This window comes from Centruroides sculpturatus, unplaced genomic scaffold, assembly GCF_000671375.1.
Source record: "Centruroides sculpturatus isolate CEXI.00-Female unplaced genomic scaffold, Cexi_2.0 scaffold492, whole genome shotgun sequence".
NCBI lineage: Eukaryota > Metazoa > Arthropoda > Arachnida > Scorpiones > Buthidae > Centruroides > Centruroides sculpturatus.
In genome coordinates this window covers 150,444-210,590 of record NW_019385105.1, presented here as the reverse complement: position 1 = coordinate 210,590, position 60,147 = coordinate 150,444, and the positions used below count along the sequence as shown (strand labels likewise).

Sequence of the window (60,147 nt, the reverse complement as noted above, 5' to 3'; positions counted from 1 at the left end):
TTTTTATAGTCTGTCTTGGCAAGTTCATTTGTTGCACAATTCGTTACGGTCTATTTTGCAGATAAAATGAGTATTCTCCACATAGTAAATTACAATGTATGCATGTATTTTGAGTCGTGCGATCTTTATTTCCGATCAGTTTACAGGTTTGTAAATGGCAGAAAACATTTACTGTGATTAAAGTTATTCCAAGCTGATCTCGTTTTCAGTGCCAATAATTGTGGTGCAGAGTAATCTTCACCAAACGAGACTCTGGCAGCAATAGCACCATCATGAAGCAATCACCCTCTCGTACAGGAGATCATTGTTGACTATTGTAAATCGGTGCTTCAATAAACTGTCATAAATTAATTAATTCAACTGCATGATTAAGTTATTCCCTTTTCTTTCGTAAGCGAAGCAGATTTATTCTTCTTTCTATTTATCAACCCCTAACATTCAATGTAAGACTATAAAAAGTGTTCGAGTTATATGGCGCATTTGAACTCCTGTCAAAAAATTGGCGCATGGTATGCAAAAGGTTGGCCACCCGAGGTAGAACCTGCCAGGCAATATTGGCAAGCTTCTCTAAAGTCGTCTGTGTAATGGCGCGTTATCGTGGTGGTTTAAATTTCACCTCTACCCTCTGATTTCGATACCCGCGAGGGCAGTTTCAAATGATTTCCCGTCTATAATTTGCATTCAAACCAGATTTAAATCTCATTTAATAATGTAAATCAGCAAGATATTTATTTAATTAAATCGGTCTGTCACTAGAAAAGCTGTACTAGCGTCGAGAGTTTCGAGAAAAATAAACTCCGAATTACTTTGTAATAACGTATTATTAACATCATTAATTCTATTATTATTTACTCATTATTTCTTAACAAAATATAATTTAATTATCGACAAATAATTTATTAAAAATTGCCATTGTTCGAAAAAACGAAATTCGAGCGAATTCAAATTCTTCTTCTCGAATTCAAATAGAGTCAGAAAATCGTTATTTTTTGGGTGTAGCAACGAAGTTTTGTGACAATGACGTCAGAAACATTGCCCGAGATTACCCAGTGGGGTTATTTAAAAACAGAAAACTGGTGTTACGTCGGCATAGACACTCTCCAGGAGCAAACTCTGAAGAAATCCCTGAAGAGAGGATACGAATTCAACATTCTCGTCGTCGGCAGATCGGGTTTGGGCAAGTCTACGTTGCTTAACACACTTTTTAAAGCATTTGTTAGCCGTAAAAGCTGTTCGAAAGACGAGAGAGATATAGGAGTCGACGGGTATCGCAAAACTACAGAAATTAAATCGGTCACCCATCTTCTGGAAGAGAAAGGTGTGAAGTTACGCCTCACTATTACCGATACACCGGGTTTCGGTGATAATATAAATAACGAAAACTGCTGGCTCCCTATAGAAGAATACATATACGAACAATACGAGAAGTATTTGGAAGAAGAGGAATGCACAGATCGTAAGAAGTTCATAAAAGATACAAGGGTTCATTGCTGCGTGTACTTCATCTCTCCGTCTGGTCGCTGGTTGACCCCTCTGGATATAGAATTCATGAAGAGACTGGGAAAAATCGTCAACCTCGTCCCCGTCATAGCAAAGAGCGACACCATGACAGTAGACGAAAGACTAGCCTTCAAGCGAGTTATCAGAAATTGTTTAGAAGAAAACGGAATCGCTGTTTACCCCATGAAAGTGATCGAAGAAAATCCAGACGATCAGATTCTGAACGATAAAATAAGATCTAAAATACCTTTTACCGTAGTGGGGAGCGAGCAGCAGCACGAAGTCGGTGGTAAGAAACTCTACGGCCGGATGACTCGTTGGGGCTTCGTGGACATCGAAAATAAAGAGCATTGTGAATATTCGGACTTCAGAGACATGTTGGTAAAGACTCATATGATCGATATGATCGAAGTTACGAGATCATACTTTTATGAACGATTTCGTCGCAACACCCTTAACGCCAGGAAAACGAAAGAATTGGACGGACAACACGCAGAAGAGAAGAAAACTTTGGATCGGAATCTTAGCGAAAAACCAAGTTATTTTAGTAAGAAATTGATTCGAACGAGCACCGATAAGGGCATCGAACTTGATCAGACGAGATCACTCCGTGGAAGCGATTCTATTGCATATGTTAAAAAACAAGAAAGCATCGCTAAACAACCAGAAACCACGGAATCTTTAATTAAAAAATCGACCGTCAACGCTACTGCTTCGAAAATTGCAAGCAATGTTTCTGCAAATGTTATCGATGCAGCCAAAAAACCTGCTGAAGAGGGAACTTCTGAGGATTATGAGTTTTGAACATTTCAAAACTTCCAATAATCTCTTCAGGAATAAAAATTATATGATTTGAAGATTTATATAAAGTTTATTTTTTTAATTTTTCAACGACAATATTTAACTTTTCAAAATTGTTAATTGTCTGTCTTAAATTTCGCTATTTATATACAAATAAAATTATTTTCATTTTGAATTTATTAGAAATAATTATTGTAGTTTATTGTTAAATGAATAAATTTTAAAAATTATAATAAGGTTTAAATTTTAAAATATAATGTGTGAAACAAAATTTTTTCATAAGTTCAATCAATGAATGTATTGATTCAGTTAATTAATTAAAAGAATCTTATACAAAGAAGATATTTACATTAGTGTCAGAAATTTTAGCATTTTATTGATTGTAGAAGGCAATGAAAAACATTGGCAATCAAGCAAGAGGGATGCCTTACGAGAAAACTTTGGTGGAAAACTAGGGCCGAATTTACAAACATCTTGTACCGTAAGTTACAAAGAAATTCATTGTGACTTACGAAATACTAAAAGTCTCGTATTCATAAAGCACATTACAAGTTACTATATTGTATAAAGTCTCGTAACTACTACGATATCTCGAAAATCTATATTCTAGACTAGCGGTCCAGTAATTGGTTCTATCGATAGATAATCGAGTCGATCGTTTTTTTTTCTGATTGTTTTTTCTAAACTTTGTAGAAATAAATGAATTTGTAAATTACTCGACATTAGAATTTGCCATAATGAGTACATTTGTTTGTATTATAACGGGCTGTCTGCTATGCTCTTTATCATTCATTACAACTATATTTGTTTTTTTACCAAGCATATTTTTACTTTTCTTTTTATTTCAGATGCAGAATACATTTCAAGACATCAGGCAATTTACTGGATATGGCACTAGATTGAAAGAAAAATTAAAAGTATGTAATTATCATAAACATCCTTAAAAATTATTTAATCACATTTGTCCTCAGTCATCCTGGGACACTTTTAAACGATTTTAATCATGCTTCTTTTGGATTCGTCCTAGTTCGAACGGCTTGAAGAAATACTTTTATAATAAATACTTAATACTTGAATACTTTTAAATAAATACTTTGAATAAATAATACTTTCCCCTAATGAATACTTTTAAATACTTTTATATAAATATAATGAGTGGGAATCAAAAATAGAGAAAATGCATTTAATTTTAATTCTTCTTTTTGCAGATTCTTAATTTTATGAAAAGATTCGGGAAGGTGAGTTTATGTCTTTCGATAGAAGGACTCTTGATCATCGATAAGAAGATCCCTATAAGGGTTTGTTTATTTGTTCTGTTGCATAAATACAGTTTGTTGTTTAATTGTTAAAGCATTTGATAATTGACTAAATTTTTCATTTCAGATGGTAAGCACATTACATTCTGTTTTTTCCGGTTTTATGAAACTAAAAAATGCTTCAGGTGACAAACAGAAATGTTATCAAATTTACGATAGAAATTCCATAGAATTCATTTAAAACTTTTTCTACGTCAAATTGCTGAAAAATGATTTCAATCACTACTTCGTTTTTCGTGTTTTACATAATTGCCACTTGAAAATGATTTATATTTTTTTTAATTTTCTGGAACTCTGGATTTGAGCCGACATTTTACCTCATTCAATTCTAAAAGCTAAGAGGGAAAAGAAGATAATAATAAAGGAAAATAATAGAGAAGAATAAAAGAAGTCAATTCAGAGAGAAAAGGAAAAATGAGAATCAAGAAAGCACTCCTCACTATAAAATATTCATGTATTTCAAACTTAGTTTATTAAAATAAAGTTAGATTATTTAATTGTTTTATTCATTTTTCTAATATTTCTGATTCAATGTAGGTTGAAATGTTACAAAGTTAAAAACTATTGAAATGAAATCTCATATTCATAAATGCCGATCACATTTAAAATCAGTTGATATTTATATCGAAATTCTTCAGCGTAATCTACTGAATACTATTTTCTTTTTGTTTTATACTAATGATGTTCTTAAATTATTATCCCTTCTTATAAACAAAAATCGTGGCTATCAATAGAGATAACATTAACAGTCTTTATTTTGCAGATGATACAGCCATTTTCTTCTAAACTCCAGTGATTTACACAATACTTTAAATAAAGTGCAAGTTTATAGAGATTATAATGATTTAAAAAATAATTTTAGCAAAACGAAATTGCTCATATTCAGAATGGTTAGCTAATTTTTGTTTTAGTTCAATGGCACATTCAGCAAATTGCCTGATGTCTTGAAATGTATTCTGCATCTGAAATAAGAACATTTTAATAAGTAAGATATTGCAAAAAAAAAAAAAAAAAAACGATATGAACAAATTCGTGAATGCCAGAGAGCAGAGCAGGCAGCTACATATAGTACAAATAAATGTGCTCAGTATGGCAAATCTTAGTGTCGAGTAATTTACAAATTCATTTATTTCTACAAACAAAAATACGTAATAACAAATGCTCGTTCCTAAAGAGTTGTGAAATGTACTCCAAACACGAAATTGTATTTGATGTTAAACTGACATACGAAAATCCAAAGTTGTTCACGATGCAACATTAATAGAGAGGTTGCGGCCGACGTTTTCATCGCGAAAACGTGTACTTCGGACGTTCAGCGCCTCCTTCCTGTAAGCCTATTAGTTTGACAATGGCGTTTGGAACGTTAGTGGAATCATGCTCGACGTACCAAATGCCATTGTCAAACTTCTAGGCTTACAGAAAAACGGCGCTGAACGTCTGACGTACACGTTTTCGCGATGAAAACGTCGGCCGCAACCTCCCTAATGCATTTATTTTTCTTAGTAAATGCGTGTCGTTTCTTTTTACAGCAGAAAGTTCAGTAGAGAGTTGCTCGAATTCTTTATGACAAATAAACAATAACAATGCTCCTAGAAGTAAGACAAATCCTATGAGAAGACAAATTTCTTTATGCAAGCTTGGATGCTGCATAAAAGAGTTTCTCCAATAAATTTCTGTTTTCTTTCTAAACCGTGATACAAAAATAGAAAGAAGAAAATTTGACATACGACAATGCATACCAATATAATTAAATAAACGACTAGTGTAACATTTCTGATTAAGCTATTCTCTTCGTAAATCATTTTCCTGTAAAAGTATGGATTTCTTAATTTCTTTCTCAAATCGAATTTTTTGTTTTTGATTAATGTAAATGTAATTGAATGAAGTAGACATGTAACGGCAAATATAATTTTATTTTAAATGTTACATCAATTTCGAATATGTTATACCATCCCGTGCAAATTGCGTAATCATTCAGCCACGGAATCGTTTGCCAGATTAGAAGAATTGTGAATTCCCATAAAAATTTTTCGATTATCTGAATAAATATATTCATTATTTTCGTATTTTTAAATATTCTGTTTTGGCATTTGCAAATTTCAAATGGATTGAAACCGAAGACGAGTGCCGTTCTCCAGCAAGGACTAAGGAAACAGCTCAAAAATTTCCTCTTGTAAATTTATGAACTTTGTCTTCTATATGCAGTTCTGCGTGGAATCTACAATGTACAGTACATACTGCTGTTTGTTTAAATTTTCTGTATTTTATTTCCTTGGTAGTGCTCATAGCGAAGCCAAAGTATGCATTTATGCCTCCGTAAATAAATTGATTGATTGATTGATTGTAAAGTCGAGCCCATGATTCTTCTGTATTAGAAAATCAATAATGAAATTATGACTATCATTAATCTAATTTCCAAGATATAAGTACTTTATATAATGGATTTTTATAATGGATACTTACTTTAATCGATTAATTTTCCATTATAAAGTCTATTATATAAAGTATTTATATCTAGGAAATTAGTATCGCTTAGTCATAATTTCATTAATGATTCTCTAATACAGAAGAATCATGGACTCGAATTTACAAGAAGTTTGTCTGAGCTGTTTCCTTAGTCCTTATTGGAGAATGGCACTCGTCTTTGGTTTCAATCCATTTGAAATTTGCAAATGTCGAAACAGAATATTCGAAAATACGAAAATAATGAATATATTTATTCAGGTAATCGAAAAATTTTTATGGGAATTCACGATTCTTCTAATCTGGCAAACGATTCCGTGGCTGAATAATTACGCAATTTGCACGGGATGGTATAACATATTCGAAATTGATCTGACATTGTTTAAAATAATATTTGCCGTTATATGTCTACTTTATTCAATTACATTTACATTCATCAAAAACACAAAATTCGATTTGAGAAAGAAATTAAGAAATCCATACTTTTACAAGAAGATGATTTACGAAGAGAATAACTTAATCAGAAATATCACAGTACTCGCTAATTTAATTGCAATGGCATGCTTCCTTGTATGTCAAATTTTCTTCTTCCTATTTTCGTATCATGGTTTAGAAAGAAAACAGAAATTTATTGGAGAAACTCTTTTATGTAGCATCCATACTTGCATCGAATCGTCTCTTCTCATAGGTGGGATTGGACTTCTCTTACTTCTAGGAGCATTGTTATTGTTTATCTCTCATAAAGAATTCGAGCAACTCTCTACTGAACTTTCTGCAATAAAGAGAAACGACACGCATTTACTAAGAAAACTAAATGCATTCATGTTGCATCATGAACAACTTTGGATTTTCGTGGATCAGCTGAATATCAAATTCAATTTCATTTTTGGAGTAATCTATTTCGCAATTCTTTGGGGAACGAGCATTTGTTATTACGTATTTTTGTTTGTAGAAATAAATGATTTTGTAAATTACTCGACACTGGGATTTGCCATACTAAGCACATTTATTTGTATTATAGCGGGTTGTCTGCTCTGCTCTCTGGCATTCACGGTAATTATACCGCATTTGTTCATTTTGTTTTTTTTTGCAATGTCTTATTTATTAATACTTTTTTTTATTTCAGATGCAGAATACATTTCAAGACATCAGGCAATTTGCTGAATGTGCCATTGGACTAAAACAAAAATTAAAGGTATAAAATTTTCATAGTTATCTTTACATTCTTTTCTTTTGCATTTGCTGTCATCTGTTTTGTGGTCATCTTAAGACACTCTTTTAATCATTTTTGTCGTGAATTCATTGAGACGAAGGAAGCCGCGTTGTAAAAATCGAACCTGATATATCAAAAGAAGCCTCTATTAAATTTTCGAACCAAGCCTTTAAGACTAACAAACCCTGAAAACCCACGTTAGCCTAGAAAAAATGCCCACAGAGCGGAGAGTCAAAAGTAGAAAAAATGCATTTCATTATAATTCTTATCTTTGCAGATTCTTAATTTCATGAAAAAATTCGGGAAAATCAGTTTAAGTCTTTCGATAGGAGGATTCTTGATCATTGATAAGAAGATCCCTTTCAGGGTTTGTTTATTTGTTCTGTTGCATGAATACAATTTGTCGCTTAATTGTTATCAAAAGGATGTGATAATTAAATAAATGTTTTATTTCAGATGGCAAGTACATTACATTCTATTTTTTCCGGTCTCTTAAAACTGAAAAATGCTTCAAATAAAGTTAAAAAATGCTACCAGATTTACAAAGTGAATTCCACAGAATTCATTTAAAACATTTTTTACAAAATATTTCAACAAAATGGGAAAGAATTTAGTAAGAGAGCAACTAAAAAATATGAAGAGATTAGGGACTATCACAACGTCATCCCCTTCATAACAGAGTGACACCATGACACTAGACGAAAGACTAGCGATCAAACAAAAATCATAAGCGTTTCAGAAGTGTTTACGTTATGAAAGAGATGGAAGAGAATCATGAGTAGCGACAACGATAAAATAACATGCAAAATACCGTTTGCCGTAGTGGGAAGGGAGAAGCAGTACGGGGTCGGCAGGAACATGAATCGTTGGAGCTTCGTAAACATCGAACATTAAAAAACATTGTGAATGTTCGGACTTCAGAGACATGCTCGTGAAGACTTGTATGATCGAACTTATAAGATCATATTTTTATGAAATGTTTCGGCACGACACTCTTATCACCAGAAAACGAAAGATGTAAATGGTAAACATTCAGAAAAAAAAAGAATTTTTGATGAGAATCTTAGCGAGCGATCAAATTATTTTAGTAGGAAGAGATTAACACGACGATTAACGAGATCACAATGTGGAAGGGATTCTGTTTTGCAAGTATTATCAAAGAAAATAGTATCGCTACAGAACCAGAACAATGAATGTTTAATTAAAGAATATGTCCATATTTAGACGATATAAACGCGAAGAAAACCCGTAAAACTCCACGTGGCCAGTCCACTGAAATGCGCGATGCCACGTCCAAGTACCAGTGAACACAGTTGGTCGTGGTTTCGCGCTTTTCAACGGACCAGTGACAAGTAGTTTTACAACTTGGCTTAGTAACTGGTGGGCCTCGAAGATGAAATAATAATAAAAAAATGTAAAACTGGTGTATTAGCTACTAAAAATATGTACAGTAGTACCTCAGGTTACGAACGCCCCAGCATACGAAATTTTCAAAATACGACATGAAATTCGAACATATTTTTGCTCCACGATACGAACAAAAACTCGCCATACGACGTTACATTAGTTTGCATTTTTCATTTGTTTTTCTTACTACAGTTATTTTTTTTAATGTATTACTTGGCTTTAATTTGAGTATGTTTTTCGCGTTGGAACGAATTATTTGGTTTTACATGTAATCGTATGGGAAAAGATGATCCACCTTACGACATTTTCATGATACGATCTCAGTTTCGGAACGGATTAATTTCGTATCCTGAGGTACCACTGTATATAAAATCAGCGTTAGAATGTCAGAATTGTCCATTGTAGATAATAGATTTAGTCTCGAATTTGTGTTAAAAAATAATCATTTCGAGTTTAATGGAAAGAATGGAATGCTGTGGGGTAGGTAGTTGTATCGGCCCCAACTTGGCAGAAAAACAATAGTTGCAATAGATAATATAATAAAACACATAAGAGAAGTTATTTTTCATGACAGATAGATATATAGTTGATTGTTTTATGTTAATTCGGAGGAAATAAGTGTTGAAAATTTAACAAATAAATAAATAATTTACAAACAAAATGTGTGTTTGAAATAGAAGGAGAAAAGAATAGATTAGATTATTTACATTTAACAATAAACGAGGATAGTAAATACAGTATCAATAAATTCATAACAAATGTCAAATACAAAAAAAATCCAGCTATGCGTTGCGCAACTTTCATGGCAAAATAATTTAAAATAGAGTACNATGAATTTGTAAATTACGCGACACTAGGATTTGCCATAATGAGTACATTTGTTTGTATTAATTGCGGCTGTCTGCTATGCTCTTTATCATTCATGGTAATTACAACTATATTTGATTTTTTTCCAAGCACATTCTTACTTTTCTTTTTATTTCAGATGCAGAATAAATTTCAAGACATCAGGCAATTTGCTGGATATGGCACTGGACTGAAAGAAAAATTAAAAGTATAAAATTTTCATAATTAATCTTTAAATGTTTTTTCAGCATTTGCCCTCATCTATTCTGCGGTCACCTTAAGACACTCTTTTAATCATTTGTTTTTGGTGAATTCATTGAGACCCACGGGATGGCCGGGTGGTAAAAAACGAGCCTGATATATCCAAACAAGCCTGTATTAAATTTCGAAGTAAGCCAGACGTGTTGTCCTAATGACCAACCAACCCTGACAACCCACGTTAGGCCTACATAAAATGATGTGATAACGCCCACAGAGCTGAGAATGAAAATGGAGAAAATGCATTTAATTTCAATTCTCATCTTTGCAGATTAATTTTATGAAAAGATTCGGGAAGGTGAGTTTATGTGTTTCGATAGGAGGATTCTTAATTATCGATAAGAAGATCCCTTTAAGGGTTTGTCTANACGCCCACAGAGCTGAGAATGAAAATGGAGAAAATGCATTTAATTTCAATTCTCATCTTTGCAGATTAATTTTATGAAAAGATTCGGGAAGGTGAGTTTATGTGTTTCGATAGGAGGATTCTTAATTATCGATAAGAAGATCCCTTTAAGGGTTTGTCTATTTGTTCTGTTGCATAAATACAATTTGTTGTTTATTGTTAAAGCATCTGATGATTGACTAAATTTTTCATTTCAGATGGCACGTACATTATATTCCATTTTTTTCCGGTTTGTTGAAACTGAAAAATGCTTCAAATAAAATCCAAAAATGCTACCAGATTTACGATGGAAATTTCACAGAATTGATTTAAAACATTTTTTACAAAATATTTCAACGAAATGGCAAAGAATTTAGTAAGAAAGCAATGAAAAAATGTGAAGAGATTGGAGACTATCGCAACGGCGTTTCCTTCATAGCAGAGTGACACCATGATACTAGACGAAAGACTAGCGTTCAAACAAAAATCATAAGCGTTTCAGAAGCGAACTGTTTAATTTATAAACGAGATGGGAGAGAATAATGAGTAGCGATCAACGATAAAATAACATGCAAAATACCATTTGACGTAGTGGGAAGGGAGAAGCAGCACGGGGTCAGCAGGAACATGAATCGTTGGAGCTTCGTAAACATCGAAAATCAAAAAAACATTGTGAATATTGGAACTCATGAAGACTCATATGATCGAACTTATAAGATCATATTTTTATGAACGATTTCGGCACGACACTTTTAACGCCAGAAAACGAAAGATGTAAATGGTAAACATTCAGAAGAAAAAAGAAATTTGGATCAGAATCTTAGCGAAAGATCAAATTATTTTAGTAGGAAGAGATTAACACGACGATTAACGAGATCACGACTTGGAAAGGATTCTGTTTTGCAAGTATTATCAAAGAAAATACTTGTAGTATCGCTACAGAACCAGAATAATGAATGTTTAATTAAAGATTATGTCCATATTTAGACGATATAAACGCGAAGAAAACCCTTAAAACTCCACGTGGCCAGTCCATTGGCATGCGCGATGTCATACCAGTACATACCAGAGTACCAGTGAACACTGTTAGTTGACCGTGGTTTCGCGCCTTTCAACGGACCAGTGACAAGTAGTTTTATAACTTGGCTTGGCAACTAGTGGGCCTCAAAGATGAAATAATAACCAAAAATGTAAAACTGGTGTATTAGCTACTAAAACTATGTATATAAAATTAGCGTTAGAATGTCAGAATTGTCCATTGTAAATAATAGATTTAGTCTCGAATTTGTGTTAAAAAATAATCATTTCGAGTTTAATGGAAAGAATGGAATGCTGTGGGGTAGGTAGTTGTATCGGCCCCAACTTGGCAGAAAAACAATAGTTGCAATAGATAATATAATAAAACAGATATTAGAAGTTATTTTTCATGACAGATAGATATATAGTTGATTGTTTTATGTTAATTCGGAAAAAATAAGTATTGAAAATTTAACAAATAAATAAATAATTTACATACAAAATGTGTGTTTGAAATAGAGGGAGTAAATAATAGATTAGATTATTTAGATTTAACAATAAACGGGGATAGTAAATACGGTATCAATAAATTCATAACAAATGTCAAATACAAAACTGTCAAATTTTGGAAAAGGAAGTAGTAAAGGCTAAAGAAGATAATGAATCATATCAAATCTTATCATTAATTCTTAATAATGACCAAATATCTGCCATGAAAAGAAANTTTTGGAAAAGGAAGTAGTAAAGGCTAAAGAAGATAATGAATCATATCAAATCTTATCATTAATTCTTAATAATGACCAAATATCTGCCATGAAAAGAAAAACCAAATTTATGAAATGGTCAAAGAAAACTATTCAAAAAGCTTTGAAATTAAGATTTTCCTGTGGAACTAATAGATATGAGAAGTTAATAAAACAAAACGTTCCATTACCTTCAATGAGAATTTTACAAAGATGATTACAACATTTAAAATTTGAAAGTGGGATATTAACAGAAGTCATTGAATATTTAAAAATTAAAATGAAACTATTCAAAACTTAGCAGGATAAAGATTGTGTCATCTAAATGACAATACAGTAGAGCGTCGTTTATCCGAATCAATTGGCGACTGGGGTTGTTCGGTTAACTTATTATTTTTCGGATAACCGATTATGTACGAAAAAATACATTAACCTATCCCGTGTTGAAATTTTTCTCCATCGCGTTGAATTTTCGTCGATGTTAAGCCTAATGTAAACTTTTTAAAATAATAATCGTGGCTATTATATCGTTAAAAATTATTTCTTTATTTTTTACAAACAAAATAAATATATTGAAAAATATAAAAACAAAAAAAAATTTATACTTTAGAAATTATCTATATCAAAAACGTTCAATTCCTCACAACACACAGTCCTCAGAAAAACACCACGCATAAGTGACAGTGCTGCCAGCTAAAACACATACACAAACATAAAAAATATTGGAGTAGCCCAAGATATAACCAAAGATTGCAGTGCCACAGCACTAGCGAAAATTTAAATTTGGCGACTGGAATTCTTTCGGATAACTGACTTTCGGATAAACGACGCTCTACTGTAATTCCTTCAAAAATGTTTGATAGCAGAACTAACATATATTCGTGATGTCACTTTAGCTGGACATTCTGGGACTGCAACTCATGTATTTGTGATTATGCTAGGGGAGATTACTTTATAATAGAAACAAGTTGTAGCTTACTATTTCACAGGTAACGCTGTAGATGGAAATTCATATGAAAATATATTATTTGAAATAATTACTAGGTTTAAATGTTGTTAGCATTACATCAGACATGGGATTCTCCAACAAAGCATTATGGAAAAAATGGAACATCACAGATGGTCATAACAGCGAAATAGTAAATTCCATAAAGCATTCTTTAAATTCAGATAAAAAGATTTATCTGCTTGCAGATGTACCACATTTATTTATAAATATAAAAAGTATNTGCCATCTGCTATGAGATTTTATTTTAAAAACTTTCTATATTATTATTATTATAAAAAGCATAAGCTTAATTTTGAAGGTATGGATAAGTTTTATAGAAAAAATTGAGTGAAGATTTTACTGGCATTTACAATGTACTACACGTGATTCCTCTCTTGACATTTAACCAGCAAAATTTAATAGCATCAACCCCCCAATACACACATCTCCCTGAAGAAAGGCAGAAATTTTCGACAAAAAGCACAGGAGATTAAGCTTCAAAGAGGATTAACAAAATCGTGCCCGCCTACACACTAGCATCCATACCTATAGAAAAAATCCTCAAATATTTTGCATTTCTCGACGTTTCAAGGTCTACTGAGTCCAAAACTGTAAAAATCTTGAAAGGGTTATTTTTTGGCAAACAAAATTGAAGATGTTTTAGAATTTTAGGAATATCCCAACTATCCCAATCTCCCTCAGCACGCTCATGCAAATATCATTAATTTCTTAGCTCTCTGCCCTGTAAGTACTAGGAGGAGTTTACTCCACAAGATTACTAGATACACCCTTACTGCATTTTTTTAGAGATAGGTTAAAGTATTTCCCTCTTTTTTTTCCTATCCGATACAGCCCTGTATGGAACGGCTGTACCGGATAGAAAACAAGAGAGGAAGACATACTTTCACCCTCCAAATGTTAAGAAATCTATGCTTATTGCTTTAATCTTACACGTGACACAAGAGGTGCACATGCCGAAGTTCTTATGCATGGATAAAAACTTTAAATATAGAAAATATATTAATAACAATACAAATTCTTTAGAAATTATAATTAGAATGATCATTTATGAACGCCGTGTATATGCAGTAATTGCGAAGAAAGTATGTCAAGTATGAGTTCGAATAAGTATATTTAATATAAATGCGTGGCTTTTAAGGTAAATCATAAAACTATATTAATATTTAGAAGAAAGCACTTTAAGAATTCTTGTTAAAAGTGTTTGACTTATTGATTTATCGATACATTAAGCACATACAGCTTATGGAGTAGTTCGATCGCTTCTATTAATGTAAATGAATCGAGCGATCAATTTCCTATTACAATATTCTATTATCAAATATAGAGATAATGGCTTTATGTAATTAGTATCTATTAGTTACAGTTTCTTTATTCATAGACTGATACAGAAGAAACATGAGCTCGAATTTACAAGAAGTTTGTCTGAGCTGTTTCCTTAGCCCTTGTTGGAGTACAGAACTCGTATTTGCTTTGAATCCATTTGAAATTTGCAAATGCCAAAACAGAATATTTAAAAATACGAAAATAATCAATGTATTTACATATTTGAAAGAATTATTTTCATGGGAAATCACAATTCTTCTATTCTGGCAAACGATTCCGTGGCTGAATGATTACGCAATTTGCACGGGATGGTATGATACATTGGAAATTGATCTGACATTGTTTAAAATAATACTTCCTGTTATATGTCTATTTTATTCAATGACATTAACATTCGGCAAACATACGAAATTCGATTTGAGAAAGAAATTAAGAAATCCATACTTTTACAGGAAAATGATCTACGAAAAGAATGGCTTAATTAGAAACGTCACAAAATTGACTAATTTAATTTCAATGGCAGTCGTTGTTGTATGTCAAAGTATCTTCTTTTTATTTATGTATGACGGTTTAGAAAGAAAACAGAAATTTATTGGAAAAACTCTTTTATGCAGCATCCATGCTTGCATCGAAACGTGTCTTGTCGTAGGTGGATTCGGACTTGTCTTACTTCTGGGAACATTGTTACTGTTTGTCTCTCATAAAGAATTCGAGCAACTCTCTACTGAACTTTCTGCAATAAAGAGAAACGACACGCATTTACTAAAAAAAATAAATGCATTCATGTTGCATCATGAACAACTTTGGATTTTCGTAAATCAGTTTAACATCAAATACAATTTCATCTTTGGACTGTCGTATTTTGGTGTCATTTGGACAACGAGTTTATGTTATTATGTATTTTTCTTTGTAGAAATAAATGAATTTGTAAATTACGCGACACTAGGATTTGCCATAATGAGTACATTTGTTTGTATTAATTGCGGCTGTCTGCTATGCTCTTTATCATTCATGGTAATTACAACTATATTTGATTTTTTTCCAAGCACATTCTTACTTTTCTTTTTATTTCAGATGCAGAATATATTTCAAGACATCAGGCAATTTGCTGGATATGGCACTGGACTGAAAGAAAAATTAAAAGTATGTAATTATTATAAACATCCTTAAAAATTATTTGATCACATTTGTCCTTAGACATCCTGGGACACTTTTAAACGATTGCTTCTCTTGGATTCGTCCTAGTTCAAACGGCCTGAAAAAATACTTTTATAATGACACCAGAGTGGGAATCAAAAATAGAGAAAACTCATTTAATTTTAATTTTTCTATTTGCAGATTCTTAATTTTATGAAAAGATTCGGGAAGGTGAGTTTATGTATTTCGATAGGAGAATTCTTGATCATCGATAAGAAGATCCCTTTCAGGGTTTGTTTATTTGTTGTGTTGCATAAATACAATTTGTTGTTTAATTGTTAAAGCATTTGATAATTGACTAAATTTTTCATTTCAGATGGTAAGCACATTACATTCTGTTTTTTCTGGTTTTATGAAACTAAAAAATGCTTCACGTGAAAAGCAGAAATGTTACCAAATTTACGATAGAAATTCCACAGAATTCATTTAAAACGTCAAATTGCTGAAAAATGATTTCAATCACTACTTCGTTTTTTATCTTTTGCAAAATTGCCACTTTAAAACGATTTATATTTATTTAATTCTGGAACTCTGGATTTGAGCCGACATTTTACCTCACTCAATTCTAAAAGCTAAGAGGGAAAAGAAGATAATAATAAAGGTAAATAACAGAGAAGAATGAAAGAAGTCGATTCAGAGAGAAAAGAAAGAATGAGAATCAAGAAAGCACTCGTCACTATAAAATATTCATGTATTTCAAACTTAGTTTATTAAAATAAAGTTAGATTGTTTAATTGTTTTATTCATTTTTCTAATATTTCTTATTCAATGTCGGTTGAAATGTTACAAAGTTGGAAGCTATTGAAATGAAATCTCATATTCATAAATGCGGATCACATTTAAAATCAGTTGATATTTATATCGAAATTCTTTAGCGTAATCCACCGAATTCTATTTTGTTTTTGTTTTATACTAATGATGTTCTTAAATTATTATCCCTTCTTATAAACAAAGATCGTGGTTACTAATAGAGATAACATTAACAGTCTTCATTTTGCAGATGATACAGCCATTTTCTTCTACACTCCAGTGATTTTCACAATAATTTAAATAAAGTGAGAGTTTATAGCGATTGTAATGCTTTAAAAAGAAATTTTAGCAAAACGAAATTGCTCATATTCAGAATGGTTAGCTAATATTTGTTTTAGTTCAATGGCACATTCAGCAAATTGCCTGATGTCTTGAAATATATTCTGCATCTGAAATAAGAAAATGTTAATAAATAAGACATTGAAAAATAAAACGATATGAACAAATGCGGTATAATTACCGTGAATGCCCAAGAGCAGAGCAGACAGCCGCATATAGTACAAATAAATGTGCTTAGTATGGCAAATCCTAGTGTCAAGTAATTTACAAATTCATTTATTTCTACGAACAAAATTACGTAATAATAATTGCACGTTCCCCAAAAAATTGTGAAATAGATTACTACAAAAATGAAATGAACTTGATATTTATCTGATCAATGAAAATCCAAAGTTGTTCATGATGCAACATTAATGCATTTGTTTTTTTTAGTAAATGCATGTCGTTTCTCTTTATTGCAGAAAGTTTAGTAGAGAGTTGCTCGAATTCTTTATGACAAATAAACAATAAAAATGCTCCTAGAAGTAAGGCAAATCCGATTCTTCCTACGAGAAGATAAATTTCAATGCAAGCTTGGACGCTGCGTAAAAGAGTTTTTCCAATAAATTTCTGGTTTCTTTCTGAACCGTTATACAAAAATAGAAAGAAGAAAATTTGACATATGACAAAGCATATCAATATAATTAAATGTATTTAATGAATGTAAATATAATTGAATAAACCAGAAGTATAACGGCAAGTATTATTTTAAACAATGTCGGATCAATTTTGAATGTATCCTACCAACCCGTGCAAATTGCGTATTTCTTCAACCACGGAATCGTTTGCCATACGAGAATAATCGTGAATTTCCATAAAAATAATTCGATTACCTGAATAAACACATTCATTATTTTCGTATTTTCGAATATTCTGTTTTGGCATTTGCAAATTTCAAATGGATTCGAACCAAAGATGAGTGCCGTTCTCCAACAAGGACTAAGGAAACAGCTTATACAAACTTTTTGTAAATTCGATCCCCTGATTCTTCCGTATACAGGGGGTGCAGTCACGTGATATAAGGTCATCGCTCCGTCCACCAAAACAATCGTCCGCCATATTGGTTGCTGATTTGACGTTACCTTGCTCGTTCGCTTATTATGTCAACGTGGAAGAAAGGCATCTTACCTGGCTATGGAGCCGATTTAAAAGATAATAATTTGATAGAATATAAAGAGAAATTTTCTTTTATCGGATGGGATCCATACGAAATGAAACCAACGGATTTTTTTATCGAACGATTTAACCACGTGGCCCACTATAGAACATGGAGAACTATAGTAAATTATTTGGTTTTAACAACTAACTCTGTCACACTAAATCAGATGAAGGCATACAAATCACTCGATGCTCATAATTATTTGACAAGCGGATTTATTCATCGTGAAATTTTATCAAGATCCGTTCGTAATGATTTAATTTTGCTTGTAGGAAAGGTACGTATCTTCATTTGAGACTTTCCATTTCTTATAACATAAACTGCGTTATGTAAAGATGAATTTAATTTTATATTTAGTCACATTTTAAGTTGATTAAGTTGTATTTATAATTACCATCAATTTTTTTCTTTTGTCCCCATGGTTTTGTGTTGTGCGAGTCTAACAACCTATTATTAAGATTAAATTAATTAGCCTAATAAACCCTCCAATTTATTATTGCCATATTTATCATATCAGGGTCTGACTGGAGCAAAATAGACTAAATTTTTACAAAAAATAGCCTTTAATTAACCACAATCAAATTTTTAGTAGAATGCATTTCAATCATCTCATCAGCATATTTCAGGCACAAAGACCTCACATCAGCCTAATACACCCATTCAAAGATTCTTGAATGGCATTATATTAAAAATTTGATTGTAGTTAATTAAAGGCTATTTTTTTAAATAAAAATTTAGTCTATTTTGCTCCAGTCAGTCCCTGATATGATAAATGTGGCTATAATAAATTGGAGGGTTTATTAGGCTAATTAGTTTAATCTTAATTTATGTTGTGGGCTAGAAGCTTGATTTAATAACCTATTATTGTTTAAATATATTATTAGAAGTAAACAGCAGTTTCTTACATTGTTTTTGTACACAGGTTAATCACTGACAAAATCTATGGCAGCCAGCTTTAGTAGTATGGGTTTTAGCTAAGAAAAATAAAGAGGTGATAACTGGGCCTTGCAATTGCATGGCTGCACAATCTTCTTCCTTCTCTCATGTTGGTGCCAGTCTTTTTGCCATTGCAGAAGGAATTAAAATAAGGAGCTCCCAGACATGTACTGACTGACCAAATAATTGGATTGTGCTACATGTAAAAGATTACGAAGAAACTTTACGTCAGCTGCAACTGCAAGCAAACGACAATGCCTTGAAGAAAAAATACATAAAAACCTTATTTGCCAAGTGATAAAACTTAGAATACTTGTATAAACAAACCTAGTAAGAGAGAATTTGAGCATTTTTTGAAAAAAAATTCTGTTCATAATCCAACTGCTGCAATTTTGTCAGTGATGCCAGGTAATTCTTATTCTTTTACAAATCATGTCAATTCATATTTCATAAGAACCCACTTACAACTCTATTTGATGCCAAAAAAGCTGCTTTACCCTGGGATCAGCTGTTAAATCACTGCAGGACAGTATTTGAAACTTTGCATCTGACAGATGAAGAAATTGATTTTATTAAAAGAAACACACTAGCACAGATTAGAAGCAAGCTGTGGTTTGTGCATAGATCTGGTAGAATAACTGCTTCTGTTATGAAAAGTGTGTGTAGAGAAGATATAGAAACTCCACCAGTTTCATTTAATTAAAAAAATTTGTTACCCTAAAGAATTCTCTTTTAGGAGTGCCGCAACTGCATGGGACTGTGAACACGAACAAATTGCTTCTGATGAGTATAAAATATTACAATGCAAAAAACATGAAAATTTTAGTATGAAAGCTTGTGGCCTTCACTTAAATTCGTCCTGGCCTTAAATTGGTGCAACACCGGACAGAATTGTAAATTTAATTGCTGTGAGCAGGTTTCATAGAAATTAAGTGCCCATGGTGTAAAAGAGATGAAAATATAAAAGAAAACCCTCTAAACTTTCTAAATAAAGTGAGTATATTCATACTAAAGAAAGATCATGTGTACTATTATCAAATTCAAACTCAGCTGTTTATTTGCAATGCCAGTTATTGTGATTTTGTTGTTTGGACAAAAAAGTCCATTTACATTGAACGCATTACACGTGATGAATTGTTGTGGGCAAGCGTTGTGCAACAAAGTAAGGCCTTTTTTGTGCACTATTTTACCAGAGCTAATTGTAAAAAAGTTTTCTTCTCAGCCAGCTCTACTCCCACGAAAAGATTCAGAAAATGTATAAATTTTATAGAATAAAATACTTTACTGTACAGCAAATTGTTTAGTTTGATATAAAAATTGCCACTTTTAAGCAAAAAAATGAAGTTCAGAAAGTATTACAGTATTGAATAAATATTGTAATTCATTTGACTAATTATCAAAATTTATTTATTTACATATTATTGGAACTTTAGTTGACAAAAGATTTCCATCTCCGAATAATAAATTCTTTTATAACAAATTAAAATTATTAATCAAATGGAACTACACTGTTTGATAAATTTATTAGAGCACAACAAATTGTGACAATTTTTTCAATTGTTTGTTACAGAATCTTTAGTTCTAACTGTAAGCAGTTCAATTGGTAATGTAATGAACCATAATAAATTAAAATTAAAATTGAAAAAATATGAGTAAAAAAACCAAACCAACAGCAACCAATATGGCTTGCGCTTCGTAAGCTGAGTCGTGTAACGTCACTTGCACCCCCTCTATTATGACTAAGAGATTCTATCAATTAATCGATCTTAATTTAATCGATCAATTTCTTATTATAAGAACCCATTATATAAAGTACTTATCTGTAGACTGTATTTAATAATTAGAATCTCTTAGTTGCAATTTCATTATTCATAAACTAATACAGAGGAAACATGGACGCGAATTTACAAGAAGTTTGTCTGAGCTGTTTCCTTAGTCCTTGTTATAGAACGGTACTCGTCTTTGGTTTGAATCCGTTTGAAATTTGCAAATGCCAAAGCAGAATATTCACAAATACAAATTTAATTACTATATTTATTCAAGTAATAGAATTATTTTTATGGGAATTCGCCATTCTTGTAATCTGGCAAACGATCCCGTGCTTGAAGAAATACGCACCGGATGGTATGATACATTCATAATTGATCTGACATTGTTTAAAATAACACTTGCCGTTATATTTCTATTTTATTCAATTATATTTACATTCATCAAAAACACAAAATTCGATTTGAGAATGAAATTAAGAAATCCATACTTTTACAGGAAAATGATTTACGAAGAGAATAGCTTAATCAGAAATGTTACACTAGTCGTTTATTTAATTATATTGGTATGCATTGTCGTATGTCAAATTTTCTTCTTCCTATTTTTGTATCACGGTTCAGAAATAAAACAGAAATTTATTGGAGAAACTCTTTTATGCAGCATTCAAGCTTGCATTGAAACGTGTCTTGTCGTAGGAGGAATCGGATTTGCCTTACTTGTAGGAGCTTTGCTATTGTTTATCTCTCATAAAGAATTCGAGCAACTCTCTACTGAACTTTCTGCAATAAAGAGAAACGACACGCATTTACTAAGAAAAACAAATGCATTAATGTTGCATCATGAACAACTTTGGATTTTCGTAAATCAGTTTAACATGAAATACAATTTCATGTTTGGAGTAAATTATTTCACAATTCTTTGGGGAACTTGTATTTCTTATTATTTACTTCTATTTGTAGAAATAAATGAATTTGTAAATTACTTGAAAATAGTATTTACCACAATAAGCACATTTAGTTGCATTTTAGCGGGCTGTCTGCTATGCTCTATGCCATTCACGGTAATTATACCGAATTTATTCATATTTTTTCCTTCGCTGTCTTATTTATTAATATTTTCTTATTTCAGATGCAGAATACATTTCAAGACATCAGGCAATTTGCTGGATGTGCAATTGGACTAAAACAAAAATTAAAGGTATAAAATTTTCATAATTAATCTTTAAATGTTTTTTCAGCATTTGCCCTCATCTATTCTGCGGTCACCTTAAGACACTCTTTTAATCATTTGTTTTTGGTGAATTCATTGAGACCCACGGGATGGCCGGGTGGTAAAAAACGAGCCTGATATATCCAAACAAGCCTGTATTAAATTTCGAAGTAAGCCAGACGTGTTGTCCTAATGACCAACCAACCCTGACAACCCACGTTAGGCCTACATAAAATGATGTGATAACGCCCACAGAGCTGAGAATGAAAATGGAGAAAATGCATTTAATTTCAATTCTCATCTTTGCAGATTAATTTTATGAAAAGATTCGGGAAGGTGAGTTTATGTGTTTCGATAGGAGGATTCTTAATTATCGATAAGAAGATCCCTTTAAGGGTTTGTCTATTTGTTCTGTTGCATAAATACAATTTGTTGTTTATTGTTAAAGCATCTGATGATTGACTAAATTTTTCATTTCAGATGGCACGTACATTATATTCCATTTTTTTCCGGTTTGTTGAAACTGAAAAATGCTTCAAATAAAATCCAAAAATGCTACCAGATTTACGATGGAAATTTCACAGAATTGATTTAAAACATTTTTTACAAAATATTTCAACGAAATGGCAAAGAATTTAGTAAGAAAGCAATGAAAAAATGTGAAGAGATTGGAGACTATCGCAACGGCGTTTCCTTCATAGCAGAGTGACACCATGATACTAGACGAAAGACTAGCGTTCAAACAAAAATCATAAGCGTTTCAGAAGCGAACTGTTTAATTTATAAACGAGATGGGAGAGAATAATGAGTAGCGATCAACGATAAAATAACATGCAAAATACCATTTGCCGTAGTGGGAAGGGAGAAGCAGCACGGGATCAGCAGGAACATGAATCGTTGGAGCTTCGTAAACATCGAAAATCAAAAAAACATTGTGAATATTGGAACTCATGAAGACTCATATGATCGAACTTATAAGATCATATTTTTATGAACGATTTCGGCACGACACTTTTAACGCCAGAAAACGAAAGATGTAAATGGTAAACATTCAGAAGAAAAAAGAAATTTGGATCAGAATCTTAGCGAAAGATCAAATTATTTTAGTAGGAAGAGATTAACACGACGATTAACGAGATCACGACTTGGAAAGGATTCTGTTTTGCAAGTATTATCAAAGAAAATACTTGTAGTATCGCTACAGAACCAGAATAATGAATGTTTAATTAAAGATTATGTCCATATTTAGACGATATAAACGCGAAGAAAACCCTTAAAACTCCACGTGGCCAGTCCATTGGCATGCGCGATGTCATACCAGTACATACCAGAGTACCAGTGAACACTGTTAGTTGACCGTGGTTTCGCGCCTTTCAACGGACCAGTGACAAGTAGTTTTATAACTTGGCTTGGCAACTAGTGGGCCTCAAAGATGAAATAATAACCAAAAATGTAAAACTGGTGTATTAGCTACTAAAACTATGTATATAAAATTAGCGTTAGAATGTCAGAATTGTCCATTGTAAATAATAGATTTAGTCTCGAATTTGTGTTAAAAAATAATCATTTCGAGTTTAATGGAAAGAATGGAATGCTGTGGGGTAGGTAGTTGTATCGGCCCCAACTTGGCAGAAAAACAATAGTTGCAATAGATAATATAATAAAACAGATATTAGAAGTTATTTTTCATGACAGATAGATATATAGTTGATTGTTTTATGTTAATTCGGAAAAAATAAGTATTGAAAATTTAACAAATAAATAAATAATTTACATACAAAATGTGTGTTTGAAATAGAGGGAGTAAATAATAGATTAGATTATTTAGATTTAACAATAAACGGGGATAGTAAATACGGTATCAATAAATTCATAACAAATGTCAAATACAAAACTGTCAAATTTTGGAAAAGGAAGTAGTAAAGGCTAAAGAAGATAATGAATCATATCAAATCTTATCATTAATTCTTAATAATGACCAAATATCTGCCATGAAAAGAAAAACCAAATTTATGAAATGGTCAAAGAAAACTATTCAAAAAGCTTTGAAATTAAGATTTTCCTGTGGAACTAATAGATATGAGAAGTTAATAAAACAAAACGTTCCATTACCTTCAATGAGAATTTTACAAAGATGATTACAACATTTAAAATTTGAAAGTGGGATATTAACAGAAGTCATTGAATATTTAAAAATTAAAATGAAACTATTCAAAACTTAGCAGGATAAAGATTGTGTCATCTAAATGACAATACAGTAGAGCGTCGTTTATCCGAATCAATTGGCGACTGGGGTTGTTCGGTTAACTTATTATTTTTCGGATAACCGATTATGTACGAAAAAATACATTAACCTATCCCGTGTTGAAATTTTTCTCCATCGCGTTGAATTTTCGTCGATGTTAAGCCTAATGTAAACTTTTTAAAATAATAATCGTGGCTATTATATCGTTAAAAATTATTTCTTTATTTTTTACAAACAAAATAAATATATTGAAAAATATAAAAACAAAAAAAAATTTATACTTTAGAAATTATCTATATCAAAAACGTTCAATTCCTCACAACACACAGTCCTCAGAAAAACACCACGCATAAGTGACAGTGCTGCCAGCTAAAACACATACACAAACATAAAAAATATTGGAGTAGCCCAAGATATAACCAAAGATTGCAGTGCCACAGCACTAGCGAAAATTTAAATTTGGCGACTGGAATTCTTTCGGATAACTGACTTTCGGATAAACGACGCTCTACTGTAATTCCTTCAAAAATGTTTGATAGCAGAACTAACATATATTCGTGATGTCACTTTAGCTGGACATTCTGGGACTGCAACTCATGTATTTGTGATTATGCTAGGGGAGATTACTTTATAATAGAAACAAGTTGTAGCTTACTATTTCACAGGTAACGCTGTAGATGGAAATTCATATGAAAATATATTATTTGAAATAATTACTAGGTTTAAATGTTGTTAGCATTACATCAGACATGGGATTCTCCAACAAAGCATTATGGAAAAAATGGAACATCACAGATGGTCATAACAGCGAAATAGTAAATTCCATAAAGCATTCTTTAAATTCAGATAAAAAGATTTATCTGCTTGCAGATGTACCACATTTATTTATAAATATAAAAAGTATGCTAATAACAAATAAAATTATAAAAATAGAAACAAAAGAAACAAAAGAAGAAACAAAAGAAAAATTCAATCTTCCAACTGATATATCATCACAGAATATAAATGAATTGCTAGAACAATAATAAAACTTAAATTTCAAACTAAACCAGAATATTTAACAACTGCTTGGTTTATTGATGCTGTTGAAAAATGGTTTAGAAAATTTTTTGTTTAGTGTGTGAAAAACAAGTTACTCCAACTGCGCTCCAGTTTAAGAACAATTTAAAATTAATTTCTGTATCTCAATATTTAAAAAATGTGTCAAAAGAGAGTTATAATAATGACAGTTTTTATCAGAATTTCTTGATGTAATCAAAGAACCTACAAAAGAATATATAAAGTTGTTATACCAGAAAATTTTGAAGCTGAAAATATGTCTGTAAACAATGCAGAAATGAATTCATTGTATAATATATCTGGTTGTTTAATAACAAGTATAGAACAAATCTCAAAGACCTGTAAAAAATGTATTACATCAGTAGGATCCAAAGAAAGTCCTCTATTTTAATTTTAACTAATTTTGAATATTTTAAGTTTTTAAAAAAATTCCATGTTTTTTTGTAATAATAAAACTTTTGATATGTTTTTAGATATTATTTTCCACATTGATATAAGAAAACATTGATATAAGAAAATTTTATTTGGAAAAATTTAACAAATATATTAAAAATGACCATATTCCATATTGCCATAAATTAAAAGAAAAAAATTATGACAAGATTCATATCTTTCATGTTAAAAATAAAATTTAAATATTTTTATTTGGTTGATTATTATATTAAAGTACTTCATTATAACAGCCTTGATGTTAAAAGTTTTACATAGTGAAATAACAAAATAACACATAAAAGAAAACATCTTTACTCCAGAGAGTGTAAGAACAAACTACCGTAACTTTATTTTATTTAAAGAAAAAAAATGGATAGTTTTTACAGTATAAAGACGGGACATTAAATAAAAATACAAAAAGACTTAATAATAAAACCCTCAAAAGCTTTCCCAGGAGAGGAGATGAGTTACATCAGGCCAACAACCAGCTTTACCTTTGCATGTTGCATAAGCACACATACATACATTGTACATTCTAACATTAAATCCTGTCAAATTAATAAATACAGTAGTAATTTTGACAAGGTGAATTACCATTTCATTTACTGACTGATTTCTTATGTTTGCTTTAAAATAACGTTTGGAATTTCAATCTAGTTTTTCTAATAAGTAAAACAAAATAATTTTTTATTTAAAAATACTAATGCTAGAGATTGAGCCTGTAAGATTCATCCCTCCGTCATATTCTTAAATAAAATGCTTTATTAAAGTGAAAAAATCGTCATTTCTTAATGTAAATCTGTAGGCCACATGATGACAATCGATGGAACATAGCAGCGATGGCGTATTGCTTCTCTGATAATCTAGGTACTCTAATTTAAAATAGCATGTACTGCCATCTGCTATGAGATTTATTTTAAAAACTTTCTAAACTATTAATTATTATAAACAGCATAAGCTTAATTTTGAAGGTATGGATAAGTTTTATAAAAAAATTGTAAATGCCAGTAAAATCTTCACTCAATGTACAACACGTGATTCCCCTCTTGACATTTAACCAGCAAAATTTAATAGCATCAACCTCCCAATACACACACCTCCCTGAAGAAAGGCAGAAATTTTTGACAAAAAGCACAGGAGATTAAGCTTCAAAGAGGGTTAACAAAATTGTGTCAACCACGCATAAAAAACCCCACTGCTTTTTTTTGATTTGTCTGTGTTTCAAGATCCCCAAGTCCAAAGATGTAAAGATTTGTGGGTGGGGTCATTTTCTGAGCGATCGCCACACTTTCCTTCTGTTATATATAACAGGGAAAGAAAAAATTACTTCATACCTATATAACAAAGATTTAAATGAATAAATACTTCATGTTTCAAATTAAAATTTTATTTAAAAATTTTTATTTAGAATTTTATCAAAAAAAATCACACCTATTTTCCTTCCAGAAAAAAAATTGGAACCATTGTACTTGTAAAGAACCTGAATGAAGGCTTTTCTACCATGATTCTATGAATCATGGCAACTCAAACTAATGAGGATGGGAATATTTTTAGTCTTAAAATTATTCCCAATCATGAATTAAGAGTACAATAAAAGTAAATCCTATCAAGTATTTACATAATATCCATTGTAAAAAAAAATCACTAACACATTATAGTCCTGTGTGGTTCCAGTTTTTCCATTGTAGATAGGAACAACTTGTAATGGGAGTGGTTAGCAGAGATTAGAACTGGGATCAATACTGTAAATAGAATTATCCATGGTAAATTTTGAGCCTTGAATGGATTCAATAAAAAATAATTCAGGACTTTCCTTTGTTGTTGCTAACATATAAATATGATCATACAGCAATAAATTTTTAACTATTAAAAATAACAAATTATTATTATTATTATTTCAGTCAGTTCCATTGTACTTTCTGAGCTACCTGAGATTGAAATTTCTGAATTGACATGGTTTTGCAGCTATGTAAAGCTAAAGGATTGGGTTAAACAGTTTTGAATGGATAGATCTGGTTATGTCTGGCCTGTTAATGACAAAATCTATAATGGATATGAAAATAAGATACTCTTAGTGCTTGCAGGGCAGAATAAATTAATGGAGCAAAATTTTTTTTGCAGGATATTTGAATTTTTATTTAACAACTTAAATACATTATACAAATACTACTAGACTGTATACATTATATATATATTCAAATGTATTGAACATAAATCATTTAGAATGTAAAATTACATGTAAATAATTTACCAAAAGTCACTTCTAAAAACGAATATATTTTTGATATACCAGAGTAAAATAATTTCACTACACAAGAATATATGCAAGTTTTGCCACTGATTTGAACAGCAAACTACTTTTTAAAATTACAAGTAATATACTTTTTGTGTCTATTAACATGAATAATTCCTATTAATTTTAACTATAACAGTAAATGTTTTAATATATTAAATTTGTTTTTAAATATGACAAAATTACTTCACTGAAGGATTCAGAGCGTCCAGCACAGCACTGATGTTACCATTCTTTGATTCTAGAAGACAGGCAAGCCAACCTCCTTCATTAGTAAATCCCATATTCAGCATTTGACTGAGAGCAATAGCAACTTTTGGATCTGTAACAAAAGGAAAAAGATTTGTGAAATCTATTGCTTAAAAAAATAATAATAGATGCATAAGTAATTACATAAGTTTTAAGGTTTTGAATACTCAATGGTTTATAGATATTGAAAAAAATTACCCGTTAAATTCTTTACTTTGTCTCATTAATTTAAATTAAATGAAATATTTTACTACTTCTTTCAGTTTTAAGGCTTAATGTATGTGTTGTTATATTTATTTAATATTTTTAAAAATAATTATCTATTTTTTTTAATGTAAAATGACAAACTAGATTCACAATACATTATGCTAAACAAGTAAATTCAAAAACTTCTAGAAGTAGAATATAAAAAATTAAAAGTAATTTAAAAACGAATTAATTTTAGGCTATATTATAATAAATAAAAAGTAAATATAAACTAGTTTAAAATAATCCATTTGCTATAATTTTTTAAAATTAAAATAACCATATGCACTGTATTGTACATTTCAAATTTTATCATAATGTAATTTTATAATCAAAATGATTAAAATTATACATAGATATTACTTTTAAGAAAAAGAATATGTAAAATATCAGTAAATATTAACCTGGATGTAAATCTTCAGGAGAAACTTTTAGATATGTACTTGATGTCCCTTCAATAGCTGCAGCTTGAGCCCCTTCTGGAATTGATGTTTTATGATTGTTTCCAATGTCTCCATCACTAACCACAGTCCATTCATTCTCTGCTTCAGGTGTTTCCTACAAAATATAATTTACCAAATTTTTATCTTTAAAAATATATTAATCACTAGCTATTTCATAAGAAATTTCTAGATTGTTTTTTTAAATAATACTTTAGATGTTTTTACAATGTTATCACTATCATTTGAATTGTTTCAGTTTTAAATTACCATAGTTACTCACATATAAGATGAGGTTTTTATTCCTTTTTCACTGCTTTAAAAACCTAGGTTGTCGTATATGTGAGAGTAAAGAATTCTTTGTATTTTGGAATAATTTTTGTAAACAATGTATTTGCATTTTTTATCATGCTATGGTGTTCAAAAACAAAAGTATTTTATCTGAGTCCTTTAAATCGTTCTTGTGTATTGTCAGGAGTAAAGATGAATAGCAATAGGAAAAGCAAAGCCTTTGAATTGAATTCAAAGTTGAAATTCCAAAATCACACAGGAGCCTGATATTAGTTTTAATCCATTCCCATGTGAAAACAGATGATTATTTGGAAATCAGAAAAACTCATAAGTGTAATCGACAGACAGTGGATTCAACTGTTAAGAATTGGCAAAAAAGGTTCCTGATTGTCCAGTTTTACATGAACAAATTATGTTGTCGATTTTACAAGATTCTTCCTTAAAGTTTAAAATGCCAGTAATTTTTGAGGGACAATGTGTGCATTTACATGCATTTGATATTTTATTTGTGATTAAACTAAATAAAATTAGAATTGTATTAATAAATCTAATTTTCTTTATTTTGATCTTTAAAGTCACACCATATCCTATATGCAGGATCATCTTATATGCGAGTAAATATAGTATTTAAAATTTTTAGTTTAAGTTTTTTAATGGATTTGAAATTAATTTAAATCAAATTTTTTTTTTTTACAAGAGAATTGTTTTATTCTAACACTTTATGTTTGAAATTTAACTCTATAACAATTATGAAATTTATTAATTTGTTGGAAATTAATTTTATTTCAAATTTTAATTTACAGCAGGAAACTTTCAATTCACAAAGTTATAGTAAGCAAATGTTTTCAGCCATCTTGAATGGCATTTTGATCAGTAGATGGATGGAAACATTTCTTTGCTGTAAATTTTGCTGGACTAATCGAATTCTATAAAGTAAATTATTCATTCACCATGTTTGCTTTTCTAATTTATTTTAAAATAAAAATTATTCAACTGCATAGCATTTGATTCTGTGTTAAATATGTAGAGAATATATATCACCTTATTTGCTTCATAACACATGGGAATATTATATAATTATAATTTATACAGATTAACCCTAAATGCTTATAAAGATGTTTACAGATAAAATATAAATTTACTTAATCACCTTATTTCTGCTGAGAAATACAAATAAACATTTCTGAGTAAGAATAAGGTGATTGTTAACTATTTCTCACTGCTGGGTGTGTTATTTAGCCATAAAATAAACAACATTTACCCTTTCATTAACACTAGTGGTAGTTTCATCTCCAGCCGAAGGTTCATTTTCTGGAAGGGGTGCAGATGGTACTGCAGAAGATTCTGATGTTGCAGCTGTTTCATTCATAACTGTTTTCACTTTAGTAGAATTATTTTCTTGAGGTGGCGATGCTTTGTCATTATTCTGTTGTAGCTGTTCTTCTGTAACATCAACATTTTGATTTTTTTTAGGTGAAGAATTTGGTTCAGTAGCAATATTCTCCTTTGGAGATTCTTGTTTGTCATTACCATTTATAATATCTATATTTAATTGGATTCCTGAAATAAATGTTTAAAATGATTTTAAAATAAGGACAATAATTAATTACAAAAATTTTGATTTAAAAAAATAAATTTCTTTGTGTAAACTTGTAAGAAAATTACGTTCATTTGAAAACTTTTTATTCCACAAAAGATTTTAAAAATTAAACTTCAATTTATTTTTAATATATACTCTGTGCAATTTGTATAATGTACACTGTTATTTCTTTTCATGCTTGTCCTTGCAAATTTTTATATATATTTTTATGTGCACTTATGTAATTTCTGTCATTTTAGCTATCATTTGTTATTATTTTTATCTTAAGACTAGTCCTAAAATGAAAACAATTAAAATATAGTAATTTAGTAATTTTATATAATTAAGTTTAGAAATTTCTATTATACTATTTATATCTTTACTAAAAGAAATAACTGTGTTTTCCTATATATAAAACAATATATATATATAAAACAAAATTGTATATTTGATATATTGATCTATATATAAAACAAAATTGTAATTTTTTCTAAAATTTACTTATTTATTTTTAAATTAATTGTAAGAACAAAAATTATTACCTAAAGGATCTAATACAGCACCAACTGTGTCAACAACATTTTTAATAAATTCTTTTGTTTTTTCAGAAACTTCTTCATCATGATGCAAATCATCAAAACTTTGTTTTTTATCATTTTTAGCATTGTAAGTCTTGTGATGAGATTTACCCTTATAATGTGAACGTGGACAAAATTCTTCACTGTCAAATCCACCAAAGTGTCCTCTTTCAGAAGGTTTGCCAAACACGTGACGCCAAACTCGTCGCCATCGAGGAAATCCCCACCAATGATCATGCTTGAAAAAAATAACAAATTTTAAGTAATATTGAAAAACTTATAATCCACAAATATTTTAGAACATGCTAATATAAAATTCTTAAGTTTATTTAGCATTGAAACCAATTGCAGTAAATAACTTTTCATCTTTATCATCATTAATCTAGAATTTGTTCTAAGCTATAATTCAATCAAACTGGTTTAAAAAACTTTTGATTTAATCTTATAACATTTTATAATAGATATATTTGATATTACACAGGTTACATTTATTAATTCCAGAATAAAATTGAGCCTAAAAACTAAATAATTTTTCAATGAGTTCGATACAGAAATTAAAATAAAAAGGTATATAAATTAAATTTTTTCATATCTTATCTAAAATTGAAAAATTAACATTATATTTATTTTAATATTGTAAATCATTTCAATATTCACATCTTTAATTCTTATACTTTATAATTTGCAATACACAGAGTGATTATAAAATCTCAATCCATTTTTGTGAAAATGTAACAAAATCATTTCTATGCAGATTGTGTGAAATATGTTGATCCAAGATGAAAGAATTGCTGTTGCGTGCACAGTTTTAGTGGATTAATATATAGAAATACAAATAAATTTCATTCAAAAATTCATGAAGTCTGCTCCAGAACCAATACTAGACTGTTAGTTAACAAATTCAGGCAAATGGGTAATGTATACAATGTGCCGTACCCAATAGTTTGAAAGAAACTCATAAATCATGCATAACGACTCCAGGTTTTTCATAAGCTGAAGGAGGAGAAAGAAGACTATGCCACCTGCCAAGCAATGTTGTGATTGTTTGAAGGTTATAGAACAGGAAGATTTGATGGTATGGCCCATGTTTTAGTGAGTTAACATACATGTGTAAAATCACAATGATTCTCTTTTCTTGGATCAGCATTCTTGATGACCTGCAAACAAATGACTGTTACCATTTTCACAAAACTGGATCAAGACTTTACTTATTTCAAAAAATATTATGAATATGAACTCATAATAAGTGAAACTGTAGATTTTATTTACACAATTCTTTATAATATAAATTGACATAATAATTCTTAAAATTTTTTGTCAATTTATATTATAAAGAATTGTTTTTAAGTTGCTAATAATTATAAGTCTTTAATGACGATAATTACATATGTTATATATTTATAAATTAAAATTGATAAGCTATTTAAATAAGAACTAAATATAAAAATATTTAATAGAACTAAATATCTAGATCTGAACACAATCTTCATAGATAATTTTCTTGTAATTGCAATAATAATCTAAAGAAGCTTCTTTCTCTCCTAAAGAGAAATATTCAGTCCAAAAGATCTCTGAAATTTGTTGAGAAAGCCCATGAGAGCTGTGAAAGACAAGTCCGAGGGCTGGGTATGAAAGATAGATAGTAAAATAATTGATATTTTTTAAAATTTATTTCTAAATAACAGACAAAATCAATATAAACTTTGCAATTACTTTTTCAATAGAATATCATCAAAATTGGAAGAAATTTTGTTGTACTCTATATTAAAATCTCTTTCAGCTATTCATTGTAGAGTGATGTTAGTTATTTTATATATTTTATTTTCAAAAAGGTTTGCAGAAACAAAAATAGAAAATATCTTCCTGTGCAAATTTTGTAAGTCTTAATGGGGAAGACATTAAATACAAACAAAACCTTTTATCCAGTAACAGAACTTCAATGAAAATTCTGAACATTTTTGGCCTTCACCAAGGTCTGCCTCAGGTTTTTAACAAAACCAAATTCCAAAGTCAAATGTCAGAACAATGATGTTCAAAAATCGATTTCGAAAACATTGTTCTTAATGTATTTCACCAAGCTTGAATTTAGCTCTGATCCTGCTTAAAGTTAGCATTAGTTTTCCACAAGCTAGCAGAGATAGCTTAACTTAGAGTTCAAAACATCACAACATTTGAACATTATCTTATGAGCAAAAAGGACAATTGCCTGGGGGCCCAAACCAATCTTTTATAAACTCATTACTGTAGAAAGAATATCGAAATTAAATTTGGGCCATACCTTGGATCCTAGATTGCCGGTGTGGTGCAGCGCAGAACTTAACCCTCCGGAGGTCTCGTTAAAAACCAAACGAGGATATCGGGGATTCCTCCAAAAAATTCCTGTGAAGAAAAATGTCTGAAGTCAACACTGTATATGGGGGCCCATAATTCAAATTTTCCTGGGCTCCCATTAAATTATAATGTTGCCACTAGATCAAATGTTTTTCATCATCAGATCTATCACTGGGATATTAACATTTACCGGTATACCTGATGCATTTTTATTTTTCCAGCTCTCTTATATATATAACAGAGGGAAAGTATGGCCATTGGTCAAAAAAATGACCCCCAAGAATTATACATTTTTGGACTAGAGACCTTGAAATGTCGAGAAATGCAAAAAAATTCTGGGGTTTTTTTCTGTATGTATGGATGTGTGGGGGGGTACTATTTTCTTTACCCTCTTTGAAGCTTAATAACTTCTGTGCTTTTTGTCGAAAATTTCTGAAATTTTGCAGGGAGGTTTGTTTATTAGGGAGATTGATGCTATTAAATTTTGGTGGTTAAAGGTCGAGGGAGTTGGGAGATAAAGGGGCTCGTGTGTTACATCTCCAGTAGGGTCAGACTTAATGACTATTTTACTTGTTATTAGCATTTTAAAAGGTTTTAAACAAAATCAACAAAGAATTTTTTTATGTCTTGATGTTCAACTGTCGTGTTATTAGATCTGATGATATAGTATAACCTTGATAAATCCCAGACTTACATTGAACTGTTTTAGCATTTTATACTGTAGTTAGTTAATATATAATTTTATATTGAAATAAGCTATGTCTTATGTTTTATTATTTTTATTTCAGTATTCTTGTTTATAGCTGTAATGAAAATATCAGAATAAAGAAAAATAAAACCAAAATTCAGCATTCTTCTCCTATATTTTGCCTGGTGTAGGTATATTTAAAAATTTTTGATTGGTATTCAGAATTTTTTTCTGTTGTTGTATCTAGATGAAAGCTAAATGAACTGCCAGATTATCCCACTCAATTAAAGCTAATTTTAATAAAATATTAAAATTTGCCTTAATGTAGCCTGGTAATCCGGCAGTTTGTTTGGCTTTAATTAAAAATTCGGTTGAACTGAATGGATTATACCTAGATTTTAGCTGTTAGTCACGATCGTGATGTGCTTAGACCATGGTGGGCAAAGCTTTGAGATAAATAATTACATCAATAAATTTATATTTAATTAAATTTTTGAGGGTTTTTTAAGACAAAGAGTCTCGTGGTTGAGGGTGTAAGGTTACAAGTCTCGATCATTTTTATGATTATAATTTGTGGAAGTTTTACTCAATCCCAGAGAGGGTTAGTGCCCCATTTGCCCCTCTGTGGATGTCCTTGGCTAAGACGTTTGGACCTTATTAGTTAATTACATTAATTACTAGTTTGATTTCATTGATGATTGGATACTTAATTAATTACTAGGCCACAGACATCCACAGAGGGAACAAATGGGATATTTATAGCATCAAACTGTTTAATTAATTTAGTAATTACTTAAACAGTTTGATGCTATAAATATCTTTATGATTATATACAGTAACTACTGGAATGCTTCCAAATTGGAATGTTCTCATAGTGTAACCAGCATGTTGAATGAATGGATTTGTTGTGACTGGTGAATTTGAATTCTGTTTCTAATTATAGCATAGTTTCTATTTTTATCTATACTATAGTTCCTTCATGATTAAATTATTGAAACGTTAAGTGTATTGCCAAATAACGCACTTAAACGTGGCACCGAATTATTCCATAATTAAATAAATTAATAGCCTATAACCAGTGTAATTTTGGTGAATCATTAAAGACTTGTTTGAATATATAATTTTCTATTATATTCTGAAATAAAACAATAAAAGATTTACAGTCTGAATTTCTATTATTATTATTTAAAAAGAAATATTTAAATAAGAAAATTATTTTTTCATCTTTTTAGCCTAAATATTTATATATTTATATTGATTTTATGTGTCATTTTGTCAAAAGCTCCTTAAATTTAGTAGTTTATGGGGTTAATGTATACATCAGCTGTTATTTTTATGATTATAAAACTAAAAAAGTTATATTAAGCTTGGAAATTGGTAAACATTTTTAAAGCTTCAAAATTTCTATTCAAAATTTATTAATTTTGTAATTAAGTCCCTAACAAATTGGAAACTAATTTGTTAAATTCGCTGGATGGTAATTTTAATATTAATTAAACCAAAATTAAAGAAGAAGTCTGTCAAACAGTCATCTTTTTATTCACTTTCATGTTCCAGAATGCATCTCCTGATGCACTGACCACCTTTTTTTTAGGCTATTCGAACATGAAAAAATATAACAAAAAACTTTCAAAAAATCAGAATTAAATAAGAGAGTTTTTAATTTTTTGATGGACAAATGACCTAAAAAGGAAAGTCAGGCTATCACGAGATGTATTCTGGAACATGAAAGCAAATAAAAAAAATGTTTTGATGGACTTTAATTAAAACCAAAATCGAAGACAAACATGCATTTCACATTTATTTCTTTTTAAGGTTAACTTAATGGCATTTTTTAACAGAAAAAAAAGGGCTTACTTTGGCAAAATCTAAGTTAATATCAATAAAATTTGATGCAAAATAACAACATAACTCCCTGCTAGTTTGATCTCATGTTCAATGAACTTAAAATGTTAATGACACACAAATTATTTTACATGTAAACAGAAAATTTTTAAATATTCCTTTAAAATTCTTACAAATATTTATAATTAAACATTGAAATAATTTAATTATATACGTAATTAGAATTCTGTATTTTATAATTTAAGGTACTTTGACAACCAGATATTTGTATCACTTGCAAATGGAGAGCTAGCTATATACACAAGGAAAGATAGTAAGTAGTTTTTCATTGTAGTTATATATGCATTGTTATGAATTTTAAAAAACATTTTCAAATAAAATAAAGGTGGAATTTGGAATTTCGATCAAACTCTAAAGATCCAAATAGGAAACGGTTCGTCTTCTGTTACTTATATGCTTGGCGTGAATGGAAAATTGTGGTGTGGCTGTCAGAATTTTATCAAAGTCCTCAACACTGACACGCATAAAGTTGAAGTAAGTATAGTTTATTGTGGGTCTTCTTAAACTTTTTCCATTTGCAACCCTCTTCGCCCAAGAAAATTTTATGCAATTCCCAGTATATAAAATAGGTATACAAATAAAACCACTTACTGATAATAAATCATAAAACAATTCTTTGATATAGGTATTAATTTATTATTTATTAAAGACAAGAAAATTTTCATACAAATGAGATGGATGTGCTTGTTTATTTTTACATAAAGAATTAAATATTGATACTGCGGAATGCAGGACATTTTCAGTGTTTTTTAGAGTTGACCAATGTTTAATTTTAGACTTCAAAGGGGTTGCAGGGTTGCAACTCACAGTTTAAGAAGCCCAGGTTTATTGAATGTTGTTGGGCTGCAGTTTTAAAATTGCAGATCTATAAATTCCCACTGGCATATGTTTGGCCATCTGCCCTTTCTTAATCTCGAGAACGGAGTTAGGTAGATGAAAGTCAAGACTACATATGGAAAGCTTAGGATCTGGAGGCCCAATTAACTTCCAGTTTGACTGGAAGTCACGCTATTTTAATTCAAAAATTTTTTCCAGAACAGTTTGCAGGAAAAGTATGATGTACAGGGGCAAGACACTACTAAAATCAATAGCATTATGCATCGAGATTTAAAAGATTGCAGCCCAGCATTGTGACAATGTGAAAATAAATAATTGCTCATTGTAATTAGAATTATGTAGGATAATTTTCTTTATTTTTTTTTCAGTATTCCATCCAAGTTGGACAAGATTCTACAAAATCCGTAATATCTATGGTCTTGTCTGGATTAGGAGTATGGATTGCACTTCAGTGCAGTCCTGTTATTTTTCTTTATCATGCTACAACTTACGAATATCTAACAGATATTAGTGTGGTTCCCGCAGTTTCGAAAATGCTCGCTTGTAAGCAAAATACAGATTTTATAAAAGTAATCTATATTGTTTTTTTTTTTTACATTTTAAACATATTTCATTATATAAAATCAGGTTGTGATGATATAATACAACAACATAAATCTGCCTGTTTACGCATTACTTCATTGCTAGCTTGTAAGGATTTACTGTGGATAGGAACCAGTGCAGGAGTTGTACTTACGATGCCTTTATCTAATGTCACGTCTGTATTTAATTGCTTAGACAACATAAATATTTCTGGTATGTATAATTAATTATAATATATACAATTATAAAATACTTTTACACTTACTAAATTAAAATGTTTTAGTTTAAATATTTATAAAATACAAGTGTATGAGATTATTATATGCTATAGAATGCTTTATTTTTGTTATAAGATATGCAATGTTATAAAAAAAATCATTTATTTTATAATTTTAAGAGAAAATTTCTACAGGAAATCATTTCTGTTTCAATAAATATCTTTATAATTAAAAAAAACAGGTTTTTGTACTATGAAATGTAATTTTTGTATACAAAGAATTATCATAACATCCTAACTAAGAATACAATGTTTTTCATACACAAATAAAACAAAAATATACGAAGTGGATATATAAATAAACACAAAAACACCAAAAATCCAACAACGTAAACACTTTACTAGACAGACAAACATTTTCAACTATCTTAAACTCACATCGTCGGGTTCGAACCCGCAACATTCGAATGGAAGTTTAATTAGAACTATTTTTTTAATTGAAAAATCTGATGTTATAAGTTGCAAAAGCATGCATAACAGATGCTATATATCTATTAGATCAACAAATTTAAGTTCCTCCATCCCCCTCACAGCACTGAATTGTTGGTGCTATGAGGAAGATGAAGGAACCTCAAAGGAACTTAGTAAAAGGATCTTAATCTCAAATGTATCAGGTTAGAACTGGATGATGACCATTTAAAACTACTAAACAAACAAACGTTTCTGATTGTCTTAAATGGTCATCATCCAGTTCTAACCTGAAACATTTGAGATTAAGATCCTTTGTTCCTTCATCTCCCTCATAGCACCAACAATTCAGTGTTGTGAGGGGGATGGAGGAACTTAAATTTGTTGATCTAATAGATATATAGCATCTGTTATGCATGCTTTTGCAACTTATAACATCTATTTTTTTAATTGAAAAATCTGTTCTAATTAAACTTCCATTTGAATGTTGCGGGTTTGAATCTGATGATGTCAGTTTAAGACAGTACTAGACAAACAAACGTTTTCAAAAGTGTTTAAGTTGTTGGATTTTTGGTGTTGGCATGTTTATTTTATACAAACTTTTCATCTATAATACAAATTTAATTATAATTCAACTTAAAAAATCGATAGCTTAATGTCTAATTCTTCCACAGATCATCCTCATTTTTCAAATATAAAAATAAAATAAAAAGTTAGGTCGATAATATACTATTTTAGAATTATTTTTTGACTTCATATATCACTTTACATACATCATTAACTGAAAACTATTAATTCTGGTTTTACAGAATTCATAGAATATTCATTTTTATGGACGTTAGATTTCTTATCTTTTAAATTATTTAATTTTTACTTTCAGGGATATCTCAAGGACACACGGGTCACGTGAGATTCTTAACGTGTGTAGATATGGAACAATTTTGCGATACTCATAGACTGTCGTATTCAGATAATCCCGACGAAATAATCAAAAACAATAAATTATTAGTTATAAGCGGCGGAGACGGTTACGAAGATTTCCAAAGTGGTTTTAGTGAAGCTTTAGGTCACGACGATAGCACAAATCATCTCTTGCTATGGCACGTATGACTTTACAGATTAATAGTTTTTAAAATTCATCTTATCATTTTTTAAAACATGAATTTTATTATTCATTGATCTCAGTTTTTAAGCAGTGTAACATTTAAAATTATTCTGTGTCGTTCCCTTCTCGCGATTCTGAGGTTTCTATTCGAAAGCCTTAATTTTATATTTGGACTTTAAAATTTTATTAGCAAATTTTCTAAAGAAATCCAAGAATTTTAAATTGCGTAAACACTAAAATACCTTTCACTTATTATCTTACTATCATCTCAAAATTCGATTAACGTTTTTAATTTTATTGTTTTATCCAAATCCTACAGTTATTCACTCATCCGAAACTAAATCTCAAATCAAATAATTAAAAATTTAAATTTGAGATTAATTCAATCAATCTAATTAAGTCACTTTTAGCTTATTTTTAATTACAAACAAAGAAAAGCAACGCAAAATTAATTAATTAGAAAAAAACAACTCCTCTTTCAACACTAATTTTCTCAAGTTGTATGCTAATACAATGAGAAAAGAAGTTAATTATTTTATTATTGAAGATTTTAAATTGTTAAAAAAATAATAATAATTTATTTTTAACATTATTTATAAGCACGAAATGTAAGCTTTACTACCTTATTTACACTTAATAAAATAAAAAAGAAAGTGGAAATTATCATCCTTAATGCCTCTGTGAGGTAAAATCGTCCCAAAATTTTAATTATTTACAATTATTATTAATACGAATGGACCAGTTTTTATAAATATTATGATTTTCTTTCATGTCTACGAGTCAAAGTCTTTATACAAATTGTATACATGCGATTGAATGTTTAATAATAGCAAATAATATAAATTATAAAGTTTATGTTAATGTTACTTCTGTTATGTGCAATATATTATAAAGTTATTCAACAAAAAAATGAGCTTAAATTATGTATAACCAGGTTTTATATGTAAAAACTAAGAAAAAAAAAAGATAAACAAAAAATATATATTATGCTATTACAATTTGTAATATTTGTTCGGAAGAAAATATATATATTTGCGGAAATTTTATATAATAGTCAAGTGGAAATTTGATAAATGCAAATATAATATATTATTCTATAGATAACGATATTAAAATATTGTAAATGCTGTTTAATTATGAATTTTTTCCAATAAAATATTTAAATATTTTGCCATGTTTTAATGTACGATGAAATATTTATATTTTGGAGTACGAGTTGATTAATTTCTGTACATTTTTACTGTTTACATTACATTTAAATTATAAATACATAATCATAAATCAAATACCAATTGCTACAAACTCAGTCATTACTATTCTAAAATAAACAAACAATAAACAGGACAGACAAATGAACTACAATCACTAATAATTTTTAATATTTAATTTAAATTATTTATTCTAAAATCTCTCCTTTACTCCTTTATTTAAAATTAACTGTAGTAAAATAAATACTTTACATATCAGAGTTTTCTGGACTGTAAATTAAAATTTAATATATAAAGATGAGAGGGGACTCTTATATCATTCAAAAATCCATCGATTCTACTGAATGTCAGTTGAATAAACATTGCTTCAGAATATAAAATGTATAGTTTTTATATTCAACCTCATTACAAAGGACTTCTATATGTAAAGAATTTATTCTACTCCTAACCAGAGAACAATGGTAGTCGGAAAGTTTGTGCCCAAGCAATGGGCCAGCCGAGTGAAGTTTTCCGAGGTTTCTTCACATATATAACACCTAAATAGGAACCATTTCCCATAGAAAGCCTTTCTCTTGTGGACTGCTCATGTTGCTTTGCCTTATCTCACCAAATTGAATTTATTTTATTACAAATTGGAAAGGTTTAACAGCTTATTTGAAGTCTTTAATAAATTTTTTTAAGTATATCCTTAATTTTCTATATGAAATTTTTCAAGACATCATTTTGTTTTTAGAAACATACCACTAAGCTTAACACTTATAAATATATATAAAAGAATATAATATAATATCACAAAAATAAGGTATTTATTAATGAAAACATTCATTTATAATACAATTCAGTGGCTAAAACTTTAAGANGGTATTATTATTATGGAATTAACAGTTTATTTAATCTCTATTAAAGCCATAGTAACAAATAATTTACTGTTATTGATTTTGGTAGAAATTGCTTTTGTTTATATAAGTGTACAGTCGACCCCCCTATAACACTGTTGATGATTCTGTTTTATATGAATTCTGTCATATCAATTGGGTCAACTGTATATCAAAAAAAAAAAAAAATGAAATTGTTTGTAGTTAGTTTAATACTAGAAAAAAACTCACTAGCAAGTATATTATAAATCATCTAAAAAGAAACCTCTACTAATTTCTCTTAATGAAATTTTAAGTTGCCATCATGGAAATTATACATTAAATCTGAAAAGGATTGCTTAGTGTATTTATAACATGTTATAATTTTATAAACAAAACAAACAAGAACAATCTCTTGTTTGTTCTTGTTTGTTTTGCAAACATTTTTGACCACATCAAGCAGAGCATTCATCACCGACGGTGCCGTTTACCTTGGGTTTTGTTCGCTTTGTTTATTACGTATACCCAGTTTTGAGTAGTTGCGTACTATAATTTTAATGTTTGTTTAAAGTTACTTTTACAAAACCTGTATATATAACCACCTAATATAAATGCAGAAAACCTATTGGTATTCCAATTAATACTATCAAACTTGGTTAACCCAAGTTTGTTTTATAACAAAATCTGTTTTGAATTTTCCACAAAAATAACAGCTCGAGAAACATATTGCGTACACGAAAACTGGATTTAATTCAGTTGTCGTATACGCAACAAACATGTTTGTTTTAATTGGGAGACGACTCTGTCCCACAATTATAACAGACTGTTATAAGACAAACTCAGGTTTACCGTTCGACAGACTTAATCGGAACGCCGGTAGGTATTCTACATTTATACAATATAAAGTCAGCCGTAGTGTTTTAAGTTTCTAAATCATTGTCTTATATTCAACCTAATATTTTAGTTAAAATCAGACCTGTATCTATGGGAGCTATAAGATGGCTAATTCCACTCAGTTTAAGTCAACAGTGCTCATATGCATAATTATAATTATATAAGTGTAACTTAGATCACTGTTGCTTACTTTAGTAGTCAATATGCCAATTGCTGGCTGAAAAGAGAAAAATGACAGTCATAATTTTCTATTTTGTCTCTCCAAATGATCAATTCCTGGCTAAAATAACGTAAACACGAACAAATCGCAGGAAAGTATTGCGAAACATCAATATGGCAGCGAGAAAATAACATTAATCTAATGCGTCATATGCAATTAGGCATGTGTTTTTTAAATTAAATATATAAAACGTACATATTCACAAACACGTTACACACTTTATAATTAATTAATTAAAATATTTACCTGATAAATCGATCGTTCGTTCGTCAAAGTCGAGGAATGATTATAAAACTCTGTGCTCCTTCAAGCTTATTTATATATAAGCCGTATGTGGACCGCAAACGAATAAAAAAACTCTATACAAATCAGTTATGTCAGAGACGAGATCTCCTCAAAATGGCAGAATCATCGTGATTAAGTACAATCCAATTCAGAATGTAAACTGACACTTTATTGGTTATTTCGTCTGACGTAGGAGTGGCGTTAACCAATTGTATTCGGTAAGTAACGTCTTCGGTTACGTCACGTACTCCCGGCCAATTGTAACGAGCGACATAATGTAAATAAATCAGATACGGTTGATGAAAATTCAAATATTTCACCAATGATAGAAGCTGAAAGTAAATTTTCTGATAAAACATGTTTCTTATATGGAACATTCTAGCAAATTTAGAACTGATGTAATCGTTAGTAATGGATTCGTATAGAGATTTTTCTAGAATAGTTTTTCTATGGTGACTCATAATGGCTTAAAGTTTTTAAAGGAATATAAAATAATTTAGGATGAAAATTTATTATTTATGGTTGTAATGTACTGTATATATTGCATTAATGTATGTACCAGTACATTGTTTACATTTAAGTGAGTACTGTACATGAGTATGTAGTGTACATAATTCAATATAATTCACGCACTTTAATGTAAAAAATGTACAGGTACTGTACATACACATACATATATTAAGTATATAAATATTATATATGTTATATTTATATACTTAATATATGTACCTGTACACATTAATGTATTATATGCAGGCTGCATACATTAGAATATGTAGGCTATAAATAGATTCTTTATATTAAAGTATGTACAGTACATGTGTATGTACTATACATAACACAATTATATACTTTATAGTAAAGAACTAGCCTGTAAAGAATATATTAAAGCATTTAAAANTTAATATTTTCATTTTGTTAATTATTAAAACTATTATTAAAAACATTCTATGTCTAAATAATATGAATAATATATAGTAAACTTATTGTAAATCGCTTTGGGGACTAATTTATAATATCATCTGATAATATTAAGCAAAGATAATAAAACTACTGTTCGGAAATTTGGTTTTATTGATTGTGAAATTAAAACAACATATTTAAACAATTAAAAACGTATAACTTGAAGATTTATCAATTATAATAGTAATTCATCCAGTGTATAATTAAAACATGTCAGAAATTTACACTACTGTACTGTGAATAACTAATAATTAAAATGATTAATGATAACAATTTTATCTTCAATTAGCAACATTTTGAGACTGACAGCTTAAAAATTCCTATTTACCTGAAGATAATAACTGCTTACTGTAATCAGAGTTTTGATTTATAGTTACGTACGTGTATTTTAATTTCTACTTTTATGATATGCTTATTCCAATAACAATATCTGTTATTACAAAGATTCTATTTATATATCATAATAATTAATGTGAAAGAGAGAAAATATAAAATTTAGAAATTTGTAGCTATTTTCTATGTATAAGCCATGTTAAATGATCATATTGTTTAACAATAACATAAAAACATAGATTTACTACTTACCGAAACAGAAGTACATAATTTCAGCATATCATGATTGGGATGAATATCCTTTAGATGACAACTATTACACAAATCATAATCATCACATTGCAAACATTTATATCTTGCCCCTCTAACTTCTCCATTACAACCATCGCAAACGACACCAAAATGCAATTCACCAACTGAAGATGATTTTGGTGGCTTTTGATTTTTTGTATTTAAAACCATGATATAAACTCTTAAAAGACCATTTTCTGCATTTGAAATTGCTTGCATCAACTCTTCATCACTTGACATTATAATTAAATCACCTTCAGTATCTATACAAAAAAAAAATGCATCTTATAACTTTCTTCAATTAATACAAGCTTTCTTTTGATTTGTTTTAATTAAATACATTTTGTGCTTATGTACTTTAAATTACAGTTACAGCATATTTTAATAACATTATATCAATAAATATAAAAAACTAGCAGGTAATCCCAGCATTGCACGGGCAAAGAATAAGAACAGATATTAAGATTAGAAGGGTTAGCCCTCTCCCCCTTCGGAAGGAATTTCGAAAAATTCCCACTTAGTGTACATTCTCATGATGTACAGTACCAAATTTGTACCAAATTTCAACTCCTAACTGTTTGGGCACTGAGCTTATTATTATTATTGTGAGAATCCAAGGGATATTTTTCTATAAATTTTAATGAAAGGATATGTGTAGAAACTTTCCTTTTTACCTTACGTTTCTGAAGGGACTTAACTGTCAATGAGTCCTTTCCTCCCTCACATTGACCCGCAAATTATTGCAAATATGTTATAACGGTTGACTGTCAACTGTGAGAAAGTTGATACTTAACTTAGTCTAAGGAGGAAATCTACAAACATTTGCTACTAACCAATTGTGTCATCACTATCAAACAAATGGTCATTTGATCAGATTCCCACACTAAATACCCATATAACGTGAACACACCAATCTTTGGGGTGATCAGTCCCTCTGGAATAGCTTTGAATTGTGACTTTTCATACCACTTGTCTCCCTATCTGGATCCAGATATGCCACCTGGAAACTTACCTCGACTAGATCCACGATTGTCTTACCAACATCAAATGAACAAAGATCTGGAAGCATAAAGTCTCGACGTATTATACTCTTGATTGTAAACTCTCTCTCTCATTTCACTATAGGTACTTGATCATTTTAAAGTACAAGTGCTTAGCTAATTGACATCGAGCCGATCTTAAATGTACTATCAAACAAAGATGAATAGTGTATTTGTACATAGGCTTAGTGCTATAGCTTCTATGTACTCCTTGCTTTAGCTCATTAAATTGAACTACTTGTTAAAATGGGTCTCGTGTGGACTTCTGGAGCTTGAAGACACCCTATCAACTTAACCATTGTGCTCCCCCACTCAATGGTCAAACTAGCCCTCCTACTCAACATTTATTTATGATTTGCAAGTTAGGATGCAAACTTTTACTAGTTTAACTGGTGTCAAGTCCAGACGTCGGAAGAATCTTGCAATCCCGATGACAATTTATAGATCTCGCCATCCAGTGACATTCAGCAGATCTCGTCAATCTGACACTGATCAAAGGGGGTATAAAACGATATCAGTAGACCCCGGCTTCTCACATTATTATCATCAACACATCTCAATTATATTATAAGATTTAAAAAATTCATAAACAACAAAACTAGAAAAAACAATAAAACTTGTACCTTTCCACTTAAGAGCAAATTCTTTTCCAGATAATGTTGAAAAGAGTGAAAGAATTTTGTCATGAAGAAGTGCGAAATTCTGACACATTTCCTCATTTGCCAGGAATCTTCGGATTTCCGATTTACAATCGTCATCCTGTTCTAAGAAAGCTTTTACTACAATAACCATTGTAGTATTATCTGAAAATGAAATTAAATATTAATTTTTAATTATTTACAAACATTTAGTAATCGGTTATGTACAGTAAAAAAGGAAATCCAACAGAAATTTTGAAATCTCATTTTTTTCTATAAAATTAACTGAACTTAAAAATCTGCTCATTTCATATCAATTGTAACAACAAAACTTATGTTAAGGAAGATGCTTTTTTCAATGATTCCAAAATTAGAGTAATGAGAGAAAAAAGAGATCAGGGAGCAAACTGAGAACTGAGAGAATGGATTGGAAGATGCTGATGTAGTAAAACTAATGGATATGTTGTAACAATAATAGCTGTATTGAATGTCAAATCTATAAATTTCACTTTTATTTTTCTACTGTTACTTAATTGACAGTTTCAATTTAAGTAAATATACTTTAAAGGAAAACTATCTGATTCTGTTTTTATATATCATCAAGGAAACGGGTTAATATTCAGTACTTCCAATTTCATGTTATGATATTTATAAAAAAATAAAAAATCTCTATTACACTCAATAGTTCTTAAATATTCAAATGTTTTCATTTGTCTCACTCTATATTATCTTTAATATTGACTTAACATTAAAAATTTTATTAACCAAAACTGGGTGTTTATTAATGAGTATCATTTTTATATATTTCAGTTAAATAAAATAAAATTAGTATTACTTTTAAATTAACATTTGGAAAACTATTTATTATTATTTTTTTTAATTACTACTTAGGCAAAAGTGCAAAATATTTTATTAGAACTTTAAGATAAATTATGATTGACTTGAATTTAAACTCTCTAATGAACATAAAATATAATAAAAAGATTTATTAACTTTAAATAATACTTCATCTTTTATAAATTATGTTTTTGTTGATGATATATACATATATATAAAATAAATATATACATATACATATATAATTGTATCTTGTAGGCAGCAAAAGAAGTTTTTTCCATGCACATAACAAAACAAATGAACAATTACTACAATGCAACACTTGGGTGATCTGCCTAGAGGGATGCCTTCTGGGGAGGTCTTTTTTAAGGGTAACTGGTCCCTATTCAAGCATTGTAGACGTGGAGAAAACCTGGAAAACTCCACATGGCCAGTCCATCTTGGCAAGGTGTGAACCCATTACCGAACTCCCAATGTTCAGGGAACATAACCACTTGGCCACTAGCAACTGAATCATGCCTGTAATGGAGCAGGAGGCAAAAAATTTATCTGGATCAAACTATCCATTTTCAGAAACTGACTTAAACTGAGATCTCCAGTGTAGATAGTTATGTCTTTATTATCTTACTCATAAGGCTGTTGATTCTACAATGTTAATTTCAATTAAATTTATAATTTTTTTTCCCAGTTTAGTGTTCAATAGTTAAATGAAAATTAATTATAAAATTCAACAAATCATAATCATAAGTTTAATCAAATACAATATATTAATTAACTTTTTTATAATTACAGATACTCATTTCTCAAATTATAAATTTATCAGTACAGGCTTATTTATTTATTAAAAAAATAAATAGAATATTTTCTAAGTTTTAAATCATAATATTAACTTTATTAAAAATTTTTGTAAGTTATTATACCTCAAATATCAGCAAATATTTAAACATTGATAAATGAGTAATGCAGAATAGATTGAACAATATACTTCTGACTGATTTAATTTTTTTTTCTATTCCAATGGCTGAATAATATAGTAAAAATACCATTTTATTCAACTACTCATTAATAAACACTGTATATATAACCAATATCCAGCAAGAGGTTTCTTGCTGAATGTTGGTTATGTGCAGTGTTTATTACTATTTTATTCCTACTGGCTTATAATATCTATGTAAAATAAGCAATAATGATTGTTGAAAAAATAAATGAAATTATTTTTATCACCATCATGATCAATATATATATATATATATATCTANTTCCGAAGTTTTTTAACAAATCTAAAACCTAAATGGGGGTAAACTTCTTATAAAAATCTTCGCGGGAGGTATCTGCCTTTGTCAGATCGCCCATGTCCTTATACCATGAAACCAAATCAAACTTTTTTAAAAGTATTTTATCCTTGAAATTTAGTTAATTATGTAGAATTAGTTATTTTTACACAACGTTTAACTTGTTACCGAAATTAATTTAATTAATATTAAATTTATTTTGAGGACTTTTTCTAATTTTAAAGCTATTCTTAGAAGTGAAATGGGAATAGATGACACTAACAAGAGCTGTTCAATACCTGCGACTAAGAATTAGATTAACGAAACAAGGCAACACAACACCTTCAGGGAGGGCTTTCTATAGGAAATTGGTTCCTATTTAAGTGTTGGAAAAAATCCGGAAAACTCCACGCTGCCAACAACGCTGGTGAGACAGGAACCCACAGCGAGCAGTTCGATCCACTCGGTCACTGATGGCGACTACGAATAAAAGCAAATGTTAGTTTGCTCTTCGGATTCTTCTTTACTTCGTATTGATGGGTCTGCCTAGAAAAATTACTAGGCTAAACTAACATAATGACATTTTTTTCTAAAAATTTTGGAGATTTGTAAAAAGAATTTTGACGAATTTTAATGATTAGAATATATTAAACCACGCAGAAGAATTTTGTATTACTGATGAAAAGTTCTTTGTAACGAAAAAGAAAGCATCATTGTGTATCTAAGATATCTTGCAAATATTGCTCTAGGCTTGTCATCCTTTAGAATACCATCAATAGATACTTTTTGTGAATCTTCTACTTCTTTTTTTACAGAAAATACACGCGACTACTACATTACTCCATTATTGGAAACTGAAATAAAACATAAAGAAATCGATAAGTTGAAGCCTCGATAGAATTCAAAAAATTGAAACTACAGAACTCAATTATATTCGACGAAACTTTATTGTTAAGTAAGTACACATAATCACTCGTTATTCGAGTTTTCTTTAATTTGTATCCAATTGCTTTAGGTTAAGTTTTAGATCGATAAATACACAAGGGGATGACGTTTGACAAAATCTGATTCTGCATTTAACAAATAAATAATTTCTTTGTATATCATCTAATTATGTTGGAATTAAGGATTACTCACATTTGGTTATTTCCCATAAGACAAATGATATGACAAGATGGAATGACAGAATTTACATCTAATTAAAATGACTTTCATTCCTTTACACCCTCCAAATGCTAATTTTCCGCTCTCGATGACGCTTTGAAAATATATGTTCTTAATAATATTCTCAAATATGCTAAACAGAGTGATTTAGTTTAATATATGTTCGTTATTTAGCATATTCATTTTACATGCCATTGTCGATCTTCACGCATATTGAACTAGTTTTTTTGTTACAGAAATGTGAGGTAAAATGTAAGAAAACAGCGTTATTTTTAATTTAAATTAAATTTAAATACGTTTATCAAGCAATAAGTTTAAATTACTCACAAAAAATCCCATATTTAAAATTTTTACCGTAAGATATCCAAGGCGTAGAAATGGCAGAGAAGAAGATATTCAAACAGTAGACAATTTGTCAAGTTCTTAAGACAATAATAAAATATTATGATGTTGAAAAGCAACATAATGCTTATAATCACTGATTGTTTACACAAGATTCAAGATTTTGAGACGTGAAAGTGCCTTCTTGACATCTTCCGGAAACTCTATTATGCGATTTTCCTGAAGACATTGATGAATGTTTAAGAGGCGAAAAGAAGAAAAATTAAATAAGTTGCTTTAACATCCTTAAAAAAGATCTTAAATTATTCACAGAATATTTTCTTGCTCGTAATTATATTTTTAAACATTTATGCTAATTTTTAAAGAAGATATTTATGTAAATACTAAGAAAATGATACACTTAAATACATCTTAAAGTAAATAAATTTTCCTTTCTGCTTAAGATGTATTCATTTTGCCAGAATAATATACTGTATATTTTTATGTCAGCTTCATGTCATTTTTATATTCTTTTAAGTGTAAAATGGCATCAAATTAATATAATAGTGTAAACTATTAAATCAGTTTTATGTCAAATTGGCGTCATTATCGCACTTTTCTCATAAAAAAATGTAAAAATGCAGTCAAAGTGTACACTATTTAGACAAAAACACGCACTTATTATGTATTATGTCTGTGTAAAGGATACAGTATTATATAATTAAAAATATTCATATATTCTTTGTATAGTTTTGAAATGCGATAATATAATATTACTCAAAGCATAAAATGAAGATAAATAAGAAGAAATATCACATGAGGAAAAGAGATCATAAATTGAATATTCATTTATATATTTTTTGAAATTTGTGAAAATTAAACATGTAACATTTCTTAGTAAACAAAAAATAAATTATTAATTTTATCGTATAAGTTTCATGTCTATCTAAAGAAAAAAATCAAGACCCAGATAGAAACCTAGACTCATATTCCCTGGAGCCATAAAACATTTACCTGTTGTCTGGATCTTCGTTTTTCTCCTTGGATAAATATCTTTGTATTGTAATATTTATGCTATATTTTGACTTCTTTGCTTGCAATTTGAAAAAATTGTAGACTTCTCACTGTCGCTGTCTGGCTGTCGTTTCTTAATCTCGAGAACAATGTTAGGTAGATAAAATCCAAACCAGATATGGAAAACTTATGGGCAAGAGGCCCCGATTAACTACATACAACTAAATCGGAAGTTCGTATATTAGTTATAGTATATAGTACAATATACTCAAAAATTTTCCTTAAATAAAGTTATATAGATAAATAGCTTGACTCTGTTGTTGTTAGGAAAAGTATGATGTACAGGGGCAAGACACTACTAATTTGAGATGGAGAACGTATATTTTAAATAACATATAATAAAAGTTATCATCATGAAGTTACGACATTCAATTTAATAGCAATATTATATTTATGTACTAATTTAGTGGCGATTTAATTGTTAATAATATTATTAATTTATTTATTTTAAATTCTTTATAGCGGATATGTCGCGCTCTGTCTTCTCATCTTCCGACACCCCCGTATAGACATAGCTGAACCCACAATATGCCTGGAAAGAAGAATTGGATTGGATTGATGGGATAAGGCAACGCAACACGTGAGCAATCTGCGAAGAGAAGACTTTCTACAGGAAACCAATCTCTATTTATCTGTTAGACACGTAAAAAAAACAAGGAAAATTACACATCAGCCTATGAGTGAGGTACGAACCCACGACCAGTGTTTAATGGTTTAATCCACTCAGGTACAGTACTGACGAGTATGAAATAAAAGTACCTCTTAGTGTTAACATAGTAGAAAGAGTTAATAAAAAATACGTTTTATAAATAAGAGAAATTAAATTAACTTTTTTGAAGTATTATTGACTAAATTAGCAAGATTTGTGTCAATTTTTTAAGATTGAATTTTATAAAAAAAAACATGGTAGTCATTTAAGATTACGATTGATGATCGCAATTCTCTCTTGATAAAAAGTAGTTTTTGCTATATTATACAGTAGATTCTATTGCAAGTAAATAAAATATAATAAACAAACATAATCTTTTTAAAGATGACTGAATATAATATTTTGTCTGTTTGGTAGATAAAAAAAGTTTACCAATCGATTCATAGCCATAGGGAATGCCAAATGTCTAAGTATATTGAATAAACTATGTGACCTTTATTTTTATTTTGCTGTTTGTGGACAAAAAAACGCATAAAATTCAGATATAGAGCTTGATATTGGAATGATAATATCTTTATTAAATAAATACACAGGGTGGTCACGAAATCCTTTACACATTTAGAAACAATATAACAGAAAAGGTGATTGACCCAAGATGTTATAGTTTGCGACAATTGAACAACTCAAACAGTTTTTGAAGGGTTAAGTAAAAGGGCACATATGAGACAGAGAGCATCACAAGTCACACGAAATCAAAATAGTGACATACAAGAAAAGGTAGTGTGTGCTGTAGCTGTTTCAGACTAAACAGGAGAGAACATAAAAAGAATGTTCCACACATTAACTCTATTAAGTGGATATGCAGAATTTTAAGGAGACAAGCCCATCTCTTTACACAAAAAACGCTGCCAATACAAATGTTTATTTGGATTTGTCGGAGTTCTTTGTCTTTTGTAAATTTAAATAATTTCAATTTCGTGTCATGTTTCAGCATGATGGTGATTCTGTTCGTTCGTGCTAAGTTGAATGCTTTCTCAGACGATGGCGTCCCGATTACTGGATATTACACCTCTAAATGTTTTTTTGTGAGGTTGTGTTAAAGATGAGTTATATAACACCAACCCCCAGGAGCGCCCATACATTGGGGCACTTAGGGCATGTGCCAGTTTTCCGTTTCGGTTGCTTTTTTCCTAACTTTCAAGGTGGCCCAAAATTCCGTTATCATCAAACAATAGAATATTCATGCATATTTTGCAAATGTAAAAGAAACCAATGAACGATATTTGTCCATTGTCCCATGAAACTTTGTCGTATATTGACCAAAAACACATTCTTTGTTTTCAAGACCTAATTAGCTTCCGAGTGCAACCAGAGCTACCTTGCTGATCCGACGTTGAAGCATAGAGCTTTAAGCTTCTTGCATAATTCCCTTTTCATAGCTTGTGCCCTCCCATTTTTATAGTCTTATGGGTGTCGCTCCAACATCCTACAGATATGTTCAACGATGCAAGGCGTGAAATTGAATATCGGTTGGATGTGTTTCGAGCTATTAACAACAGCTGTTAAAAATACACTACCCTGCCCTCCTTCTCATCACTTGCCTTCCTCTCTCTTCCTCTTCTTTCACCATCTTTTTAACCTCCTGGTCGTACCTTTGAGTGGAACCAGGAGGCAGCCCCTTCTTTCAACTAAAATGCAAAATGTTAAAAATACACAAAAACTTTCTGTTCAACCCAATATAACCTTTACTCCGATATAACCACGACATCCGAGAAGTGTATGGAAACAACGAAGTCTAAGAGGAAAGTTGTATCGACAATTGAGGTGAAGAATGAACTTATCGCGAAGCAAGAAAACTCTAGGCGTGTGGTAATCCGGCGGCTATGTTTAAGATACCGAAGTCGACGATGTGCGTGAGACCGGTAGCCTAAGTGTAATTTTCATTTTATTATGCAGTATTTACGTATTTTTCTTGTTGTTTTCGTGTTTTAATTTATAATTAGGGTATATAATTGTGTGTCATTTTTATCCTAAATTATGTGTATTTGCTGTTCTAAGTCAATCGAAATGAGTATTGTTTAGGGTCTGGAAACGGATTTATTTACCTTCCATTATTTCTAATGAGAAAAATTGATTCGGACTTCGAACGACATTGAATTCGAACGGCCTCCTAGAATGAATGAAATTCGAAGTACGAGGCACTACTGTATATTGTTTTTAAACGTGTGAAGAGCTTTGTGACCACTCTGTATATTTTATAGTATTCGATTAGCACTTTATTTATGTACACTTGTAGCTTAATAAGAACACTTGACTCTTCTCAAGCAGGGGTGCGTAGCAATGGGATCATTTAGATAGTGTAATAAAGGTTAATCGTATGTTTTCAGCTATTGATTGATTTATTTAAGCGTAGTGCTAGTACACTATATTGACCAGTCTGTTTTGTTCATTACAGGTAAGCAGATCAAGGATGATTTAAGCCAGTATGAACAGGGAATGAGGAATAATGTTCTAACTGACCTATATTGGATAAATTATATAATCTACCTATTAATTTCGAAGCTCACCAGCAAACCACGAATCACAGAAAAGCAATGTTTTGTTATGATTATCATGTCGATAACCCTATCCTATCTATTTTCACTTGTTACATGGATAAACTGTAACACTGCAATATATTAATAGATGAAAATAACATGCCCGCCGTTATAAGTTTTACCATAAATGTCCACTCGATTGTAAAGGGTTGTCAATCAAATTAATTACTTAACAGTTTAACAGCAAATTAATTACATATTAGTTTAAGGCGCGAAAAGTACTGTATTGTACATCATTGTATACGATGGGATTATTGTCTACATCAGTGGTGTCCAACCTTTTTGTTTCTCTGGGACGCATTGGAAGAAGTCAATTATATATTACAGATGATAAAGAACATATTTTAATGAAGTTAATAATGAAGTATACAGTATTATAATGTGAGTAATTGGTTTATATTTTAATATTAATTAATTTGTTAATTTATCATGTGTGAAGTCAATTAATTACACAATTTGAAACAACATTGTAAATCTACTTTATCTACCTTTTTATTTGTTTAATTCCAAGTTAAGGATTCATATTAAACAATTATTTCGAAAACAAAACTAAAACTAAAGGTCACATACAGCTTTTAGATAAGAAAAATGTGTGCAGTGTATATGATACAAAACATGATATGTGATGTCATACCAGATTTTGCATCATGTACTGCAATAATAAATTTATTACAATATAAAAATAACTGAGGTTATAAAATAAAATCTGACTTAAAATTTGAAAATATAAATTTATAATATCGTTTTAAAAACCCTTAAAAAGATTTTAGGGAAGCATTTAAGAACGAAGAATGACTCATTGGATTTTCCCGAGTTGCGCACAATAACATGTTTTAACGCGCCACTGAATTGCACTATATTTATTTCCTCTGTAGCGTAGTTGTTTATATTATTATTAATTTTATTTATAATAAATTTTATCTCTTGAAATTAACTTCGTGCATACACAATCTCACCATATTGATAAAAATCATATGAACATGCATTTTTTGTTTGTTAAAATGGCGGTTTTTTAATCTATTTTTTAAATTAAATACACTAATTAAGCAGTCATTGAAAGTACAGTTTTAATGGTTTAATTTTATGTTATATTTATTTAATTTCTTAAAATGTTTCTTCCTTTTGAATCGTCCTTTATCATTGGATCATATCTAAAGATTTTTATAAACAAAGCAAAAGTTTTGGAATTTTTTTCTTTTGTTACTTGCATTTAGAAGCTATCTGCTTCCTCAATCAAATCTGGCATGCAACTGCCTATTTTACTTCTACTCAAACATTTTAATCTTTAAGGAATTTTCTATATTTTCATTATGAAATTTTCATGTAAACTGAATCGTGATATATATCTTTATTTACTAGATTATATTTATCCAGCTTTTAAAGCTAAATAAACGAAAATTATATTGCGATTCTATTACAAAATTATAAAAGTTTGTACCTATTTTAGACAAAAAAAAAAATCTTCATTTGTAACGTATTTATAAAGCTTATATCCATGGATAAGGAAGAAATAAATTCTTCTTCATGTTTGCTTCATGTTTGCTTTGTGGACAAAGAAGATATATATATATTTTTTAATTATTATAATGACATTTCAGACTTGATTTGTCTGAATTGAATTTATCACCATATTGATGAAATAAAATAAATGATAGGTTAAAATAGAGATGGTTTAAGCACTTACTATATGCATGTAGCAACATGAAAAATGAAGTCACTTATGTTAGCCTACTATTAATAAGTTGAGTAAGTCGAAAATCAATGTATGTTTCAGAATATGTTTATTCATAACGCAATATGTGTTGGCACTTACTGTCTATGNACGTATTTGTAAAATCTAAGTGACTTGTACAACATGGAATTCATATAAAACAGAATCATCAACAGTGATAACACTGTTGATGATTCTGTTTTATATGAATTCCTGTCATATCAATTGGGTCAACTGGGGGGTCAACTGGGGGGTCAACTGTATATCAAAGAAAAAATGAAATTGTTTGTAGTTAGTTTAATACTAGAAAAAACTCACTAGCAAGTATATTATAAATCATCTAAAAAGAAACCTCTACTAATTTCTCTTAATGAAATTTTAAGTTGCCATCATGGAAATTATACATTAAATCTGAAAAGGATTGCTTAGTGTATTTATAACATGTTATAATTTTATAAACAAAACAAACAAGAACAATCTCTTGTTTGTTCTTGTTTGTTTTGCAAACATTTTTGACCACATCTATACCTCAAATATCAGCAAATATTTAAACATTGATAAATGAGTAATGCAGAATAGATTGAACAATATACTTCTGACTGATTTAATTTTTTTTTCTATTCCAATGGCTGAATAATATAGTAAAAATACCATTTTATTCAACTACTCATTAATAAACACTGTATATATAACCAATATCCAGCAAGAGGTTTCTTGCTGAATGTTGGTTATGTGCAGTGTTTATTACTATTTTATTCCTACTGGCTTATAATATCTATGTAAAATAAGCAATAATGATTGTTGAAAAAATAAATGAAATTATTTTTATCACCATCATGATCAATATATATATATATATATATATCTGTACATATATACAGGATGTCTCAATTCCAGCCCCATAAAAGTTATGTTGATGTTTACTTATTCTTTTACAGGTGAAACATAGTGCTGAGTACGAAGGAAGAATTGAAGTTATTTTGATGATGAGGACCCTCAGTCAGCATAAAGTTGCTGTAAAGTTTAACAGGCTTTATACAAATTTACAACAATTCACACACAGCCGTCTATGTGTATCCTTTTAAAATCTTCAGCAACTTCACACTGACTATGGGCATTCATCAAAATAACCCGAATTCATTCTTTCTTATTCAGTTCCATGCTTCACCTGTAAAAGAACAAACAAAACACCAACTCAATTCCTATAAGGTCAGACATATATATAATAATAATACAGTCATCCAATGACAAAATAATGCAGATTTACAGCATTCTCAAAATACTATTTCTAATTTTGGATGAGATTTAAATAAAATCCTTTTCAAATATGTTATTCCAGATTTAGCATTAAACCTTTGTTAAATCCTAAAATGACAAAAAGCTAATAATTTAACCAATACTACTATTATTATCTATAAACATCATCTACTAAAAAATAGGGAGCATTTCAGCTAGAATGATAATTATAAAACCTTGAGATAAAAATTAAATTGTTTAAATTATGAATGATAAAAATACAGAAAATTATTAAAAACAATGATTAAATATAACCAAAACTTTTAAACAAATTGACTATACAATTAACTGAAACTACATATAAATATTTGATAAATGCAAACAAGCTAAACAAAAAAGAAAATAATATATTCAATACATATTAGCTACAACAAATTCTTATTAATTTTTTGAAATTATTTTGAATCAAGATAATTTAAAAATCGAAAACTTATCTTATTCAGATATTGCGTAATTTCTCTAATGAGCTATGTAGTTTTATCACAGATGTTTCATAAAAGTTTTATGAAATAAACATATGTTGCATCAACAGGATTAAATGAGTAGTGGTAAAGAAGTATAAAATCACTAATTATCAATTTATATAAAAATTTGTAGAACCAATCTAAGCACGAAATCATAGAGCCAGGTTAAATATTAATTAATATTTCTGTTTAACTGTATAATTATTATTGTAAAGTGAAGTGGATTTAAATATTAATTTTTAATTATTTACAAACATTTNCACCATCAATACAAATGTCATCTCCCCAGAAGACTTCCTCTCCATCAGCAAACATTAAATAAAAAATAAAATGAACCAGCTCTGGAGAGTGTATCCCAAAAGAGCTGCCCATCCATGGCTGGATAATATATCCGACCCCAGTTACGAAGATCTGGAGAGGGTGTGTTTACTTCTGAGCTAATAGTGCTACTTATGAACACCGGAAGTGACGTGTATTCGTGCATACATGTCCAGTTCGAAAGTAAACGCGAAACGCTAACAAGAAATATGGCGGTTTCCTGCAAATAATATTGTCAAAGCTACTATTTTAAATGTTACGTTACAGATAGAATTACTTCATTCCGAATCGGAAGAGGATGATCTTATTGTAGAAAAAAATGAAAGAAGAAAAAAGACAAGTAAGATCAAATTAAAAAAGATAGAAACTTTTATTGAAGAGACTGTACCTTTTTATAATCCAACCGATTTTAAACATTACATTAGATTTACAAGAGAATCTCTTGAAAGTCTCCTTTAAAAAATAAGCTCAATTTTAAACACAGAAAAATTACTTCCTCTGGAAGACGACCCTTGTCTCCACAAAAGNACAAAATTTTTTCACTCAAATGGTGCATCGGAAGGCTCTAGTTTAGTAGTGTTACAGAGTATAATACGTATATTTTAATATATTTTTTAAAAGAAACAAAACCACTGAGAAATGTTATATATGTTTAACAAGGTTTGGAAAACATTGAAAATGTTAACAACGGGATCGGCCGAACCTGTGCGAACCCGCTGAATATCACCACTGCAACCAAGTCAAATCATTAATAAATACTATAATTTGTGCATCATTTTTTTCAATGTTTATCTTAAAGAATTAATTAGAGTTGCATAATGTTACGAGAAAGAAAGCAGGAAAATAAAATTAAGTAGCCAAATTCCAAGATACATTAGGACGAAGTTAAAATTCTGTGTAGTGCTCCACCTGTTACGAGGTGTTATTTAAAAAATAACTTTTATATTAGTAATTCTTATAATAAGGCAAAAAAAAAGCTTAATTTTGAGGGTATAGTTTCTAAAAATATAATTGTAAATGGTAATAACGAGTAAAATTTTTTAAAAATTCTTTTTGTAAATTTTCGTCCGATGGAGATAATTATGATTAATTAATTCTTTTGAAGACAAAGTCCTTTCCAAAAAAATATAGGAACCACCATTTATTAACTTTGTGTTCCAGACACTACACTTTTGGCGACTGACCTTTCTTTTTAGGCTACTGGCCGCCAAACAGTCCTTTAAAAAACACAAAAATATCCGGTTAAAAATATACATTTTAAAAAAAATGTTTGGCGGCCAGTAGCCTAAAAAGAAAGGTCAGTCGCCAAAAGTGTAGTGTCTGGAACACAAAGTTAATAAATGGTGGTTCTTATATTTTTTGGAAAGGACTTTGTCTTCAAAAGAATTAATTAATCATAATTATCTCGATCGGACGAAAATTTACAAACAGTAAAATTTTTTATTAATCTGATCCATTCGAGATGTGGCACGTGACTCTCACTCTGTCGTCCCACCCCTCGACCTTTGACCACCAAAATTTGATTACACCAAAGCTCTTTATATAAAAGTGCCAAGTTAAAGTGCCAAATTTATTTTATTATCCTGAGATATTGTGAGGACTTGGCGGCAGTCAAAAATTGGATTACAGGAGTTTAGGGTAGGACCCTGTCATCAGGTTTGTGTTGCCGGACACACCTCCGATTTATACAAGATAAAATAAAAAGACAGAAATTGTTAAAGGTTATTAAAAGGGGAATTTAGCTATATACTTGTGAAGACGATTTTGGCTTATAGTATTTAAGGAATTTAGCTTTATATAAAAATGAATCGAGCAGTGACTTGTAAAATTAAATTTGAAAGCACACAGTTCGTTTAAATTTAGCTCACCAATGGTCGAATAGACAAAACCATTGAACACTGACAGTTGGTTGCAGGTTCATGCCTCATCAATGGAATTTTTCGGGTTTTTTTCACACGTGTAACACCTAAATAGGGACCATTTTCCCACCGAAAGTTCTGGGAAGCATCTCATTGGCAGATCGCTCAAATATTGCATTGCCTTATTTCATCAAATGTAATGTTATTAATTAAAGTTATATCTCAAACGTGTAAAGCAGGGATGTCCAACCTTTTTGTTTCTCTGGGACGCATTGGAAGAAGTCAAGGAGTTTTGGGCCACAAGTATATATAATATATACTGTACTTGTGGCCTAATATACAAGTATATTTAAGGATTAACACGTCTAGATTATAATAATAAAGTATTAAATCTTTATCACGAAAAAGGATATTTTAAAAATTACTTCTACAGACACGTTCAATTTTTATTTAGAAATAGATAAATTCATTTATTATAAAAGAGACAAACGAAAATTTGTTTGAAAAACACAAATATTTGTTTTATTTGGGTATCTAACTAATAAACAGCGACGAAATACCATTTTAAAGTGCATTTTTATTCAACTAATATATTTATAAATAATATGTAGCCCAAGAAGTAGCCAAAGTGCGGCCCA

The 60,147-nt window shown here is 29.8% G+C and overlaps 2 protein-coding genes and 2 pseudogenes across 2 annotated transcripts; 3 read left to right on the top strand and 1 right to left on the bottom strand.

Annotated features, from left to right (window-relative positions):
• The first annotated feature begins 871 nt into the window (after nt 1-871).
• On the top strand, nt 872-2,363 carry LOC111634782 (annotated as a pseudogene).
• Nucleotides 2,364-17,931: 15,568 nt separating this feature from the next.
• Nucleotides 17,932-24,738, top strand: LOC111634788 (annotated as a pseudogene).
• A 2,778-nt stretch (nt 24,739-27,516) lies between these two features.
• LOC111634768 (sequestosome-1-like) lies at nt 27,517-46,138 on the bottom strand. The gene is made up of 6 exons (XM_023379607.1): nt 45,934-46,138; nt 44,232-44,533; nt 31,054-31,327; nt 30,194-30,492; nt 28,606-28,759; nt 27,517-28,028 (listed from the first exon to the last, which is right to left on the bottom strand). The coding sequence occupies exons 1-6, from the start codon at nt 46,100-46,102 to the stop codon at nt 27,889-27,891; spliced, it is 1,338 nt and encodes a 445-aa protein (XP_023235375.1). The 5' UTR covers nt 46,103-46,138; the 3' UTR covers nt 27,517-27,888.
• On the top strand, nt 34,200-40,173 carry LOC111634769 (rho guanine nucleotide exchange factor 17-like). Its single transcript, XM_023379608.1, has 6 exons — nt 34,200-34,295; nt 36,199-36,266; nt 36,339-36,487; nt 37,219-37,393; nt 37,478-37,645; nt 38,998-40,173. The coding sequence occupies exons 3-6, from the start codon at nt 36,407-36,409 to the stop codon at nt 39,225-39,227; spliced, it is 654 nt and encodes a 217-aa protein (XP_023235376.1). The 5' UTR covers nt 34,200-34,295; nt 36,199-36,266; nt 36,339-36,406; the 3' UTR covers nt 39,228-40,173.
• Nucleotides 46,139-60,147: the final 14,009 nt, after the last annotated feature.

What these genes read in the sequence shown, in the direction of transcription:
- LOC111634769 (XM_023379608.1), top strand. Translation starts at nt 36,407, where the DNA reads ATGCTTGGCGTGAATGGAAAATTGTGGTGTGGCTGTCAGAATTTTATC. An exon ending in AGTTTCGAAAATGCTCGCTT is followed by an intron (nt 37,394 to 37,477) that starts GTAAGCAAAATA and finishes ATATAAAATCAG; the next exon opens with GTTGTGATGATATAATACAA. An exon ending in AGACAACATAAATATTTCTG is followed by an intron (nt 37,646 to 38,997) that starts GTATGTATAATT and finishes TTTTACTTTCAG; the next exon opens with GGATATCTCAAGGACACACG.
- LOC111634768 (XM_023379607.1), bottom strand. Translation starts at nt 46,102, where the DNA reads ATGGTTATTGTAGTAAAAGCTTTCTTAGAACAGGATGACGATTGTAAA. An exon ending in CCACTAGTGTTAATGAAAGG is followed by an intron (nt 28,760 to 30,193) that starts GTAAATGTTGTT and finishes TATATTTTGTAG; the next exon opens with GAAACACCTGAAGCAGAGAA. An exon ending in TCCTGAAGATTTACATCCAG is followed by an intron (nt 28,029 to 28,605) that starts GTTAATATTTAC and finishes CTTTTGTTACAG; the next exon opens with ATCCAAAAGTTGCTATTGCT.